At 41.2% G+C, this 72089-nt stretch overlaps 1 protein-coding gene and 1 long non-coding RNA gene across 7 annotated transcripts in view; both read right to left on the bottom strand.

Moving 5' to 3' along the window:
- The window catches only part of SLC4A7 (solute carrier family 4 member 7), an 82869-nt gene extending 66112 nt beyond the window's left edge, over positions 1-16757 (bottom strand). For 5 of the 6 annotated variants that reach the window (XM_042888134.1, XM_042888135.1, XM_042888131.1 and 2 more), the window contains exon 1: positions 16661-16757. In XM_042888134.1, coding sequence (XP_042744068.1) covers positions 16661-16708 — 48 coding nt within the window. In that variant the 5' untranslated portion in view covers positions 16709-16757. The remainder of the gene's footprint in view (positions 1-16660) is intronic. The other variant, XM_042888137.1, reaches the window with a different exon arrangement.
- Positions 16758-22275: 5518 nt separating this feature from the next.
- LOC122189815 lies at positions 22276-62890 on the bottom strand. Its single transcript, XR_006181977.1, has 4 exons — positions 62798-62890; positions 29025-29105; positions 26561-26683; positions 22276-22595 (listed from the first exon to the last, which is right to left on the bottom strand). It is a non-coding gene; the product is annotated as an uncharacterized LOC122189815 (long non-coding RNA).
- Positions 62891-72089: the final 9199 nt, after the last annotated feature.

The following is a 72089-nucleotide window of genomic DNA, read 5'->3' as shown; positions in this document are numbered from 1 at the left end:
ATATCCTCTCTTCAAGCAGTTTTTACTGGAACTTAGGAAACTACAGAAGAAAAATATCAATATTTTTCAAGAAAACAAAATCCACAGCTGATTCTCAGAATTTTCTAAAAGAGATCAAATCCAGAAGCCTCCACTTACGTGTAGTTCTGTTACTCACAAATAATATTGTGACACATAAGTATTCACATAAGAATCTCTGTATCAAGGAACGTGAAGGTGATGAAAAAGCCACTAAAGAAGGGCAGCAATCAAAGGAGTTACAATTCATATCTGCATGATACTAACAGATAATCTAAGAAGAACATAACTCTTCCATCCTATACTTGCCAATTAGAGACCACTTTACAAATGCATTGTGAGCAGGCCTTGAAGTACAGGCTCTCTCCACTACGGTAATGAACTAAAACTTTCTGAGAAAATAATCTATGGTATTAATTAAGTAATTAGCATTTAAAACCAACCCTCAGCTGGAAGGGAAGACAGATTGTGCTATGCTCCAGACTTCTCAGTTCTGCAGTAGCTATACGTTGGGTGGCCCTTTCTGAGTTGAAAAGAATACTAGCTCGTTGCTCTGCCCCTCTTGTAGGGTCCTGGATACAGGAACACATCCAATTATTCAGTTTAAAGCAAGTAAATCTGGCACTGCTTCATTGTATCTAGTCTATTAACAACTTTGAAGAAACATTATCTCCATTAATAAGATAATACTAAAGACAAAGGGAAAACAGGATTGTTTTCGTAATTTTCTGATATTTCTCCTAACAAAACTGATTTACTGGGATCTAAGGAGTTTAGAAACTTTCTTCTGTAATACAGACGGCACCAAACAGGGAAAACCAAAACTTTGAAGAAGAAAAGTTTACATCCAGGAGATCATTTTACAGTTCAGTTTTCATTTCTATCTCTTTAACATCAGGCCACTGGAAAGCTGCTGTGGGTCTCTGTGTAGTTACTAAAGAAATAAAGCAGGCACTTCACTAGTAGCTTAGCAACCCATGTGAAAGTGAACCAGAAGAGTAACATGTTAATTCTGTGCAGCTTGAAAGAACTCAGTGTTTAGATATATACAAAGCAGTATGCAACACCTAAGCAGAACTGCAAGCACCCTCCTTCCAACTTAAACACAGGGGCATTTGTCTGCAGCGACCAACGGAAACTCCACTGCTGCAACACAAGTCACTGCCGATCCTTGCAGGTACGTGGAGAAAACACCAACTTCTTCGGAGTCCCAAACCATTTTCTAGGGGAAACATTCCATAGGACTCTTTTCACATCGCTGCGTACAGACTCGCTCACACAGAACAGTACACTTAGTGACAATCTAATTCCTTTGAGGCACCTGTCAACAGATCAGGCTATGGATAAAAGCCAAAGCTTTTTCTAACAAAGAAAAGCATTAGATATTTTACGCCAAAGCTGGAAACCAAAACAAACGGGAAAGTAAGAAAATATCCCTTGCCAAGGGATATTTTCCAAAACTTACCTCCGTTTCTAGCTGTTACACATGAATTTCCCATAGAACTCTGGAGAAGGGCTATGAAGGGCCTCTCATGGAACTCTCATGAAGGGCCACAGAAGGACACACACACACAAGCTCCCCATCACCTGTTATCACTTTTCACAATTCTCTTCCTCAATCATTATCTTATTTTAATGGTTCCTATATAAGCAACAGGAGATTGAAAACAGTTCCTCAATTTGTTCCCTCCTCTTCCCTCCTGTACTTTGCTTCAGGAATACTATCAGATTCAGAAGATATTTATCACAGAATCAAAGAACTGTAGGAACTGGAAGGGACCTCTAGAGATCATTGAGTCCAACCCCACTGCCAAAGCAGGCTCCCTAGACCAGGTTGCACAGGTAGGCATCCAGGAGAGACTTGAGTATCTCCAGGGAAGGAGACTCCACAACCTCTCTGGGTAACCTGTTATAGTATTCCATCACCCTTAGTGTGAAGAACTTCTTATGCACATCTATGAAGAACTTCCTATGCTCCAGTTTGTGGCCTTCTCCCCTTGTCCTATCACTACACACCACTGAAGAGTCTGACCTTGTCCATTTGCCTCCCGCACCTGAGATACTTATAGATATTGATTAGATCCCCTCTGAGTCTTCTTTTCGCAAGGCTGAACACACCCAGGTTGTTCAGCCTTTCCTCATAAGGGAGGTACTCCAGGCCCTTTATCATCTCCATGGCTCTTCGCTGGACTCTTTTCCCTGTCCTTTTTGCACTGGGGAGCCCACAACAATCAATCATCAGTAAACGAAACAGTAAACTTGCACAATAAAAAAAAATTTGATATTTTTGTAGTGACACTTGAGACAAGAAAGGCAGTTTATCCTGTCTTTGCCCCAAGCCCATTTCATACTGCCAAACAACTGAAGCAAGAAACAGGTTCTCCATACCATAATGTTGTCTTAATGTTCACATTCTTGTGCCATATCACCACGTATCATCTTGATCCTCAAGGCTTCAAAACAAATAGTAGCAATGCAAAAGTCACAAGACCCAATATCTCACCTTGGAAGTATGTGTTATTTATTCTTAAGTGAAAACTCATGTATGTTGTACGCATACATCACACTTCTTGAAACAAGCACAAATACAAATACAGACATCCCTTCTATCACTTCCCTGTGCACTCAGTTCCACTGCCTTCCCAAGCCAGAACCCAGCTTGGGCTTCCAGCAGCATCCATAGCACCTTGCTCTGACACCTGTACTGCTATTGTTTAGATCTCTTGCCACCTCGACAGCATCTAAAACAAACTTACGTCTAGAGACAGCGACATCTTTCTCTAGCAGCCATTTCTGAAAACAGGTACACGTTTGCCTGGTTCCCTGGTGCCTCTGCTGCCACCAAATTCACCCTGGTTCTGGTCCCCCAGCACCTGGAAGTAGCACTTGTGACTTTCCCCTAATTGCAGTAGCCTCTTATGGCAACAGATCAGACTGCAGCTCCAATCGCTTGGCCTGAACCACCTAACCAGTGCTTATCAAGCTCTTACAGACCTTTTCCAAGAGTAACTGGCAAAAAAAAAAAAAAAAAAAAAAAAAAAATTAAGCTTCTTGTCAGGAATTTAATTACCTGTGAATGCATTAATCGTCACTATATAATTTTGAAGTCTTGACCTATTCTCCTCCCTCTCCCCCACAAGAAACTCAACCACAGAGCTGCTTGGTATGGACAAGCAGATAAATCTTCAAGCTTTGTACACACTTCAGAATAATATAATCTGGAGGAAGGCCACCCGGTTTGACAGCTACTGTTAGTGTACAAATTCTCACCTTACGTAGTCTCCAGGACTGGTGCATCATACTCAGACACCTGGGCCACTGCTACCACAGTGCAAACAAAGTAAACATCTTGTCATATAACGAACCAGTCACTGTAACAGAGACAAATTAGTCACCCTACTTAGCAAAACAGCGCATTCTAAATTATTTGCTGTATTCAGATCAGCTAACATTCCATAATCAAATTAAATTATAATGAGTTGCACCAACAGCAACAAGAAAAGCACACTGAAACTTCCTGATTTCCTTTATTTTAAGATGTACAGGCCCAGCTCAACTCAATACGTAACAAAGAGCCTGGTACATACAGACCAGCTAACACAGAGAGAATAGTCCACACAGCCAAGAGACCTCAGAGCACCTAGACTAGCAATTGTATCTTTCCAGCAAGGCTGCCAACACTGGACTGAGGGTTCAGCACTGAGTTGTACCTCAATGCAAAGAAAGAAGAGGCTCAACCATTTTGCTACTACTCGCTAACAGAACCATAAACAACCGCATTACAGCACAGATATCACTAACTACACATTAATACATTCAGAAATAGCACAAGCTGACTATTATTTACAGATAATATTTTTCTGTTACAGATTGAAGTTCTTCATCTTCACTATGCCTTTATAACTGGGAAACAGGATTCACTTCATTAAGATACCCTGAAAATCGGCACAGTATTCTCATTGAGTAGATGGGAAAACTTTGTTTTGGTTTGCTTTAAGTCAGAGAACTACAGGGAAAAGTAGAATTAGCAGTACTCAATTTGAGACATCTAACAATTTTTTAGTCTATTGTATGCACTCAAAACTCAGCATACAAGTAGTATATATTTTCTTTGGTTTGAGGCACATGAAGTTTCTTCAGCTTTTTTTTTTGTATTTTGGCTTTCACTTGTATCTCCTTCACAGCAGAAGTAACTTACTCATGCTCAAGAATTGAAAATCTCAGACTAGCACCATTTGTTAACACCAAACATAATACTACCATCTTATTTCTCAATTTCTGCAAACCAACTGGCTACCTACCAAGCAAGAATGCATTGTACAGAAGTTGAGTTACAAAACTGTGAAATTTAATTGCATATAAATGGATTCCTGATTTAAGTATATTTAAGCATGTCAAACAAATGACTGAGAATCATTTGGGCATGGTATTATCCCATACAAAAAAAAAAAATAGTTTAAGCTAGCACTCCACCAATATTTAATTTGCTCTTTCTTGGAGATCAGATGTTTATCTAAATTTTTTTTGGGTCCACTGTTCTGAAGCTTGAATCTGTAATTTCACATAGTTTAAATTAATGGTCATCCTAGTAACTTTAATGAAAAGCACTCTCAATTTTTGAATAAACTGATCTTCAGCTGAAGCACTAGCTGGACATATCTGAGTATAAAGCAAGACTCAAGAGCATCTGTCCTTCCCATATGCACATACACAGTTGTATGTTACAGTAAAAGCAAAGTTAATATAGCAGAGTACATTACAAAGTAAGTACATCAAATTGAAACTGGCTATATTTTTAAAGAATTTAAATTGCAATCTCTTTATATAGCATCAGCAGTTAGATGGCAAGACTGATGCCAAGCAAAAAAAGCTGGCTGATATTCTTCCTTTTTTTTGACATGTGTACAATGGCAGTTTTGAAAGCTCAAAGATTTGCACGCACACAAAAAAAAAAACATTCAGAGAAGTTTTAATAATTTTCCTTGTGTTTACAATGTAGCTTTCCAGTAACTCTTATGAACACTTAATTTAAGCTGAAAAATGTCTCTCCACCCTATAGTTATGTAACTATTTGCAAATCAACCAAATATTAATGACAAAAATATATGTCTGCTTAAATTCCTTTCTGGTATCTGACAATGGCAGGCAAGCCCAGCAATGTTAATAAAATCAGGTTGAAAAAGGAAAGGACTGCTGCTGCTCTTGCGTTTTATCACTTCCTTAAGTGAGTCATAACAATCATCTGATGCTATCTGTTTGTTTTTATATAAACAGTCTTAAAATGCATGGCTGGTGGAGTGCAGTTACTTGACAAACAGAAAATGAAGAAATTTACCATCAACAGCAACACCAACTGCAGCTATTCACTACAAAGTTTCTCACTTCCTTTTTCGTACACTAGGTCTGCCTCAAAATATGTTTGACGTGTGAAAGAAACGTGTGTGCTTACACTCAAAATATACACACACTTACACAGTAGTATATCCTCACAATAGTGAGGTACAAGCCAAAGAGGAAAAAGCATACAAAACACACTATCCCTAAAACAGTTTAAGTATAATCTTTTAATCTTTTTTTTTTTTTTTAAGAGAAACAAAGAAGTAATAAATCTAGCAATAGTCTAAATAATAATCCCACCTTATTGTTTAGCAAGCTAATTAAAGAACATGCAATCAGTTCTTTGACTTCACGAATTATTCAAAGAATGCACAAATGTGTAACATACTCTTGGTTTGTTCCAGAGCAGCACTGCAAAGGTAATTTGTAACCCTGTGGTCCAAGAGCTTTCTTCCATCAGGAACATATTCATCATCTTCATATTAACAAAATACATTCCTGCTCTTCTTAAGCTTATTTTAATAGCCTTTGGAAATTAAATAAAGACATCCCATCTAAGTCTCAAAGCAAACGCATACCACCTCTCTGAAAAGACAAAAGAAACCTTTGAGAGAATACGACTGAAAACCAGAGCAGGACAGGTTATTAGCCAAAGGACAACATCTCTCAGAAGCTACAGTTGTGTCCAAGTGAAGCAAATACAAAGAATCATAGAGATGGTAGTTTCAATGTAGCCACACAATAAGTAGCACATACACATCAAAATTTAAAGTAGCAGTATCTTTTCAACTGTAATGGAAGCAAGAATGACTGCTATGAAATCTATATGCAAGAGATAATCAAGACAGAAAATTAATGTTCAAAGTAGATCAGGCTACTGCACGAAACCAGGAAGTTTTTTTTTCCATTCAGGCTCACAATGAAGAAACTCAAGCTCCTGAAATGCCTCAACCTGTCAAACTGCCCTTAACTTCAAGGGCTAATGTCACAGTTGCTTAACGAGTCAGGTATAAGAACAGCTTTCACTTGATTTCATAACACCACTTTCTATTTCACAAATTCACAGTACTTCCTACTGCATTCTTAATTATGCTTCCATTACTTTGTTTTCAAGGTTTGTAAACTTTGTAGACTTTAAGCTTCCTAGCTTTTCAACCAGGAAGGCTGTAGCATGGAAATGACTTGCCCCAACAACACCTGCAACAGACACCAGCAACCACAGCAGCTCCCAGATCTTCTGGAAAACAGAACATTAACTTCATTTTACCTACAAATAAATACAAAGCTTGTTAACAGAATTAAATGAGCTCTCAGATAACAACCAAAGAACACCCAGTTCTCAATCCATACATGTACTCAACACATACATACAGGGCCAGAAAGATGATGAGAGGCCTGAAGAAGCTCCCTTATGAGGAACCACTGTGAGACCTGGCACTGCTCAGCCAGAAGAGGAGACGGGGGATCTCAGCAGTGCTTATAAATACCCAATTGGATGGGAGTCAAGCAGATGGGGCCAGGCTTTTTGCATCAGTGCCCAATGACAGAACAATGGGCACAAATTGGAACTGAGGAAGTTCTGTGAAAAGTGAGAAAAACTTCTTTAATGTGAAGGTGACAAAGTGGAACAGCCTGCCCAAAAAGGCTGTGGAGTCTCCTCCTCTGGAGATGCTCAAAACCTGCTTGGGAGCTTTCCTATGCAGTACGCTATAGGGAACCAGCTTTAGCAAGGGGGTTGGGCTAGATGAACTCCAGGGGTCCCTTCCAACCCTTATGATTCTGTGATTCTATGTACAGTGGAGTCAATGCACTTATCAGAGCACTTTATGCAGTATAACTTGATAGTAGTGATAAGTCAGAATACAAAAGTTTATAGGTACAGCACAGCTCTTCTGGATGAACATTTACAAGTAGGCAATTCTGAGCAAGTATTATTACACCTATAAGATGTGCAAAAATAAAACTTCCAAACGTATGAGCATAAACAGATGTTTATTGCTACACTCCTATACAAACAAGTATGCCCCAGAATGTTGAAGAAGAATGCCCCAGGTCCGAAATTTCCTTGTCTGACACAACATAAAAACCAAAATATTTCTTATTTGAGGACTGAAATGATTGCAATCCAATTTTATTCCACTGCATTCTGTAGAATCTACAAACAGGAACAACACAGTAATCTAAGATTGTACAAACAGTTGTCCAATGAGCTCAAGTTGTTAAGTGAAACAAGTTATACTTGCAACCAACACAGCAAGAAGGTAATATATCTGAAAAAGACTTCCTTATTTTCTTCTTATTTCTTTCTAGAGAAGGAAGGAGTACCAAAGTTTCAACCTATGACAAATTAGAGCTACAGACACTACAGAGTAAAGAGCAAAATTCTCTTTCCCCTGCATGACAGCATTTAACAAGTACCACATTAAATATTACAAGGTAAGGCAAAGAAATGTGTATCAATATAAATACGTGACCTGGAAAAAAAATGAAGTTTTATTGGGCTGTCCCTCAATGAGCCAATACAAATATATATATATATATAAATAATAATAAAAAATATAATATATAATATATATATATATTCATGAACAGAAATAGATGGTGAAGTTTATTAGTTTAAAAACATTAGCACAGGCACAGATCATCTCCCAGGGTTGAGTTAACAGAGGTAGCTATCAGATGTCAAAGCAGTCCATGAGGCATAGATACCAAGCAGCCTAAAACTCGCTGCATGGCAAAATCCCTACCATAAGCTGGCGCAATCATTCCTCACAGAAAACATTTCTCTTAGAAATCCTAAGAACTCCATCAGGAGAATGTCACTGTCCAGATGCTGCACCACAAGGAACAGCAGGTGCTCCTTCCCAGGGGCTGGTATAGCAGCAGCCTCATCTGTGGGAGATGAAGTAACTGCAGGATGGGATGACACACTGCATATAGTTAAAGATCAACAGCAAGTCCTTGCAGGTCTGCTGCTTGCTGGATGTTGGGATCTAGGATGTTTTGGAAAGATTGTCAAGGCTTATCCAGCTCTCAAAATACCACCCTTTGCTACTTACCCATGTAGTCATCAGCAATACTTCCAAAAAACTAATCATTATTGTTGAGTGAATCTAGTGTAAATAGTGCAGTCCACAGGCAAGGGTGAAAAGGCCCATGTGGCATTCTCAGTCCTTCCAAAGATAAGCAGAAGGCTCAGGTTGGACTGCAAGCATCCACATGGTCAACATCTGATTTCCAGCATGACTTTTATTTCTATGGCCAGCTTCATTTCAGGATCAAGGATCCACCTGCTCAAGTGGGGCAAGAGCATCTTTGCCATCAATCGTGTGAATAGAGCTTGATAGAGAAAGGCTGTCAGATTTCAGTGAAGACATGGAGAATCCTTAACAGAAAAGGCACTCATTCACTTTGTGATGGATGTGGGCCCATTTCAAGTGCTTGCACACCAATGCACACAGTATGGGAAGTAATAGGCTGACTTACAAGTCAGAGCTTCATTGAAATTACAGAGTAACACTGAAACAGCTAGCAAAGCTGGAGTGCAACAACAGATGGATGAAGGCTCCTGAGGAAAGCCAGACTGGGAAGGCAATGAACAGGAGAGCAGAATTCAACTCGCAAGAAGTCGTGAAGGCCTGAAAATGGGACAGCATGCAAGAAAAGGCAACTTATGACTGATTTCAAATGTGAAAACAGAGTATGAAAGGTGGAAACTGGTAGAAGGAATACACAGACATACAGCTGTGCAGGGGTAGAATTAAACAAGCCAAAGCAGAGCTGAAACTAGTAGTTGGTATCTAGAAGTTGAAACTAGTGACAGATGTGGAGGGCAGTAAGGGAGGAAACTTTTTTTTTTTTTTTTTTTTTAAACTGAAGTTATAGAACAGAAGCAGAAAATAAGTTTGTACAGGAAGGTTTTATGGCCATCAGCATCTGCAATACATTCTTTTCTTACAAATGTAAAAGAGTATCTGAAGACTTGGGGCTTTCAAATGTCAACTGAGTCTGATCAGTTAGCAACAGACATGATTTATTAGCTGCACTCACTCACTCATAACCTTGTGTGGAAGAAAAAAAAAATTTCAAGAAAAAAAATCACATGTGTTCTGGATCTCAAAAGTTATACTAAGCTGAAGCACAACAGCCTGAAGGCCTTCACAAGGCAACAGAAATTTTGGTTTGGGAAGTTGTCCCACTCCAGAAACGGAGACCAAATGAGATCCAACTGAAATTTCTCTCAAATACAAGTTTACTTTAACTTCTTCCTGTTCTTTGGTAACAGACATATACCACAAAACAGCCTGTTTACAGATTCTCACATCACATGATAACTCTACTCTGCTAATGAAACAGTTGTAGCATTGAGAAGTAGTACTTCTGTTGAAACAAAATCTCAGCTTTTTGTAGAAGGGCAAAATTAATAACATTACCTTTACCATAACCCAAGTATTTACGACCACTTAACAGTCCTGCTCCTTACCCAAAAACAGATCCAAATCAAGACACAGCAAGCATATGTTTAATAGACATTAGTCATGGAAAATACAAAAGAATCAGCCCAGGATGTAAATGACTAGGAAAAAAATAATCTGTACCTTTCACTTTAGGGAAGCATAGCCTTCCCAAAACACACTGCCCATACACGTGTTCATAGTGCACATATGTTCTCATACTGAAAAATGATGATGGAGAAAAACAATTAAATCATTCAGTCAGATTGTCAGGCAAGCCTCCAGTTCTTCCTGCCTTAAAGCAGATCTTTACAGACACAGATCCCCAGTATTATAGCTATACTAGAGGAAAGTAGCAACAGCAAGTAGAATACATGGTTAAGCAGTAGAATTTCAATATACATCAGATGGTGGAATCATAAAAGACACACTTCCATAGGTAAATCCCACATCCTCTCTTTAATATCTGCCTGCATGCCTTACCCACAATAAGCTCCACTTCATTTGGAGGAAGTACCAGGAATTCTGTTAAAGCAGGGCAATGGCTTGATGCGTGGAAACCTCTACTTTAGACTCTCTTTCACTAATAAAAACCTTCAAGCCTGTTTTGAAGTTTAGAAACATTTTAGTATTGGTCTTAGCCATACTGCCAATAAGAGAAGTCTAGATGCCTTTCAGCATAACTACAGCTTATGAAAAACACTAGTACTTGGTACATCATTTGCTGAAAATTCAAATTATCAATGAGATGGAACAAAAAGCAAGCATAAAATCACCAACACTGAGTTAGAAGAACTTTCAAAATCCCTCACAGTAGGAATTCTAGGAAAAAGAAGACATACCTATAGCTCGCAAAATACCAGTTAATGAGAGAATTTGAAATGAAGATGTTAATAAGGCCCTAGTCTTCAAAATTGCATTCATTAAGAACAGCATTCAGAACAGAAGAGTTGAAAGAGCTGGGGAAACTGAAGGACTAAGTATAAATGCAGGTTAGACACTGGTTACTTCACCAACAGGATCAAAGAATCAAACCCTAAGAAAACCATACGCTTCAGAAAAGTGGTTGCTGAAAGACCATAGGAGGCTTGGCACCAAATACATTTGAAATGTTCCTGCTAAAATGAGACTTGCTAGAACTAATAAGCAAAGGGTTTGTTGTTCTTGTTGTGGGTTTTTGTTTGTTGGCTTTTTTTTTTAAAGGTTATAGAGCACTCTGTCACTGCCGAAATGATTAAGACAACTTGTGCCAATATATCCAAATAGGACAACTATTCCACTGGATAGTATTGAGTCAGTTTAGTTAAAGCACTGGAGTAGGAAAAACAAAATCTCAAGTAACAAAAGCATCCAGGCTGAGAGATACAATAATATGCATCAATATTCTGAAATGTTACTTCAGGTATCACAAGGTATACAAAAGCTATAAGAGCTCTGCTCTTGTTAAAGTGGGTAACTTACAAAGATAAATGTAATGCTCTCAGAGCACAAGCATTCACTCTCTTCTACACACCCATAAAAGAGGAATAGTCTTGCTGTATAATCCTAACACTGTGACTGGAAGAACAAAATATTTGGTCTTACCTGCAATCAAATAATAAAATAACCACAGGCCATACTCCAAATACAAAATGACTGAGGAGAGTTAAAAAAAAAAAAAAAAAAGTTTTTTAATCCTATGTAAATAAGCATGTTGGTATGCAAATAAAATGACTCCATCTAGTGGTTAAAAATACACATTTCCTTTGCCACAGAAACTGCAGCAAATTTTAATTCCCAATGAAACACAAACTTAGACGGTGCCAAGCACTAACACAAACTCTTGAACAGATAATCCCTTCTAATAACCACTGAGATATGCTGACAAGGTAGATTTGGGATGCTTGCATAATTGACATTTATTGCCAGTAAAAAAAAAAAAAAAAAAAATTCTAAGATGTCAGGATTGAATTCTTTTGTTTTAAATGCAAATGCTGCACTCTTTAAAACTAGTATTTTAATGATTTCACCTCCTGCTAACTGTGAATTGAGAAATATGTATTTCAAAACACCTGTCAAAGAATCAATATTCATCTTTGCATCCAGTCATCTACTGATATAAACGGTGGTGCACAATTTGTGGTGTATTTCTCAACCTGCTGATTTATAGAACCTTTACTTGAACCTCTTCATTCATTCATATCATTATTTTAGAGTATTAACTGGTCAACCACCTTAACTTTAGTAAATAGCGTGAAATGTAAACGTTCCTAAACTTCATCATTTCAGAATATGCTATACCAAACCCAAGACAATGTCTCAATCGCATGGATTTTACACTTACTCTACTCTGCATCTCATCTTGGACAACAAATTAAATCCACAGCAATTAAGCCTAATGAAAGCTCTCAAGTCTGGGGCAGCCATAGGTAACTTTCTAAGAACTCAAAAAGGCTGACAGCACATATAGGTAATAGCAGCTTACAGCATTCCTAATCCAGAAGCAATCACAAGCATTGCCTACAGGCCCACACGGTGCAAGCTGTACACACCTTAACCAAACCTAGAATATCCAATCAGCACAATACAGAAAAGCAGTCTGTCTATCAAAGTCATAGACACAAGTCAGAAAGGTCATCAGGCCAACGATACTCTTTCTGGCCAGGGTTATTTAGCAGGGACATCACCACATCAGTGTAACCGTACTGGTTTAAATTGTTGAGAGCATGTGTTCAACCAGATGCCACAGACCCATGGGGGAGGAGAGTTCCCCGCACTGTGCTCAGTTATGCAGCACAGACATGCCCTCAGTTACCCTCATCTAGCCATAAAGAGAAAGCACCATATCCAGCTGTGTTAATATGAAAAAAAATATATGTAAATCTACCAGCATAATATTCTCCAGAGACCTGTCATTTGACTTACCATCACAAAAGCCACATGTCAAATGGGAAGAGTAGTAATTGCACCAAGAGGAAACTTCTGCACCAGCTCATTTGTAAAACAGTCATACAAGACACGTGTAAAGATGTGAAGCAGTCAATCCCATCAAAGTTGGTTTTACTGTACTGATGGTACTCACATTATTATGCATAAGGAACCACCTAGGTAAATTAAAACTTTAAACACTTTTTAAAAGGAACTGTTTCCATTACTACAAAGTTACCGGGCTATCTGAAATGCAGTAACTGCACCAAAGCATGGTTCCAAAGCCACATGCTCCAGTCCAGCTGCCACCAAACACCTGTTTCTCCCCAAAATACATTAATATAAATGTATCTAAGATTTTTCTTGGAAAGAAAACGCAATTTGTATCTTTATTATTAAGCTGCAGAATTGTAGTTCGCAGCCGATTCTGACAGGACTAATTTTCGTCACTTTGTGTATTTTTTTTTATTTTAAGAGGCTCTGATTTTTGTTACCCTATATTGCTGTAAGCCTTCAAGGGTTTTATCACAGATGAGAAAAGTTGGAGTACCAAACACTATCTAGTTGCATTTAAAAAAAGCACTGGGATGAAAGAATGGACAGACTCCACTGCAGTGATTATGCATGTTGGTGAAGTGAGGCTGTATCTCGTAAGTGCTCAAGCAAAGCCTAAAGTAAAAGCCTGAAGCTGCCACTGCAACATGATCACTGTTGATCAGTAACGTCTAAAACCCACTTAATAATACACATATAGGGCTGTTGAGAAGTAAAGGTACAATCATGCAGTCACTTCAGGAACAGCAGAGAAATGTGAAAGCTATCTTCAGTGCTATCTGGCAGACTACATTCTGTCATGTCATCATGTCATGGAAAGCCAGCAAGAAAAGCTTTTTCTCCAACAGGAGCCACTTTCAGTTGTTATGATAATACACAGCAGACTAGTGATCAAAACAGATTTGCTACACCAGGGGAAAAGGAAAAAAAAAAAAAAAAAAAAGGAAAAAGAACACAACCACAGCACCCATTACTATTACTCAGCCATAATGCACGGTCTACCACTCTTTGCACCACGTATATCATAAAGGGGTCAAAATCAAACACTTGAGCAAAAAAGTTCCCTGTCAAAAAAGTTCACTGTCTAACCTGCCCTTCAGTCCACAAAATCTTCTTGTATACAAATCCTGTAGCAGGTTTACCTGTAAAATTCCTACACTGAGTGAAGAACCACCTCCTTTTGTTTGCTCTGAACCTAGCTCCCATTGGCTTCATTTAACACCACACGCCTCTCTTCCCCCTCCATCTGCTTTCTCCACAGTAACTTTATAGAGCCTTAACATACCATCATCCCGTCTCCAAGTTATCTCTACAAGGCTGACAAGCCCTAGCCTGTTCAGTCAGTTCTCATCTAAGACCTATTTCATATCTTATTGCCCTTCAGTGAATCTTTTCCAGTAACAATAAGGAGAGGGGAGCAGAGCAGCTTACAGTATGTAAGGTATGAAAGAACCATGGATTTATTAATTCGTTATCTTTTTTCTATTGTATTCCCTATTCCTATCAGATATTCTGACCAGAAGTTTCTCTCTTGTCATAGTAACTACAGCAGAAATTTGTTTTGCCTCCACCTCTTGTATACACATTGCCACCATACCATCTCCTCAAAATATCCTATGAATATGGTGATTCTCATCTTTAGGACTGGACCTGTAATATAAAATAAGCAAGTTAAAAGGTGTTTTACGCTGCTGATGGAAAAAGTCCCATGGGAAGGGTGGGGATTGATTGACAGAGATGCTCCTCCACCCAAGAAACAGCAAAGTTGCTTTTTTATCTAAGAATCTGACTTATCAAAAAGTGGAAAAAGAAAGAAAGGAAAGAAGCTACTCCCTTGACTGCGCTTCTGCATTTCTAAGACCCAGCACTTGATTCACACTTCCTACAGAGTTTCTGTCACCTTTCAGAGATGTTTATTCCTTACAACCTTGCACGTGTAAGCAGTTTCAGCAAGCTCTGCTAGCAGCAGTAAGAGAGGCACAGGATTAGAAAAACTAAGCTGTACTGTCAAAAGCACTCATACTTGGGATTTGGTAGTGTTGTACTAAAGCTTCCAGGTACATACTAGGGACATGGTTTAGTGTGTGTGGTGATGACAGGTTGACAGCTGGACTAGATGATCTTATAGGCTTTTTCCAACTTTAGTGATTCTGTATAAACTTCTCATAACAAATCCTCTGTTGCTACACTATGTAATTGCTAAAAGATCAGTGTATGTCCTGTTCTTTTGCTTAAGCCACGTGCTTCATCAGTCCTCCCTAGAAATTCTTTTTTTTCCTACCTCTTACCAATCTTTCTGTCCTCCTCTCACCACCTTTCTGACCATTTCACTCAGTCTCAGCTGCAGTCGCCTCCCAAATACCCACCCCTCTGCACTCAGACCAGCCCCTGCCTAGCCTCTACTGATACACAGAAACCATCCTGGACCACTCCTCTGAACACCTCAGTTCCCAAGGTCTACATGAAAAGCAACTGCAGTAGTACAGCAGCTCATGTGGCTGACCCGAAAGCCCCTCCTTAATTTCTGGTACAACGGAGTCTAAGTGACTCCTGCTGGGCCTGACAAAGATGTGCTGGGGCACATTGACTTTCATGAGGTCGGTAATCCTCTTTTCATTAGGATTCACCTGAGGGTAACTATTAGCATCTATCACAATAGTCTCACGCACTGGAAGCCCTAAGGCTTTGCAATTGGCTCCACACAGCCTCATATCTCCCTGCTGGACAGGAATGAGTGTTCTACTGCCAGCTGAGAAGTACCTCCTACAGAGAGGCAAGGTAGCTTTAACACGGTTAATGGCATCAGCTGTTTGCTCTCACTGTGGATTTACCCTAAACAACTGGCCACGAATTTGGAATATGTTATTCTGACAGCAACAACGAGACGATGGAGCAACGGTCTGGAATAGATTTATAGAAGTGTTAAGAGCTGTGCAATTATTTTGATTTCTGAAGCCATCACACAAAGCTGATAAGAACGCAGATAAGATGCACACCCTGGACCTCAGCGAGATGGAGTTCTCAGAGCTCCGTTACAACAAAGGAAAGGCACTGAGCACACTGATGTCACAGGAAGGCAGCACTTCATTTGAGTGCCGGTTTTGTCAAACATGACTCAAGTCTCTCCTTGAAGAGCAGTGGGCAGATGAAAACCGGACAGTTCTGTGCACTATTTCTCTGTCCATCACCGCCTTCTTTGTGTCACCAAACACACATCTATCCTCTTCAGGATAAAAGACGCTGCTGTGCAACACCTTTTTGGAAAGGGCCTCCAAGGAGGATATCAAAGCAAGGGCATAGAGACTCATTAACAAAATCCAGACCTTGAGTCATCTGAAGGGAGGGGAAATTACAACTGGGGAACCACATGTATTTTTCAGTAGCACAGGAAGTAAGGCAACAAATGTCTGCTTCGCCTCGCCACCGGTCCTGGAAGGAAGGAGCCCAAGTCCCGGCGCTCCATCCGCCCCCGCGAGCCCCCCAGGCCCGGGCCCCGCCGGGATGGCGCCCGGCCCGGCCCCGGAGCACGCGGAGGGGCACCCCGCCGCCAGGAACACCGGCGGCAGGAGCGAGACACGAGCCCGGCGGGCGCCTCACAAAGGCCGGGGCCGGGCCGCTCGCGGCGGAACAAAGGCTCCCGCCGCCCCGGGAGGGGATGCGGTGCGGAGGGCGCCGCGCACGAGGCCGGCGGGCGGCACACCTGCGGCCCCCGCCCCGCTGCCAGGGGCGTCCCAAACGCCCGGCACCGGCGGCGCCGCTTCCGCCTTCGTCCGTCGAGGGGCGGGAGGCACACGAGGGGTCCCCGCCGCCCCCTCCCATTCCCCGCAGCCCCCGACCCCGCGCGGCCCCGCGGCGGCCCTTTGTGCGCGCCCCCGCTTCCCCCACGTTACCGTGGTGAGCAACGGTCTCATCTGCTCGCCGGCCCGCTCCTCTTCCATCGCGGCCCCGCCGAGCTGGCCGGCAGCGGGTCGAGAAGCGGAAGACGGGCGGGAGCCGGGCGCCGCTGCCTGTCGGCGGAGGTTCGTAGCGTTGCTGCCCTCGGGATGGGGCGGCCGCGACTGCTCCGCCGCGCCGGGGGCCGAGCCCAGGCCGCCTCGCCGCGCCCCCTCCCCCCGCGCGGCCGGCGGCGCCGTCAGCCAATGGCAGGGAGAGCAGCGCCTCGCGCGAAGGCGCCCCCGCCCGCCGCGGCCCCCCGGGGGCTGGCTGCGCTCTGCGGCCCGGGCGAGGCCGGGCGGAGCGGGGCGCGGCGGGGCGAGGGGGCGGCGCGGAGCGGAGCGGCGGAGTGCCAGCAGCCGCGTGGCCGCAGCAGTGCCGCCTCGGGGTTGTCCGGCGCGCCTCGGGGCGTTTTGCCGGTAGAGCTGACGTTTTCCATCCCACGTGTTTGCCTCCGGCTGAATCTTTTATTTCTTCTCTTTCTTTTTTTCTTTTAAATGTAGCCAAGATCATTTAGTCATTTCCAAAAACACTACTGCTTGCCCTTGTCTAAATATTCCAGCAGTCTTTCATTCTGAAGGCTTGATACTGGTGTTAGTGCCACCATGTGCTTGTGGCTGTCTCTGTAGAGACTGACTCTGGTGTAAGTCCATAAAGAAGGGCTGGTTACACTTGCCTCAGAGAGACAACCTCCACGTTGCTGCCAAAGTAAGATTACGCCCTCCTCGAATGCTCTCAGTTCTAAACAGCTGGTGCTGGTGGGACTGAACATACATGGGGGAAGAACCATCCTTTCATGCTTGCTGTGTTTGTTAACGTGTTCACATCATCATGGGCTTCTCCCTGTAACTACAGCTACCACAGCCTTTACAGCAGATGTAAGATAGAGCTCCTTTTCCCACCCTGAAGCCCTGCCCAGCAGGAGGCATCCTCTGTTGGTACAGGACTTTTGGAACTGAGGTGTGAATGGATCTCTACTGCCATAAACACAAGAAGCTGGCACAAGAGGGCTTGTGCACCAAGAGGGCAGAGGTGTTACATAGCCGTGGAACAGCGCAGCCCATATACTGCAGCACCTGAGGGATGCTGTAGGCCTAGCACTAATTTGTTACAGCACATGAACTCTGTATGGTGTGGAAATCTCAGGAACAAAACAGGGACTTTCACTGCAGGCCTGGTCCCAGCTTGTCTTCTGAAAGCACTGAAGTCTGAGTGGATTGCTGAGAGGCACGGAGATCACACTGTCATCGGGGGGATGCAGTGTGAAAGACAGCAGGCTGACACTGATGTCTTACGGTCAAGGCAGATCACAGCAAGGGGAAGATCAGCCTGTGTCTCAGACAGTCCCTCTCAGATTGAGCTGAGAGAGCTGCTGGTCTTAGCAGGAGCTTCAGAAACAGCAAATGGACAGAATGCCCACATCAGCAAACACTATGCCAGCAAACATATGCAGGGCCTGCAGATAGAAATGTACTCCTGGCTGTGGAGGCACACCAGGCCCCTGCTGGCCACTAGCACAAGGCACCACAGAACCTCAAGGGCCGCAGGCTTTGGAGGGCAGCCACAGTTGAGCACATGGCCCTGAGCATGAACACCAGCAGCACTCCTCAGAGGTTCTCAGAAAGGTGCCAGTAGGGATCAGCTTGAGCTGTAACAGCTGACGGCTCCTCTGGATGGCCTGGAAGGAGCAGCAGGCCCATGCTACTGGATGGCACAGGGGAACTCCTGGCATGAGGATGGAACTCCCAGCGCAGACAACTTGGAGGAAGCTTTCAGATGAATGATATGGCGTAGGTCTATACCAGGTCACCATAACCTGTAGTTTGAGAAACATATAATTACCAGCAGCTATACCTGCCCAGTTGTGCAGACGAGATAAATGAAGGCAAACTGTGTAGAGCTGATTAAACAGGCAGCAACCTTAGCACACTCTTCAGTCTTCTCAAGATTGTAGCCTGGTTCATGCCTCAGCTGAGTTTGAACTCAGAGAGTTCAGATAGCAGAAGAGAGAAAAGTAAAGCACTTTGCTCAACCACCACAAAAATACTGACCATGCTGTGAAGTGCCATGACACACCTTCAGTATGTGACCTACTCTGTGACCCATTCTGTCCTTTCCTCTTCCAGTTACAGGTGAGCTGTCAGAGTTCCAGCTCAGACTGTTGAATTGATCCTGCACTAGAAACCCTGGGTATAATGAGGATAAACTGTAACCCCATAAGTCAGCCCTATCACCAATGTCTTGAGAGATAGATCACACATGTCTTTCTTCGGTACAAGCCATCTTCACAAGCACAGAACTACTTGGCTCTTTGAGGGATGAGCCCAGAAGACAGTAATAAAGTAAGGACTTCCATAGTGTGCAGCAAACTTCAGTTTTTGATGTGTCTCCTCAGGGCATAGAAAACAGAGTTTCTGAAAAACTCAGCCAGAGTCAGAAGAATGTTTAGTCCATCAAAAAGGAGTCTACTAGCATGAATGTCAGTTAGGTTTAGGCATTAGAGGATGTTCCTTTTCTCTTGATCTGTTAAGAGGGTTTTTTCCTCTGGCAGAGAACAGGTGCTCTAACACTCTTCTCCATGGCATCACAGTACCCAATTGACAGATCAATTTGCAGAACAAAATAAACCCAGCGTTCATTCACCATACTTCCTTTGGCACTCAGTACTGAGAACAGCATCTCCAGGTGAACACCCTCTTCAATCATTTCCTGAGCTGAAAAACTTGTTTGCTCACTGCATTCCATCAGGTCACAGTATGTATAACTATAGCAGAAAAGGCCAACCTGTTATCCCCACACCATGCTGCCCCGAGTGAGAAGAAAGTGATGCCTCTGTTCACATGAAGTTGTCCAGAACTTGGTAATGCCCCAAACCTCCATTTTCCAAAAACAAACAAACAAACAAGAAACAAAACAAGCAAACAAACAAACAAAACAAAACAAAACAAAAAACACCACTATTGAAATAGAAACCAGCTTTGTGCACATAAGTGCAACTGTTACTGATACATGGATGATGTCCAAAAGGAGCTGCACAGGGCTATTATGCCACTGGAAGAGAATCCTCAGTATTTTAGTATGACATACCCTGTCCACCAAAGTGTCATAGTGATGCTTTTCCTCCACTCCTCTTCCTCCTTTCCCTCCCACCACCCCCACAAACATTCTTGGACATGCATGGAAGAGGTAGAAGTTGTTGGATAAGCCGGATCTCTGATTAGAAAACCACCTGTCTCCTTAGGGCAGAGCCATCAGCATCAGCTTCACACCTTACACTCCTGATTTTGCATTTCTTGCCAGCCATCGTGCACCTGCAGGGCTCAAAGGAAGTTAGGTGCTGATATAAGCACCTTCCTCCCATTCTGACATTAGCATCCCATTCACTGCCATCACCAGCTGCTCTGGCAAGTATGACCTCTGGAATTTACCACAGACTTCATGAACCGGATGACGAGACCATGTCTGATGGGCCATTACAACAGCTGTGGCCACTGCCAACGCAGGCTCCTTCTCAGGGCTTTTGTCTGTTAGTCAGGGCTGTTTCCACAGGCTAACAAAATATCATTAATGCAACATTGACAATGGTGGGAAGTACCTGTTGCAGGTAATTGCAAGACATTGTTTTGGAAGGAGTAGTGCCCCTTTCTTCTTGATGAAGAAAGAAAATGCTGTAGCAGTCACTGTTCCCTAGTTCCTGCCCCCTCTTTCCATCAAGAAAGGAGAAATCGTTTCCATGGCTAGAACAATGTCTTAGACTGAGGATAATGGGAAATAAGAAGAGAGGTGCTGGAGGGGAAACAAGGGAAGACATCAGCCCTTCTTGTTGGAACATCTGATAGTGGCAGAAAATACAAATTCAAGAAATGAAACCACTGTGTGAGGAGGAGAGGGATGCAGTATGCAAGCAGCTGATTCCTATAGCTGTACTAAAACAAAAAGCATTGAAAAAGGAGTAACAGAATTCAGACAAAAGGGATAAAGGCAAAGACAGACACAAATACTAGTACAAAGAGTCACAGATGCAGGAGAAATAGCTGGGCAGGATGAGAAGCCTGGCTCCAAGCAAATCACTGCTTTTAAAGATGCTGATCTCTGGGGAACTAGAAGTCTAAAAGCCAAATGTTAAGGAGGAGGCAAGAAAGACACAAAAGTAGGAAGTAACATTTTGGCCAAATGCTGTGAATGAAAAAGAAAAGGGTCTTGGGAGAGAGGAATGCAGCAGAAAAACTGAAGAGTCTCAGGACTGAAAGTTACAAGGAAGATCATTTAAACCAAGATTGACACCTGCCAACGTACTTCCTACATCACAATTTCAAAAATGAAACTTTCTCTTACATAGTGAACTAAGTTGTGCATTCTTTACATTCCCGGTGCCTGTTTATCTGGTCCAAACTGTGGAAAGGCAAATACACTTGCAAATAAAGGTAGCGGATGTTGCATTTTGAATATCTGTGTCCTAAAGAACTAAACACTCAAAAAAATTATGAGTTCAAGGTGTCTAAAACTGTATATGATATGGATAATTAATTGAAGCTGTCAACGCTCTCATTAAAACTATCCTATGTGTGTCTTGAATGCAGTAAGAGTGGTGTTGTAACTAAACAAAACAAACAAAAACTTAGGCAACTGTGTGAATACCATACCATCTTAGAAGACATATGAACAACAGGATCAAATAAGAACCAATAGCAACCTGCAAAAATGGTGACTAAATATTAATTGCATATTAGTATGGTCAAGGAGCAGAGTTATTCTTGTATCTTTGCTGGAGATTTATTGTTCTACGTGGTTTTTAAATGCTTATGAAGAAATAATCACAGGCCTGAGGAGATTATAATCTAAAGCTCAGGAAAAAAACAGACTAGAGGACAAGTGCAGCGTGTTTGAGGTGCACCATCATAATTACCAAATTCCAAAGATGAGACATAATCAATACCTGTCCTTGAACCATCTCTGTTGTGATGCCCTCAAAAGACATTTCAGTGTAAACAAAACAGTGATGTCACCATTATTATAGTCACTAACTGCAATCAGTACAGGTTTAGATGAGTAGAGTAGATTTGAAAGGCTTACAGCAAGTCAAGACAGGTTTCTTAGGATATAAAATCACTTCCTCTTCATTTTCTCTCCTCCTTTCTCTTTAAAAGATCAATTATCCTTATGTTTCTTTGTTCTCCCACATAAAGATTTACACATTTTATAACTGTTATGTTTGAGGAGTTGTACCTTTCAATAACTACTTTAAGTGTAGGGAAATTTGTTTCAGTTTCAGTATATCTTTTTTTTTAAAAAAAAAAGAACAGAAGAGAAAAGGAAAAAAAAAATCTGCTGCTTAATCATTTTCAGGTATGTCACAATACTGAAATCATTACAGAGTTCTGACAATGGGAGTTTTACTTGCTTTGGTGAACAGAAACATTTTAGAATACATGGCCACATAGTATATGAAAGGTCTCCAACAAACTACCAAACATCCTCGCTGTGTGTCCATATTTTCTTTTTATTCCTCTTATTATTAGCTTTTCTCATAAATTATCTGTTGGTAACACAAATAAGGATTTTGTCCATCAACAATAGTACCAAAAAGCTTTACAGAAAGTTTTCAGTTATATTTCTATACATGTGGAAAAAGTATGCAACTGATTTTTAACCTAAAAATTATATTTCTTCTCTTATCCTTCTTGTGTACAATATCTAAATATAAGACATTTCAAGCTCTTATACAGAACAGCAGTGAAATACATCACCAGACTTAATAATATGTTTAGTTGCTCCTGGTTTTAGGTGACCAGCTCAGAATCACCATGTCCAGCTTACCAAGAAGGAAGAGGCCTTCATGACATTCCACCTTCACGTTGTTTTGCCCTGCAGCAGCCATCATCTTTGATCTGTCTGTAGGACACAGAGAAGAATGGATGTTTAACTTAAAAGATAGCATTTGCACAGCTTAGGCTAGATGAAGTTTCTAGACGCCGGTAGTATGAAAGTCTAGGGAACCCTTTTGAGACAGGTCTGGGGCAATCTTGAGAAAGAAAGAAATTACTCCTTTTAGGCCAGATCTGGAAGTAGTCCTTAACAATGTTAGCATGTAAATGCCTGCAGTAGGAGAGAACTCTTCCAAGAAGCTCTTTCAAATCCTGTGGTATAACACAATTCATATCTGCATTTTTTGTCTATATAGGTTCACTATGTAATATTTTAACCTCATGTATGCAGGCCTTCAAATCATAAAAAAAATTAGCACCCTTTATTACAGCAGTAGCTACCCTAAGGTTCCAAGTTGAACTTCTAACCTTTTTCATCAGCCCAAAGAAGAATATTAAAGGTTAGTCAGCTTTTATATATATGTATATTTGTATATCTTTTTTTTCCCACATGCACAGAAGAATGATAAAAAATAAATAAAGAAGATATTTATATATCCTAGGTTCCAGGCTGTTGAGGTAAATTGTGCAATATGGGACACTAAATCTTGTTTCCCATAAGGTTCTCTAGATGATCCTGCTCTTCCCACACAATTTCTCTTCCATCACCCCAGGGAGTTTAATCATAGCTGTTGTGATGAAAAGCCAAATTCTAAATGAGTTTGGACACCCTCTGGACTCAGTTTCAAAACGCCCAATTAACTACATGCCAATTATTTAAACACTAAATGTCTTCAGAGTTGTCACTTCTGCCTTACAACATCATATTATGAGGACTTCATCCAAGATTTGGTAAATATACCTTTAAAAACCCATTAGCATCATTATCCTTTCTTTCAATAATCAATGTAAATATGGAAGATTTTTTTTTACATTTTATCAGTAGATCTATTCTTTACTCAGCATACTATCACTATGTTAATTTTTGTTTCCAGAATACTGTATAACTGGGCTAGAAAAAAATATTAATAGACACTATATTTCTGTAATCACAACCACCCTGAAATATCTTTGCTGTGTACAGAGTTTTCAAACCGTGTTACGGTGTTTGCTTTCTGACCAGCAACTAAGCCAGAATATATATCTAACTTCAGATATTTCTAGATTTGAGGTATTTCAGCTTTTGAGAAGTTGGATACATAAGGATAAGATAATAGCTACACATTGAAGTCACAATCCTTTAATATTTAAATAAACTATCATAGTAAATCAAATTATAAAATATTATCTAATTATAGCTTGAAAATTAAGCATTATACTAAATATTACTGCATCTGTTATAGTTTGCCATTTCCAAGTCATACAGGGGTATACACAGGGATAACACTATCTGTTTCTATCTAAGAGTTGGGAAACATTTATTATAGATGAGGAATTAAGCAAGAGGATCAAAGAGTTAGCAAGATTTCAGTAAGACAGGGAGGCAACTCTTTCACTTCCGTCCTCCCAAGAGAGAACAGATTTGAATGTTGTTTGTTGCAGAGCATAGGAAGGATCGTGAAAAAGGTGTTTGTTGCTGAAGGACGTGACTGATGTAAATGTGTTACATGTCCCACTAGACACAGCTCTGCGATATTTTGGAGGAGGAAGTGGGTGGCCTACTTAGCTTCCTCCTTCACTTAAAGAGATAGACTAGCTGCATTTATTATCATCCCCACTATCTCTGGTTTTCCGGCTCTGATAGAGGAGTGTGGATATAAGGGAACACTTATTTACAAGGCAAACTCACGTCTCATATTTCGTTTTGTTGTAATTAACCTTAAGATGACACCGTTGCTAATGAGCTGCATGTATTCCCTAGTGCAAATCAGATTAGGATTTACAGACGCTATAACCTCCTCATGAGGGGACGGCTGTCAAAATTCCTCATGTAAATGCTGCTTCTATAAAGTTCAAGACTCTTATCTGAGGTTTCTAAAGAACATAGCAAATACAACAACTTCTTACACAAGATTTTCAAGTGAAAAGAAAAAGAATTGATGGCAAATTTGACTGTGTTATTCAGGAAATGAAGGGATTACAACACAAATCCAGAGATTACTGTCTGAGCAAAGACAACTCTTCACAGATCGCCAACAGGTAACACAAACAAATTACTACTTTCCAGATTCTTGTGATCTGTTCTTCTATCTTTTTCTTAATGAGAAAAACATTCATCAGATTGTTCAAAAAGGTGGGATGTCTGCAAGAAAGTCTATAGATGTTAGATCACAAGTGTACAATTCCCTGAACCATCATCCAACTCACTGTTCTTCTTGTCACTAAGGCCTCTTCCACATTTCTTCTGTTTTCACTAAGAAAATCACTATGGCACAAATCCCACCATAAGACAACTTTGGACAAACAAGTTATGCGGGCTAGAGTGAGAAGAAATGAGAGTGGATAGCTGAGGAAAGCGAGGTACAGCACGATCTGTCCAAGTCCTAAATTGCCTGTGCTCTGCAATTAGTAAATATCTAGTAAATCTAGAAGATTTACTGAGTGAGCTGGCAGTGTGCTCAGAAGCACACTGAAAATGGAAAGTGCTACCTGCACTTTCTGTGCTATGTGACTTAAGTTCTTGTAATATTCATGAAAGTACTGAACTGTAAGTAAATGCTATCCAGGACAATTGTTCTGTCAACAAACGGAACACATGTTCCTGCAGCACTCTGGTAACTGAGCAGGAGTCAGATTACATCACATCAGCCAGCTGGGAAGCTAAGTTTTCCCTTGTGATTGCGAACCAAGTTGTTTTTGGCAAGATACAAATAGCTGTGTCCCTGACAGACATCTAGGCACTGAATTTCCAATTATGGAGAAGTTGCGTTTAAGACTTTCAAATCTGAATTATGGACTTCACCTTAATTCAACAGCTATTGCAAAACAATTTGCCTGTCAAGTTACAGAACGGATCTGGAAAAAAATATTGCGTAGCAGTCCTGCAATAGTTTGCTATTTTCAATGCCCTCGTCTAGCAAAGAATTAAAACTGTTGAGTGTGACCACCTGGATTTTCAGCATTGGTAAAATGTGGCTATTTTACCTCAGATGTGCTTTTTTTTTTTTTTCATTGATCAATTGACATTAGTGGGGGAAGAAGTGAGAAGGCAAGTTGGAGTCTAACCATATGAAAACTCAGACAGAAAAGATAAAACATCTTTTGAATTTTCTTCCTTTGAATTGGCAAAGCTAAAATTTTATCTGGTGTCCCCTTCTTCTGGAATCAAATCTGGCTGCACTGACACAGTAGGCTTCCAGGCAGATGCTGTCAAAATTCCTTTATTTGTACTATTTGTGTTTCATTTTTTGTTTGTTTCTAATTGCAAAAAGTTGTTCTGCACAGCTCAACAAGTACATGGGAGATACCAAACTATCTTTGTGCTGTTGGAATGCTCTTTTATACTTTTCAAGATACTGCTTCTTTACTATGGTCTGTTTTGAAGGTACGGTATAGCTAGACAATCTCAAATTCCTGTCTGATAGGAAAAAGACTTGTTGAAGACAAAAAACGTTTGTGATGGTGCTGTTCACCTTCCATAGCAGAAGGCTTCATAAAAAATGTTAACTCAGGAATTCATCTGATGTGACTTTTTAAAATCAGATATTAGATAACTTATGAAATAAATAAGGAAAGAAATAATACTTGGAAGCAAGCAGAATAGAGAAGTGGATTATTAGGAAGAGATTTACAAGGCACCAATAATTACTTACATCTTTTAAACTGGACTACCTGTCCTGAAACACTTTATAACTCTATGTTACATTAGTGAACAGATTGACAGGTATGCTGAATGAGTTACTACACATACTAAAAAATTTAAGAAAATCTAGGTTCTTTGCTCAGCACATATAGTCAATTCAAATAGTCAAACTTGGACAAAAATAGGAACTTGTCTTGAAACTAACTCAAGACCTCATTTCAAGACAGCTTTCTTACCAAACTCAAGCTTACTTTGTTGACAGCTGTGTTCCCTGAAGTATTCCCAACATGAAGTACTAAACCTGTGCTCCTCCATCAGGTACCCATGACATCATGTACAACACATGCCTGGTTTGGGCTCATTGTTGAGGATACCTGCAAGAAGAAAAGTACCATGGTAACAACAGTTGGATCAAATCATGGTTCTTTATGTTCCATATTTCGCTTCGGACACCAGCCCAAAGGCAGAGGCTTAACAAAAGAAGACACATGTACATAGGAAATAAAACAGTTCTGGTATAATCCTTCTCCAACACATCCTTCCACTTCTCAGTAGCCAGTGCAGAGATCTCTTACTCTGAAGGCTGTCTCCAGACCAACCTGCTCAAGAGCTACCAATATACAAATCGACCATGACTTGTATTTGAATTGATTGATATTTTTGCTGAGCCACCTGCCTTTTGTTTTTAAATTCACTGCCTTGTAGCTGAAGAAGTATGAGCTCCCAGTTAAGAAACAGCCAGTATCCATTTCTTGTTAGCTTTCCACATATCACACCCCGCCTTGTAAACCTCTGTCATTTCATTCCTCCAATGAAGTGACTAGCTTTTCCTGAGGACAGGAGTGACTGATGGAACTTGGCCACTACAAACCCCCCTCTGCACAGAATTCATTTTGTAGCACTGAACCAATAACTACACCTCCAACTGTGTTGTACTCTGAGGCACAGTGTTGAAACTGTGGGTTTCTAATACACAGCCATATCTTCTTTTTGCTTGCTATTCTTTTCCCAGTAATATCTAATGTTCCACCAGTCGTTCTGCCCACCACTAAACACTGAGTCATTTTTTTCATAGGATTACCCAAAGTGACATAGTCACTATTTCCCTATCAGTGATACTAACTGCAAGCAGTGTCTAGAGTTACATCAGCAGACTCACTGGTAGAGGTGAATTTCCAGTCCCTCTGATTTTGACACAAATTTTCAGATTCTGTCTTCTCTAACAGAGAAGACTACTATCCTTGTTTAAGCATTTCATGAATGGATGTAAGAGAGTTTTTGAAACAAGTGGTATTGTCATCTTTAGGACAATGGAAGTTTCTATGGTACTTAAAGATGTTGCCACAAATATAAAATGTCAGCAGTGTTACCTGAAACATCCTAAGCTAAGGTGACTTTTACAGTGTTGATTTTGATTATTTCTACCCATTATTCAAATGCATATTTACACTTGTATTTAATGTATATCCATTTTCAAGATCCTATTTACAGCACTTAACTATCGTACAGCCTGTTCATCTGCTTTATTTGAACTTGGAAAGTATTTCTTTTTAATTTTCATATTCATAATTCTAATACTCAAAGATACTTGAAAATAAAGATATACTTAATATGTCTAAGAGAAGAACACCTTGGTCTGGAAGTAGAAAGCATAGAAAAAGGCAAATACTGTGTCTTCCATTCTCTTATTTTTCCCTGGACAAGAAATACTCTGAGCAAAAGTCTTCCTTACTAAAGATTTGCAGCTTTACAAGTCATTTTGGCTACCCTGGCTTCACCACACCTGTATCAATGTGTCTGTTATACTCTAAGCAATAGTAGTATATCCTTTCAAAGGCATACACGAACAGAGTAGGAAAAACAACCAAACAAACAAAAAAATAGATATCTTCACATAGACAAATTCACACAGATTAGAATGTATTCTGCCTTCACTCTGAGCTGATCTGTGAGGCCTTTCTGAACTGAGAACCACACTGGTGTGCCAGCATGGTGCTCTGATAGCTCTGATCGCTTCTCAGAGAAACAGTCCATATAGACATACCCTAAGACAGTTACCAGTGTTTTTTCTCTCTTCTTTGTATTTTAAGGAAATGGCCATTTACAACAAACAGTTCTGACTTCATTCCTTCCCAATTTCTGGATTTAAAATAGAATTATTTAGCAAACTTTAGGAGACTCTTTCCAGTTCAGTACTGCCACTACCTTGTCGAACATAGAAGGCAGCAGGCACCATCACTGGTTTGGCATTCCACTTTACCCCCCACTAGCTCTTGTCTTAACCTTTCATTTATATTATTCTGGCAAAGCAAAAGCACACAGAGACAACTGTTTTTATCTTCAGCTCTGTGATGTGAATTTGAGTGCTTTTCACTAATTTCACTCATAATCAGTGCTGCTTAAGTTGTGAGTAAAATATCCATTTACATCAGCAGATGCAGAAATCAGGTTTGCACATTTAGTTTTGACTCAGTACAACTAGTAGTTGTAACATACTTTATGTTCCCTCATTGCAGAGCACAATAAGAATATTAAATCTTGCTATCATTATGCAAGCTTACTGTTTTTTGTAATATAAAATTATTATGATAGCTACAGAGAAACACATCCCAGAATTCTAACATACTAAAACTCTGTACAAACAAAGTTTCTAGGATTTAATTTCTCAGAGTAAATATATACAATAATGACAATGTTAGGGCCCCTGGTACTTACACTCTCCAAGATATATCAGTGTTACTGGTGTGTTGCATTTCAATAATAAATTTGCTCTCCACCTTCTTCTCCATTACAGTTCTATTTGAAAGAAAACCAAAACAATATTAAAAATCATTATTTATTCAATACTAACATTAGTTCAGCAGAGCTCTGCTCAAATCTTCCAGCTTTCTTTGTTTAAGCTTTGAAGTAGGTCATATAGAAACTTATTAGAATCTATATCACACACCCAAAACCCTGTATAAACTTTAAGCTCTGCAAAGTGTAACACAAACCAAAGATAGAAGGTTGTAGCTAGAAATAAAATGCCAAACATAATCTTCATGATTTGCCAAGAAAACTGTAGATAAAAATAAAGCCTGGAGGCTAACTCTAATACTTGGCTGTAGGAAAGCTTACTTTGCTGAGGACTAGAGTTTAGAATAACTCCCCGAAGAACTCTGGCACTGCTCAGAGCTGACTGCAAGGACTTATGTTATTTAGAAAACAATTCCTTCCAGAGCCAGAATGATTAGCTTTGGAGAACATATCTGGCTTTCTTCTCTTTTCAGTTTTTAGCTGAAATAAAATTATTTTGCCAATAGCATTTCTGGAGAGGTCCCATAGTGTGAATGAAGAGTACTCTGTGAAAAGACAGCTTTGTGACAGTGATGATTAATTCCATCAGAGCAGGAACAACAGCGATCAAACACTTCTGGCTGCTACATAACCAGAGGGAAAAGATTTTTCCTTCTAAAAAGCTACGTCCGAGATATCTCAAGTAGCTTATTATATCACTGCCCTCTCCAAATGTTGAGGCCAGGGACAAGTTGCTATCCTGCTGCTTATTTCTACAACCAGGTTTTGAGTTCTGCTGTATATGGAAGTATGCACAACAATTTATTTCCACCACTGAAGTACTCTGTCCAAAACTAGTCTCAGAAAACAAGATCATATCAACTGTTTGCAGCGCTCATAGCAGTATGCTCATAAGTAGTGAGACTCCTTGCCTTGCACATATTACTTCTCACCTAGCCTCTGAAGGCTGTTGTGTGGTCCCCCGGTTGGGTAGTTTTCTCTCAATCTGGGCTGCTGCGATCCTGCTCTCCTCTGCATGCTATCATTTTTCTCTCTTGTGCTAGCGCTACTGCTTCTGTGGTTGGACAGTAAGCTAGCTCAGGGAGTTAAGGCAGCTGAAAATCAGTCCAAGTCAAGTTTTCACAGGCTTGGTCCCTCATAGAGAGGACCTCACACCCCCAGTATATCAGCTGTTGCAGAAATAAACCTTTAGTTTCATCTCCAGTTTAACCATCACATCAGACTCTTCTGTCCCATTATTAAATCTTCAAACAAGAATCCTGTGCTCTCCCCTTGCAACTTCTCACATTTAACAGAAGCGTTCCATCAGCATTCCCTTAGCTATCTTATTCTTCTTCCAGTCTCCCTGCAATTAACATGGGTGAAACTGTTGACCTGCTATGACGATTTTCTATAAACATGGATCAAAAGCATCCCTTGGGTTTACTTATCCTGCCCATTTGCAAGACTTGTTTATGTGACTGTTCTCTCTGAAGCACAGGCTGTGTCTGTGCTAGATATTGTACAAGTACAGAACAAAGCTGGAGACGTGATGTAATAAAAATGACATATCCTAGATCAAGTAAAGGGCAAAAGCAGTCATTCTCAGACAGTGAGCTGTGCATATCAATAACAATAACCTCAGTGACCATACCTGTTGCTATTGCCAATACTTGTAGTGATTCATAGCGGAGGAAAAAAAAAGGAAAAAAAAAATTGTGAAGTACAGAATAGTTGTGCTACTGCTGGCTGGACACTGCTACATAAACTAGGCATTATATATGCTCACTGTGTTTGGATTTTCATTGTCTAGCCTGAAGGAGGGAAACATATGGATTGTTGTGATGCTCAGCAAAGAGAAAAAGGGCTGCATGATGAAAAGGCACTCTAGCCACTGCAGCTGCCAGTGCTTTCAGTAGCAGCATCGTGCTCCAAGCCAGCAGGCCTTGCTATACAAGAGATGTGTTGTGCTTTGCCTGTCATGTTGCCTGAGCACCACAGAAAGCCTCTCTTCCACTTTCGTTAACCCAGACACAGCTTCTGAACTCACTTTAACCCTGGTCCTAACAAAATCAGTCCGTGCTTTCCATCCTTGATGGCAGCACTGCATACGCTGCTGACATGAGCCCTGGTGCCTTCCATGCCATTTCTGCTCCTACATGAATTTAGAACTAACCCAAGAGATTCCTCACGGACTCCAAGCTCTCAGAATGAAAAGGAGGTGACTCAGCACTAGCAGCATGGTTTTTTCAAGGAGTGAGGCTGGGGCAAGTCAAAGGCCGTTCCTTCTATCCTTGCTCCAGTCCTCAAGCAAAGATGCATACTATAATCTTTGCCAACCCAAATTACCTTTATTAGCAGGCCCCAGCATGATTCCTGGTAACAAAGTCTAGACTGTGCTACTAAAATAAGACAGTAAAATAAGACAGCAGAAATCAAGTACTCTCTGGAGGTATTCTGACAGCAGATTGCACATATACTAGAGGACCCAATCTGGTAAAAGCAAATCCCAGCCACCAGAGCCTTGACTCTGTCCTACAGCACCCATTTTCTGCCTGCCTTGCCATGCAAAAGCTCCAGTTCAACATTGTACTGCTGCCTGGGAAAGGACTCTTGGATTTCTTAGGCCTGTTGGCCAGTTCTGCCTCTTACAGCCCACCACAGGAAATATCTAATGTAGTCTCTGCAGCATGGAGAGCAAAGCCAGGCTTTGCTGGGAAACATGCTAAGCAAGAACATAGCAAGTTCCTGACTAATATGCTGTCTATGCTGTCACCTGGAGCAGAGAGGGGCTCAACAAGGTGATGATGCTCCTCCAGTATTGACACTCATGCTTTGTAGGGCCAAGGAGGAGGTATGTCAGCAGTGCCACTGAGGTGGATTAAGGGGTTGCAAACACACACTACAGAGGGGATATAGACTTCATGTACAGCAGAAGAAACAGTGTTCTTACCTTAAACCCAGACTTTGAAAGGGATGCAGGAAAAGCTTTCAAGTGACTATATGGCACATGCATTTCTCACTATGTATGAAATCTACGTTTCCATTCTTTTAAAGGCATCTGGTAATATACAGGTGGCTAGGGAATTAATGGTGGTGAGGCCCTGGCATAGGTTGTCCAGAGAAGCTGTGGATACCCCATTCCTGGAAGAGTTCAAGGCCAGGTTGGATGGAGCCCTGGGTAGCACGTGCTGGTGGGGGGTAACCTTGCCCATCGCAGGGGGTTGGAGTCCGATGATCATCAAGATCCTTTCTACCCTAAGCCATGCTATGATTCTATGAAATAATACGAAGTTTAAAAACCAATCTCATCCAAAGGTAGTCCCAACAGAGCAGACTGTAGCAATGGGCCAAGCAGTTGCAATGAGAAGCACATCAGGAGGCTAGAAGATCACTGAAAGTGACCTGACACTGTGCCATAGCACCTGACAGCCTGTCAGCCCATCTGCAGGGTGCACCGCAGCAAGCAGCTTCAGCTAACACCTTCCATTCCCAGCTGGAGTAAGCAGAGACCACACACACACCACCAGTTGCCAATCCAGCCAACAGGCTCTGGTAACACAGCTTAGCATGTGCTCACACCCAAGCACATTTCTCAATCAATGAGTTTTGACAAGGCACTCACTAGACAGCATTCAGACATCTTGCAAAAACAGTGGCTGCTTAGCCCATGGATAACTCAGCACTCATGGAACCATGTAACTGCCCTCCTTATCTGTCTGTACTGTGCATAAACCGAACTTACTAATACAGATATAATCAATATCTGAAAATATTCTTTAATTTTTATGCATATATTTTTAAGATAAATTAATATGTAAGAATTTATAGCTTTTGAAATTTATTATTATTAATATAGTCTCTTTTTAATTTGTTACTATCAAACTTTTTTGTTATTAAATCAATACATGTTCAAGTAAATCAAAATGTCACAGGCCAAATTAGCATCTTTTCACCATATCTACATGGACTTCTACAAATATTTGAGCTGGTTCACAGACATCAGCATATTATAATACCATTCCACATAGTTTAAATTATCTTTCCCAGCCTCACCCAGTTTTACAGTGCTGAATGCATTCTTGCAACTACAAAGGCTGTTTAAGCATTACCAATTAATATCCTGACCTTCTGTCCCTTCCACCCATTGCTACATTTCCCTGTATATGTGCAAAGTATAGTAAGATCACGTACAACAGGAATAAAAAATCCCGTTCTATCGGAGGCCTGTCAAGCTGCCAAATTAACATCCTGTGCCTGTTCAGATAGCAGTTAAATCTGTCCTTGCTCCTATTCAACGCATGCCTCTAGGAGCCAAGGAAGGCTGAAAGGACAAAGCTCTTGCAGTTATTACTGACACTGTAATGGTAGCAGTACAAGCATATCAGTTCTTAGGACATGTTGTTTTTTTAAATGTGAATTCTAAAAATGTGAATATACTTTGCTTTCTCCTTCAGTGCTCAGAAAAAAAGCTCCAGAAAGCCATCCAACACCAGTGAAGTTCTCTCTCTCTTTGTGCTCTGGGGCAAAGTCACATGCCTCACAAAGGAAGGCATAATTGAGTTCTGCCAGCCCCCTGGGAAAAGTATTTGTTCTGAAAGCCCTAAAATCCTTCTTATTTCTGGAACAAAATCTAGAATCACCTCTTTCAATGGATGGGCATGCCTTCCACCTGGGTGAAGCCCCTTCTTCCTCAGATATTCACAGAATGTCAGTGAATAACCAAGAGCTTTCCAAAATTTCAGGCTTCCAGGGCTTGATTGCAATGTAGTTTTTATTTTATCAGAGAACTATCTCTTCTAAGTCTTGTGTTCTGATGCTACACTAGATGGGACCTGGTCTTCTTCCCAGCAGTATGTTGCTCTCACACAGATCCAAAAGCATCTGTCCTTAACTGTTCCTCCAATAAAACAAAAATGCAACAGCACCTAAAATGGAAAGGCAACAAGGTGACAAAATTAAGAAGCAATGATGGGTTATTTTTATATACTAATCACAGAATCGCAGAATTGTAAGGGTTAGAAGGGACCTCCAGAGATCATCGAGTCCAACCCCCCTGCCAAAGCAGGTTCCCTACACCAGGTCGCACAAGTAGGTGTCCAGGTGGGTCTTGAAATCTCCAGAGAAGGAGACTCCACAACCTCCCTGGGCAGCCTGTTCCAGTGCTCCATCACCCTCACCATAAAGAAGTTCTTGCACACATTTGTGCTGAACTCCCTCTGCTCCAGTTTCTGGCCGTTTCCCCTTGTCCTGACTCCACACCTTGCTGAAAACAGTCTGGCCTCGCCATTCTGCCCCCCACACCTTAGATATTTATAGACCTGGATCAGGTCCCCTCTCAGTCTTCTTTTCTCAAGGCTGAACAGACCCAGTTCAATTAGCTGATACATTTCTGGAATATAAAAATATTCTTGCAATGAAAAAAAACCCAGAAACTTGACTTTGAGGATAGTGTCTGTTGGACAAGGAGCACAGTAAAAGGGTCCTACAAACCAATAAAAGATGCTGCTAGGATTCTCTTTACAGTGCCTTGTGTATGTATGTAGTTTCTCATATCTATGACGTCATTAAAATTCCAAGCACAAACAGAATAGTCAAGCAGCCAAATGTCATTAGTGTTTCTAGCTTTTATGTCAGACCTGGCTTCAGCCTAGCTTTGGCCAAGACTAGTGACAAGCATAAAGAAATTGAACAGTTGGCCTGAGTTTCTCTATTCAGGATTATTCTAAGTGCTATAGCATCTCTCTGTAGTTATATTAGCTGAGGTCGACTTGCGTTCACTGTTCTGTGTTACACCAAAGTTCTTGGCTTGGAGTTTCCAGCGTGAGCCTGTGTCATAAAAACTCCTTGTGCCACACTGAAGCCAACTTGCTGTTTATTGACTACTGTGCGTATGTTTACTTCTTACGTTATCTTATTGGAACAGCTTTGTAGAAATAGAAGTCATTTAACCACCCCTTGTCAAAGCTTCAGGTCAGGTTTTATCTTTCTGCTGTTCTTGCAAAGGATATTATTTTCGAAATGTGAATCTGACTAACCACAGATTTCTTTCTGTTTATTTCTACACCCATGAAAGCATTTACAGAGAATTTCTTTTCCTGCAAGTAGTCAATCAAGTTTAACTATTTGCCAACTTAATCAGTAAATATGTTTGTAACTGGGAAAATATACCTCCTCCTACTTCATGATTAAATGTAATCATAATTAAGTGTCAATTTTAAAAAGTATAATTGTTTTTGTACAATAGATTATTTATCTGGCATCTGCACAGGCTGTTGGATATGCTAAGCATCACACATTTTGAATCTCGTAAGTGCAAGGAACTACCACACATGAACTTAGCACTCTTGAAGAATCAGTATTGGATACAAACACTGTTAGTTTAACAGAAAGTTACATCAAATCCCTAGCTGATTCAAAGGGTGGAAGCACAAGTTATTATTTCCCTAGAGAAAGAACAATCCAAATAAAATATTGTTTCAGTTCCTTGGACCAGAAAGAGAAAGGCTAATTTTATAGTAGCAGCATTTAGCATTTGGCCTTTTTGAGCAGATAGAAATGGCTTAAAGAATTGTCAGCTTTATGCCTTAACTGAGAACTGTAAAAAGGTCACAGGAATATCACCTAAATACATAAGAACAAAAAGGTTTGTTTTTTACATTGTAAGTAAATTTCTGACATCTCTAAGTTTCTTCAGTACCAGTAAAGAGAAATTAGCAAACTCCAATATTGCTGTAGAAAATTCCATTCATGAGAATTAGATTGACAGTCTCTGTATCTCACACTATCCACAAAAGAATGCTCCATGCACATATTAGCTCATGTACCATTATGAATTGTATTTGCTTGCAGCAGCACAAAGAGTTAGGGAGGCCATTTGATGTAAATGCTGCAGTTGTTAAAATCAGTGAAGCTTCAATGACTTCAGTGCACATATTTCAGATTTACATAAGACAAATAAATGAAATCAAAACTGGAAAATGCATTCAGCAAAGTTTCCTCACAGTTAGTCCTATTTGCAGAAAGAATGGTTTGGTCCTTCCCTTTACACACGTTTGATTAAAAAACTCTTCCTCCCTCCATCATGCACACACAGGTACTGCCAGAATACTTTTCTGTCCCACTTCTCCTCTTTAGGAAAGAAAAAAGATGCAATTCTTTGTCAAAAACCTGGTACAGGGTATCACTGTTGGCATAAACAGAGCTATCTTGTGTTGGCGTAACTTCAGCAGAATCCCTCTGTGGCCAGCTGCACTCGGAGTGGATGCTTTCACCATGTCACGTACTTATGATCCCACAGAAAAACAAAGCCAAATAATAATAAAGAAGTAGGCTAGTCCAGCAATGCTTTTAAAATAAGTGAGAGCAGGTGAAAACATGATCCACTTAAAGCAGTGTCAGAAATATCTCACACAAGTATATGTGGTATCCACTCCTATTCCAGTCTCCTGGTGAGCTTCCACCTGCGTGCCTGCCAGCCAGGCAGAACTGCTCAGAAATGTATTGTTATCTTTACGTGCGTAATTCCTAAACTGAGGATTTGAACCTAAGCTTCACTGAATGTGAAATATGATTCAGCCTGATTCATTAAACATATATACATAAAGGATGTGAAGAAATGTACCCGGAAATACATCTTTACCAAGTCACAATACCTGATCTGTTACCCACATCCCAAAATTTCTCGTAGCCAAAAACTTCATTAGTTAGCCTTCCAAACAATGGGCATTTCCAAACAGCTTGCAGGTGGCAATTTATAATCAAGTTGCTCCTCTCTGGGAGCTGGTAAACTCATGGAAGATGTCTGGGGCTTCTCTAATTGGATACAATTTGCTGCATTCAAGTGGTGAGCCCAGACCTCAGGACACAAGTTCAGACAGCAAGCAGTTCAGCTGGCAATCATCCCTGCCTGGAAGAGACTCAGTAGTGGAGAACAAAGCAGAAACCAGGTAACAAAATGATGAGTATTGAAAACTATAGGCATCTCCTGTCACACCACCCATGTATACCCCATGTGATAACCATGTGTATAGGTTAGCTGATTGCGGCTTCAAAATACATTGAGGTTTCAGTAGGAATTCTAAATATACATTGATCTGAGAAATGGCAATCAGGAATTTTAATTTGTTTTTCCTTTCCTAGGATCACAAAGATCATCATAGGACATATGTTTCCTCATTCACTGAGACAAGATCCTGGCTTGTAATCTGTGTTTCTGAGACTCAAGACAAGCAGACTGCTGGCTTAACTACCTAATTGGAGCTCCCTGGACATGATGAGACCTTGCTCAGAGACATGGTGTCTAGCTGCACCAAGCCCTTGCTGTTTTAATTGGCAGAAGGGGCTCTGGTTTGTTGGGCACAGTCATAGAACACAACTCCAGAAGGAGCCTCATCTTGAATCACAGAATACGCTGAGTTGAAAGAGACAAAGATCATGGAATCCAACTACAGGCTCTACACAGGACCATCCAAAATTCAAACCTATGTCTGAGAGCCTCTGAGCCTTGAGTCAAGACCATTTCTACCCAACTGATGACTGACACAATGATTAAGTATTTTTTTCCTTGTTTTGTCTGTCTGAAGAACTGTACCAATCTTTTGAAAAATGTATTCAATTATCAGCAGGTGGATGGCAAGCTGAACATGAGCCAGCAATGTGCCCTCACAACCCAGAAAGCCAGCTGCTTCTGGGTTGCAGGGCAAGGAAAGTGATCCTACCACTCTACCAGAGTGAGGCCTAACCTGGAGTACTGCATCCAGATGTGAAGTCCTCAGTACAGGAGAGACACAGACCTGTTGGAGTGCATCCAGAGGAGGGCCACAGAAATGATCCAGAAGGCTTTGGGAAGACCCGAGAGCGGCCTTTCAGTACCTGAAGGGGGCTGTGAGGAAGAAGGGACAGACTCTTCAGCAGAGTTTGATGTGATAGGACAAGGAGAAATGGTTTCAAATTCAAAGAAGAGAGATTTAGGCTGGATATAAGGAAAAAGTATTTTACAGTGAGAGTGGTGAGGCACGGGAATGGATTGTCCAAAGAGGTGGATGCTCCATCCCTGGAGATATTCAAGATCATGCTGGACAGGGCTCTGAACAACCTGATCTAGCAGTGGCTGTCCCTGTTCATTGCAGGGGAGCTGGACTAGATGACCTGTAAGGGTCCCTTCTATGATTCTGTGATTTCAGAAGCAATTATGTTTACACCATTTACAAACAGACATTTTCTCAGTGGCAAATGTATTCAGGAGCAGCGTGCTATGAAAACAAATCATTTATAAATGCACAGAATTTTTATTAAACCCAAATTCTGCAGCTCAGCTGACTACAGAAACCACATAGCACTGAGTGGTGCTTGGGTTTGTTGTTTGTTTTTTTTTTTTAACATATGAGAAGAATATGCCATTCCTCTAATCGAGTACTCTTTCACCCACTGACAGCAGCTATAGTCAAGATAGCTATTCTAGTAGCAAAGTGAAGAAAAAAGAAATGATTGCCCCTCCCTTTTCACAAATACATTTTTCATTTTTTCCATTATCTGGCATTTAACAATGTTTTGATTAAACAGCTCTCCATACCAACAACTGATAAAGCACCACAGTTAGAATGGAAAACTGCAACAGTGCAGGAAGTGACCACAGACAAGAAAATTACTGCAGTCATTACTTCTTCACATTAGTGATTTCTGATTTTTCAAGAATAAAAATAACAGCATATCTGCTTTGCAAATTACTTAGAATCTGTGATGTTTAGGGTTACTCAGAGGTGCAGTGGAGAATCTTTCAGATGCCACTGGTTAGAAATAACCACTGCAGCGCAGCCTGCACAGCAAGCAATAATGGAATAAATCAAAACAAGCCACACACTAACCATGAAAAGCAATGCTGCAAAAGTAGCAAGAAGAAACCACAAAACTCTTCATTTAGCAGATAGACAAATCAGTTTAATTGTCCTCAGTAACAAGATCATGCACTGTAATTAACTCTTAGAAAGCTGATGACATAAATAATCCAATACAACTGAAACCAGTGTGTTGTATCTGACAATTTTTGTTGAAGGGTGTTGGCTTTCTGAGCCATCTTCACAAGAACTGACTACAGAACATAGACCAACTATTCTTTTTAATTGGTCAGATACAGATATTTTAATCAAGGTGTAGCTAGATCTCTTTAGAAAGACAAAGAATGAGAGAAAGATAAAGATGTTACTTTTTACAGTTCATCTTGACAAGGAGAAAAACAGAACAAATGAGGCTTCACATAGCTAAGCAGATTCTGTAACTAAGCAAAAATGTTCAAAAATAAGCACCTTTGAATCAGAGACCTGATCCATCCATGTCTTGTCTCTCAGTAGTTCCCATACAGGTGTGAATATTCACAAAAAAAAGTTATAGGACTGAACTTCACACCTCCCCCAAGGAAAGTAGCGGATAGAAGATGGAAGCAGAATAATTCTGTATACAAAGATAGTTGTACACATTGTCATTCTCACTCAGGCTGGGACAGACAGTACAATTATTTTCACAAAAAATAAACTGAAATATCAGCATAGCCAGAGCTTAACAGCTCTCAAAACACATGAGTGGGTCAGAACTATCTTACACCATACAGAACACAGGTAGGAGCCAGTTCTGTTTCTTGTGAACTGGCCCTAGAACTCAGGTCCACAACACGCATTGCCTTTTCATAGGTCCTTACAACCAGGCTACACTGAAGACATTACCTCTGTTAACTTTGTAAGACACCGCTGTGTTCAGAGACATCAACATTTTAATATGCACAGATACAGACACTGTCGTCTTCCATTCTGTGGTCTTTGCCCTACTATCAGAATAACTTCCTCAACAAAATGCTTCCTCTGTGACACCCCCCACTTTTTAACTCTTCCACTGTCTCTTCTTTCTTACTCATGACACTGTTTCTTCTTGTTCTGGGCTCAGGGCTCTCCCACAGTTCCTCAGCGTTACTAGCAATGCAGCAGATAGCTGTTTTTCTACCTGTACTCAGCAACAACATAAGCCCTTTGCAGTGACATAGCAGGCCACTAACCTGTTTAGCAGACACTCTTAAATCACCTGTGCTCAGAAGGAATATAACCTGCAGAGCAGATGGACAGGAGGCAAGGAAAGAAAGTGAAGAGCCTGGCGAAGTTTGCCCTTGAACATTCTAGGACCATGCTGAAGCTATTTCAGAGTCATTAGTAATTATCTGTGAGAACTTGTGAAGGAAAGATGAGGCTTTTCATAAACAGCAAAGGGTGAATGCAGCTATCTGTAAAACTGGAGAGAAAGGAGGATCCTAGAAATGACACAGCACTGAACCTAACACTTCAGTTCTTGGAAAGACACCAGAACAATCAGTCAGCTCTTATGTAAGCACCTCGAAGATAAGGACACGTCAGTGGGGATTTGCCATTAACAAGTCCCTTCAGACTGAGATTGTTTCCTTTAAGGCAAGAAACAAGCCTAAAGCCCAGCGGAGGTGTTCTCCACTGCTGCTTTGCTAAGGCTTTCACGCGGCAACATGGAACATTTCCACAGGCAAGCTGGGGCAGCATCAGGAAGCAGATGCAAAGCAACATGCAAAAATCAAACCCAGAATGACGAGTTATCAATGAGAAATTGTCAAATTGGAAAGTACATCAACCTGTGAGGCATAGGGCTTTAGGGGCCCAACTATTCAATACATGTCTTTGTGAGTGGGATACAGGAAGAGACTGCAGCTGCAAGCATGGACAAACTCAAGGGAGCTCTGAGCGCTCTGGAAAATTACAGTTGAAAGCAATTGGGGCAGCAGTGAGTAACTGCTCTGGGTTCCTTCCAGCTATATTCCTTATGACTGTATTTTTCTTCATGTTTAACCCTTATGCAAATTGTAAGCTGTAATCCCCTAATGTGACATTTTTTAGAGCCTTTCCTTATCTGTATTGTGCTTTTATTCAATTCATTTCACCCAATTCCAGATAACTACGTGCCTCCTCTCAGGCTCTCACAACTTGTTGCTTGATTGCGAGCTCTTTGGTAGCAGAGGGCTGCCTTTTACTCTACTGGCATGTTATCCTGTACAATAATTCCCAACCTTTTGCTGTGGATTCTAGAAGTTTACACATTACAAGTGGATTAAAAGAAAGGAAAAAATCAGCATAAAACAGCAGATTGCTCTTGCCAATTTTAAAGCATTCTGAATATTTTAAAACAGGGCAGCATACTGGACAGGAATCTAGTTCAAATTTGCATTCGCTTTTAAGTTGCTCCCTTTTCATGAGATACCTAAGGCAAGAGTATTCAGCGCTGGTATGCAGTAATAGCACACGTACTGAAGGCTGACACGTGGAAAATGAAGCAAAGTCTGTGCAAAATGAAATCATTCCATACAAGGAGAGCAGGGCCTACAGGATGGAATTACCAGCCCTAAATGGCACAGCAGCCAGCTTCTGCTGCGTCTGATCCTGCAAACACTGAACACACATGCTCAGCTTGACTATGAATAGCCCTATTGAGTTGAACAGAATTATTTACAGTAGTAAAGTTAAGTACGTGCATAAGCACTCAGAGATTTGGGGGCTTAGCACTGAGTGAAAGCAAAAAGAGGAAGACAGCCATTTCCTGTGCTGCAGAGCAGTTTCAGTCCAGCAGATCTGCTCAGACCTGTTGCCCAAGCCTGCAGCTCTCCTCTCTACAGACATCACTCGCAGGTCCTCCTGGCAAGCAGATGAGGGGAGCTCCCCCAAGTCATAGGCACTGCTGCTTCTACCCCACCACCTACACCGTCTCTCTGTAGTGCTTCTGTGTCTAAGATGGCCATTGAGCGCAATCAGATTTGGCACCTGTGGCCTTTTCACTTAGTTCAGAGGAACTGAATCCCACACAGCATTTTCATTGACAGTGAAAGCATGCAAGCCAAGAATAAAATCACACAGCTTTTACAGACTGTCCTCACCCTCACCACACTGGTATTTTCCAAGCTGCCAGCCAAGTGAATACATACGTCTACAGCCCTGAAAGGACCAGCCCCTGTACTGCAAAGCCTCTCCTCTTTGCTGTCTCTACTAAAAGTCATTCAGATCCTCTTTTGGTTTGCTTAATGGTTTTTAATGATTTTTTTAGGAATAATGCCATTCACTGGATCCTATAAGGTAACTAAAGACAGCAACGACAACAACAGAAGAATTATCAACAGTGGATTTAAAGTAGGCCTTAATTCTGTGTGTTGCAACATTTTATTACTTAACCACTGAGACAGAGAAGGGATGATCCTATGGTCAAAATGCAGGATTGACACTTAAGAGATGTGGCCTTTTTCAGGCTGCTATGAATCTGTTCTACGATTCTCAGCGTGTTATTCAAATTCATTGGCTGAATTTTCATCAGTGATTCACGATACCAATATCCAACCAAAAAAAGACTTCACTTCCAGATGCTCGCTATGCATTCTGGAAATCTAGGAGATTTCCTTTTGAATACATCATGAGCTGCCTACTCAGCAACCAACATTTTCAAAAGGAAGAAAATAAACCCTTAGAAATCGTAGTCTTCAAGTTGAAAACTGGGCCTGAAATTCAAGTCCTAAGGCTGACTTCTTTAATGAAAATTGAGGAAGGTGTTCTGGACGTGGTGCATAATTCCTTAAACCTTTCTCTCTAGAGCTTCCTTGCTCCAAAAGCCAAGTCTCCATACCACCCCCTTCAGTATTAACCTAAAGGCTTTGTACTATGTAACTACTGCAACTGAAATAGCCCTACCAGCAAACTGCTTCATAGCAGAACACCACTGACTTTGTCATGGGAAAATAATATCAACCACAACTTTCAGATTGATACTTCTGCACTGCATAGAAGGAAGCGGTACACACTGTTCTCATTATGCTGTCTACCACATCGGTTCCTCCAAATAAGAGGCACAGCAGAGCAGGAGGCAGGGGCCAAGAGGCTGTTACCCAGGTTTGCCCTCCACTATGCACAGCAAGGCGGCAGGTGAGGCTGCGATGACGGCAGCGGCACTTTCTGCCACTGCCATTCCCTTCTCTGAGAGCAGCAGCACACCAGTGTAGAGCTGACGGCAAAGGCAGTGGCACAACAAAGGGGAACAACCTGAAATGATGTATGATGTATTTACATTAATCCCTCCTGGCATAGCCGTATACTGTTCACACGTCACTGGCAGAAGTTCAGGTTTGCATCTAGTGCTCACAGTGCTGACAAGGGCTGGAGTAAGCTGCATGAGCTACAGCACAGCTTTGCTGCCATGAACAGTGGCCATAGTGGACACTGTGCTGAAGAAACCCAATGACACAGTGACATAGGTACCACCTCCAGAGACAGAGCCTGACAAAGAGACGAGCTATTATTGTGCTACCTGGTCCTTCCTGCTGCTCTTTTCACCTAAGGAAATTCAGAGGTGTTAGTCATTATAGAACCAGTGAATTGGTTTTTTCACCGCTGGTTTTGCCTGTAGTAAAAGCCTTCAAAATGTTCCATGATTTTTACTTTGATGAAAAAAATGCTGGGAAATACTCACAGTTTGTATTTTACCTCAGACTTGTCTGATTACTTACTATTTTTTATTTTTGCAGAGGGATGACAAGGTCTGGTCACAGGACCAATGGTAAATAATCTTTCATCAGAATTATTCTGAACAAAAAAGAGGATTAATTTTACCTCCTTCTTCCTTAGTAAACAAATAGTAAGAAATCTTACATGAACAGGCATGTACATATCCCTGTTACATCCTGTCAGTTTAAGTTTAGTTTGTCATGTGACAACAGACCCACTGGCATCACAAGTCTCATTTGAGCGGAACACATTTCAGTGATTTGAATTTCTAAATATTTGATGGGTGGGAGCATTTCAGAGAGACTATACCGGTGGGGCTATGTAAACAGGTGGATGGATAGAAGCTGTGGAATAGTACTGAGGTAAGAACAGATATAAGGATATGTAAACAGATTCTTTGTTTTCATTCCACAGATCATTTCCAGTTGGTTTAAGGCAAATGGAAGTCACTACATCCATATGCTATTGAAAAAGAAAGTTGGTTCTATCTTCTGATTCTTAGTACTGCTACACCGAGCTAAATCAATCTGAAAAATGTAATCGGAGAGCTTGCCTGAACTTTCTGGCCGCAAGTAGCAGTGTTCTTAGACCACAAGCTCACCAAAATGAACTGTGTCTGGCATGGCACGTATTTCTGGCTGTGGATTTTCTTCCAGTCAGTGCTAAGACACTTGCACTACTCAGAAAGCAGCCTTGTTTCAGCTGCTGAGATCAACAGATCCCAGTACAGGAAGCAGTAGAAAGCAGAGGCTGCCCAAAGGAACAGAGTTTATAATGGCAGTGGCTTGTTACCCTCAGAAAGGGACTGGCTGCTTCACTGGGCAGAGGCATCTCCAGGGATTGGTTGGTGAAACAACCTCTGAACTGGACTCCCAGTTCAAAATGACAGGGACTGCATTACCAAGAAAGCTGAGGATAAGAAACTGAAACTCCAAAATGACCACACACAGCAGTCTGGAGCTGTAGAGAAAGTCTGTAGTCCACCAGTGCAGAACAGAGGTGCCACATAAGCAGGAACACAAGCTAATCTTGCAGTAAAGATAACTCACATACACTTCCTAGTGCCTAGTATTTGTGCAGAATATTCATTTGGTTTCTTCACTGCCATGTCACCTGTTAGTTCTAAGGTTTCAGCCACAACAGTTTCATACAGCAGAAATGTTTTTCCTGGCCTCAAAAGTTTTGTCTTGCCCAGGTAGCAATCCCCTCACATGTTTATCTGGTGGTCCTGGAGTGTCAGGCACAGGGAAACAAATAAAAACTGAAATGGGAAAGAAAGAAAAAGAAAGAAAGGGAAAGAAAGGAAAAAGTGAAGAAAAAAAATAAATACAGAATATAGAAAAGGAAACTGGAAAAGATATCTAAGGAATGGAAAAGTGCATTAGCATTAAAGATAGCCAAAGAACAGCTCTAGCTTGCAACAATAGGAAGGGGTGGCATATGATTCTTGCTTACTTTGTGTACAACAGAGGGGTAGCAGCACAATTCAGTGGAAGGCATTATTATCACCTGTGTGCAACAGCACCCCTAAAACTACCAATAGAGAGCTTTAATCACCAGTCCCAGCTCTTCCCTGAGGAATCATCTTCATCCATAATGTTCAGCTCCTTTTGTTAGTAGCCAGTAGTGTAGTTATCTGGCAGTTCCCACATCCTTTACCAGTCCACGTCCTTTTCCAATGCGCTCACAACTCTACAAGGTGTGTGAAGGGTCAGATTCATTGTTTTTAAATGAACTAAATCAAATACCAAGAAATGTTAACCCTGGAGAATTCCATGCTTATTTAAGAAAGCCAGGACTAGACATTGTGCTGCTAAAATCTGTTTTCATGGGTTTAATCCAACAGGTTTTCTTTGAAATTTGGACAAGCACGTGACATGATCAGTTGCTGCAGCTCAGCAGACAGCTGGCAACAGCTTACACTGCTGGAGAGCAATGAGGATCTGCATCAAGAAGGCCCAGGTGACAATGTAGGCCAGGCTGAAGGAGGTGAATTACAATAGCCGCATTTTTTCAGATGGGAAGGATAGCTAACTACATATTCCAGGACACAGTATGTAGACAGACAAGGAGGAGACTCCATTGAGGAGGACATTACCTCACATATACTAAGTGTGCCTCCCCCTGAAGCATCCTGTACTCACCGCTGCCGTGGAAGAAGAAACTGCCTTGCTGAAACAAACCTAAAAACACATCAAGTCCTGTGACTTGTGTCAAGGTGACACAAGACAGAGTCTACTCCTGCTTCTGGTCCTGCTAATAACATTCATGGAGTAGGTCACTTACCCCAGTTTTATCGACTTTCAGTGGGGGACAATGAAAGGGACCGTGGCTATAAGCAAGAGGTATCACACATGGCCAGAAGAAGTTATTCTGTGCCAGGCAGTTTGAGATCTAAAGAACTGGGGTTCTGAGGGCTGTTTTGTTTGGTTTTAATATATACTATGTTTTGCAACTAAATCATAACCAGACTCAGTTAGTTACCAAATGTCCAAACTACTATTCCCCCAATGCATTCCTACTCCTTTCAGATTATATACAATAGCTTATCTAGATACTATTGTTAAGGCCAATGTCAAGTATATCGGAAACTGAATCTGTGCAAGCAGCACACTGAACCAGAGCAAGATTAAAAGGAAAAATGCAGGCGAGGTGGTCAAAGTACACAATAGATTGTTTTGCTGGTTTTTTTAAATCAGGCAACTCAGCAATTTAGCACAGCGATATCCTCCCACATACTGAGTGCTGTTATCTTTGGACTTAAGAGGTAAACAAAGAAAATATCAGCTCTGCTGATTTTTGATGCATTAATTATAGATTATCATAAGTTCTACACGGGTCATAAGAACAAACTGGTCACTGCTTCAATAATGTAGTAATCAAACACACTTAAACATTAAGCACAATGAAAAGGGGAAAAAAAAGTTGAAGCATTGCTGGCATCAGTGGCTGATGAGATACTTACAGACAGTTCTTCTGAATAAATCCTTAATTTTATTCACTGGAGATTCAAAAAAAAAAAAAAAAAAAGAGAAAGGGGAAGTGAAATCTGAAGAAACACAAAAGTGCCTCACTTCAGCCTGAGAATTATCAGAGTGTTGCTCACAGACATATAGTGTGAAAGGGAAAAAAATAAAAGGAAAAGAAATGAGTAGGAAAATAGAAAGGGTCTAATCTGGTTTCTGGTTTCACTGATGTTAGTAAGAGTCTTTCCATTGAATCCCCAGGGCAAATAGGACCAAACACAACCGTTAACAAAAAGGCCCTGAAAGAGTAAGCGGTGGATGAAGCATATGAAGAGTGAGAAGATATTAGCCTGGAAATATGATATCAGGATAAATTTGAACTTCACTAGTACAGTAGTGAATGGATGGCAGAAGGGTCGAATATGTCACAGCCAGAAAGGTGATAATACCCTTTCCAGAATCATCAAATTGTTGGAGTTGGAAGAGAGCTTTATAATCTAATCCAACTTCCATACAATTAACAGGAACATGTACAGCTAGTTGCTCAGAGCCCAGACTCCTTGAATGTCTCCAGGGACGGGGCATCCACCACCTCTCTAAGCAACTTGTTCCAGGGCTTCTCTACCCTTATCATTAAAAATTTTCCTTATATTCAGATCCTCTCTTTCAGTTTGAAATGATTTCCCCTTGTCCTATCACATCAGACTCTGTTAAAGAGTTTGTCCCCTTCTTCCTTACAGCTCCCCTTTAAATACTGAAAGGTCACTCTCAGGTCTTCCTAGAGCTTTCTTTTCTCCAGACTGAACATCCCCAGCTCTCTCAGCCTGACCTCTTGGGCAGGTGTCCAATCCCTTGGATTACATCTGTGGCCCTCCTCTGGATGCACTCCAACAGATCTGTGTCTCTCCTGTACTGAGGACTCCACATCTGGACGCAGTACTCCAGGTGAGGTCTCAACAGCGCAGAGTAGAGGGGCAGGATCACCTCCCTTGACCTACTGACCACACTTCTTTTGATGGATATGGCTGGCTTTCTGGGCTGTGAGAGCACATTGCTGGCTCATGTTCAACTTGCCATCCACCAGTACCCCCAGGTCCTTTTCAGCAGAGCTTGTATTGATAGCAGGGGTTGCCGTGATCCAGGTGCAAGACCTTGCACTAGGCTTTGTTGAAACTCATAAGGTTCTCCTAGGCCAACTGCCTGAGCCTGTCTAGGTCTCTCTGAATGGCATCCTGCCCCTTGGGCATGTTGACCACACTGCATATCTTGGTATCATCCACAAACTTACTGAGGGCACACTCAATTCCGTTGTTGATGTCATTGAAGAAGATATTAAAGGGCACCAGTCCCCAGTACTGAACCCTCGGGGACACCACTTGTCACTGATCTCCATGAGGATGTTGAGTCAAGAACCACCATTCTTTAGGTACGATCTTACAACCAGTTCCCCATCTATTAGACAATCCACCGATCAAATCCATATCTTTCCAGTTTGCAGAGAAGGATGTGAGGAACCATGTTAAAGGTCTTACTGTTGTCCAGATATATGATATCAGTGGCTCTTCCCTTGTGCACTGCAGTTGTACCACCACAGAAGGCCACTAGATTGGTCCAACAGGACCTGCTCTTGGTGAAGCCTTGCTGCTTATCCCAGATAATCTCCTTCTCTTCCCTGTGCCTTAGCATAGCTTCCAGGACAATCTGCTCAATTACCTTCCTTGGCACAAAGGTGAGGCTGACAGATTAGTAGTTCCCTAGGTCATCCTTTCTACTCTTCTTAAAAATGGGTGCAACATTGCCTTTTTTCCAGTCATCAGGGATTTCACTTGGCTGCCATGACTTTTTAAATATCATTAAGAGTGTCTTGGCAACTACGTCAGCTAGTACCCTCAGAACTCTTGGGTGCATCTCATCAGGACCCATAGTCTTACTGACATTCAGGTTCCTCAGCTGTGAAACTGATCTTCACTTACAGCAGAAGCCACATTGCTGCTCCAGTTCCCACCTTCCAGCCCGTCCACTCAAGGAGTGTCTGAAGAGTAATTACTAGTTAAGACTGAGGCAAAATGTTGCTAGGTACCTAAAGTGAGTATGCCTTCTTGGACTTCCATTTTCTGGTTGAAGTACCTGTAGAAGCTTTTCTTGTTCTTCTTTGTGCCCCTGGCCAAGTTCAGGTCCAGTAGGCCCCTGGGCTTCCTGATCCCAACATTACACAGCCTAGCAGCATCTCCACACTCATTCCAGCTTTCACTGCTTGTGCATTTTCTTCTTACTCTCCATTTTGACCAGTAGGTTCCAGTTCAGCCATAGCTTCCTTTCCTGACTTCCTACACTTGGGAATGAAAATGTCTTATGCACTAAGGAAAGTTTTCCTAAAGATCTGACAGCTCTGCTCCACTCCTTTGTCCTTGAGGCCAGTTTCTCAGCAGGTTTGTATGGCTAACTCCCCAAAGAGCTTGGAGTTGGCTTTTCTAAAATTCAGCTTCCTGATCTCAATCTTTGTCTGTCCCATGTCCCCCAGGAGTGTGAATTCTGCCATTGCATTATTACTACAGCCCAGGCAGCCTCTGATCCCGATGTCAGCAATCAGTCTACTTGCATTACTGAACAACAAGGCCAGTATTTCATCCCCCTAGTGGGGCAGTCTATCATTTGGCTCAAGATGTTATCCTTGATGAATTCCAGGAGTCTACAGCTCACCATACTACTTTTCCAGCAAATGTCACAGTGGTTGGATTCCCCCAGCAGCACATGAACCCATGACTGTCACACCTCCTGTAGCTGTAGAAAAAACGCTTCATCAAAAGGCTCTGCTTCATCAGGTGGTCTGTAGCAGACACCAACCACAAGGATCCTTTTTTTGTCTCATTCTCTAACTCTCACTCATAGACTTTCAATTGGCTCCTGGCCATTTTTCAAGGATAGCTCTCCATACTTTATTCTTTTCTTAATGTAGAGGGCAGCGCTTCCCCACCTCCTTCCTTGCCTGTCTCTCTGAACAGCTTGTAGCCATCAACAGCCAAATTCTAGTCCTGGAATCATCAGACAAGGTTTCAGTGATGGCAACTATGCAATGTTTTTTTAGCAGCACAGCAGCTTCCAACTCCTCCTGTTTGTTTTCCATGCTGCCTGTGTAGGTCTACAGGCACTTCAGTTGGGTAGCTGGATTTGTTGCCTTTTTGATGGATAACTCCTTAATTCCTCTGAAGCACATCCCTAAAACTGTTGCCTTCTCCTATTGCCTGAGTGGTCCCTAGCTCATTGTCATAAGATTTCAAGTGTGCTGCAGTGCTGGGCAGCAGGTTCAGGCCCCTCACTAGCACCTTCTCCCTCTAATATAGCTATGCCACCCCATACCTTATCATGGGCAAGCTTGTTATTGCCCTCTCCCCTGTACCTTCAAACCTTATTTAAAGCCTGGCCAATGAGCTCTGCTAAATTTTTCCCCAATGACCCTCTTCACCCTCTGAGAGAGTCAAAACCCATCTGGATTGCAGGCCTGCTGCCATATAGGCCACCGAAAGTTTTGGCAGTGGCACCAACCGTGAAGCCAAGTATTAATAGATAAGCGTCCATTTCTTAAGTGCCTTTAACCAGTACAGGAAGCAGAGAAGAAAAAGATGACATGTGCTTTCAATTCCTTCAGCAGGTGTCCTAAGGCTCTGAAGTCCCTTTTGATGGCCCTTGAACTACGTGCAGCTGCTTCGTCACCCCTCATGTGGAAAATCAGTAGTGGGTAATGATGTGTTGGCCGTATCAGGCTATGCAGTTTTCTGGTTATCTTTATAACTTTCCTTTAAATCAAATCATGAGTAATGTGAAACAGCAATGACTGTTCCACTCCTGGAAGTCTAAACTTCATTTGGCTCCAGTACTGACTTGAAACTTCATAAATTGCTAGAAGTAACACTTCTTATTGGAAGTGTGCTAACAGGATATTAAGGGATTGGCTTGCATGGATATTTGGTCATTGTCTGCCAGGGAGGGGCAGGGAGACTGTCAGAGAGCGATTTAATCAGTCTGGCTGTACTGGCATTGTATGCGGTGTCCACCAATGCCCTTAATTTCTGTAAGCGTACATTAGAGTTGGAGCTGATAAAAGGAAAAGGAGGGGAAGAGATCATGCCCTAGAGCCTTTCATATCAAGTTGGAATTTTTGTTTAGAATCAAGTTTGGTCGTTCCAAGTCCTGTGTAGAAAGCCATGCCACTCTCTGCTCAAATGGCCAGAAGCCATTTTTTCCACAAGAAACAAAAGCAGCTAAAAGCTTTAAATCCTATCCCATTGTAGGAACACAATTGAATTCTCTTGCCAACATGAGGCCAGAATATACATAGCCACTGCATAGAACTGACAGTCTGTGGGAATTACCAAAGTCGGGCTGCAAATTTTCCATATACAGACATTTCCTGCCATGAGAATGTTACAGTACTAAGTTAGCAACCAATGTAATCTAAAGAACAAAAAGAAAGCCTTTAAAATAGCAAGGAAAAAAAATTATACACAAAGAACACTTCATACTTTCAATACAGGCATTTAAAGTAGAAGATATCAAGGTCATATCCTGCGGCTTTTTTTCAGGCACATCAATAGGAGGGGGTTGTGAAAGTGAAGCCTGAGGCAGTATCTGACCTTTTTTTCCCTTTTTTTTATTTTTCTTCCTCCTTTAGATAAGATGCTGCCCAAGAACAGGGCAATAGCACATGCCAAACTCAAACACATCTGCAACTGAATAGTATCTATGTTTCAAAATACAGCCCCAAAGAAGCTCTATGAATTTCACTAACAGAGACAAAAGATCCTTGGATCTATAGTATATAATCTAATCTTGCTCTAAATGGGCAAAGGAAGTTTAATCAATCAGACATTACGTCAGCCATATTTAAAATGAACACAGCCATTCCCATTCAGATCTGATGGCTTCCCAACCTGTCAAATTCATTTTGTGGCTAAAAGTGGACTAACACATAATACACATTGAAGCAATCCCTGCCCACCCACTTCTCAAGAAATCTTACTCAGCATAAAGGAAGAAGAAGGGTGTATTCTTTGTATCAGATGAAATACCCAACTCATCCCTCTGAGCTGGAATCCTGTTGCCCAACACAAGGTCAGATAGAAGAAAATTCCTCAAAGGCATGATGGAGAGCAGCTCCTTCTTCCACAAATTGTGTATGTTCATTATCACCCTGTCCCTACTTACAGATGTCTGAGGAAAGCAGCTGTCATCCTTGCCAGCTCTCTTTCCACACTGTCTCAGCTTGATAAAGATAAGAACTATTATGCCTACAGTATTCTTCCACTGTCCTCTCGCTAGCCTTTTTCTCTTCTACAATGGCTAACCATCACATAATAAACCCTTTGATTTTCTATTTGCCCAGCTGGTACACCTGTGCAGGGAACCAGACTGCTGGAGTGCTACAGACCCAAATCTGACATCATCCTAAGGCACTGATACTATAACACTCAGGGGCTGTACTGTACACTCCCTGCTGTTCACTGCTACCGCTATTGATCATTAGCTCATAAAACTAATTCCAGTGCTATCAGAACAGTTCTTAATAGTCGTACAACATGTCCCTGAACACATTCAAATGCCTATTTTGCCTGACCATTTATTTGGTTGAATAAATGGATTACTGCTTTCTCTTTCAGCATATGTTTAGAATGCAGTAATTTTTACAGAATTTTCCTCATTGAATTTTCAGACTCTAGAAGAAAGCAGCTTCGGAAGGCATTCTGAAACAACTGGGGGACATGGCATGTAGGAGAGAAGGGAAAACCCTCCGTTTATGCGCACTGGACGGGTCTTAGCATCCCCTTTCAGAGAAGCGCTGCTCCCTCATGCCGAGGGTTTACACATGTGTAACATCTCCCTCTACTGGCCAAAAACCGTTGGAATACTGCAATTCCCGTGCATAAAAGCTTCCTATATGAAGTAAGAATCCAGAATTTAGGTCCATCCTCTTGTTCTTCCACACATTTGTAAATCTCTCTCCATGATCTTAAAGCAGAGATTTGTTTCATGGAGCAGCTAGAAGAGCTGGCATTAATTCACCTGGAACTGTTCTCTGGAACTCTTACATTCCCAAGAGGGAATTAGCTGAAACTACCTCTCTTTGTGAAATTGGCATAGAAAAATGCAGGAGTTAATGATATAGTCGTCAAAGAAGCCATTAGCACTCTGGTAGATCAAGAGCTATTTCAAACATTTTCTTCTAAATACCCCAGCAAATTATAGGGTCTTTGAAGGAGATGGGAGGTGCACAAAGCCTGAAACCATTATTGCTTTTCAAAGGCTTAGTAACTGCTGGATGCTGAGGGAGAAATCACTGCATAATAGATGCTTGCTACATTTTTAGAACAGACATATGGTCCTCTGAGCAGTACAGCAGTACTTGGCTAATTCCCCCTTTGCAGAAGTCCTTAGCGAGATTTCCACTGTGTAGTCCATTCTATGGAACTCCTAAAGACAAAAGATAAATGTCATTTTCAAAGGAAATTATTCATTTTTTATAGAACACCTTTTAAAATTATTTGTGCCCAGCCCTGCTACGTTTCCATTGCCACTCAAGGGACAGCAATTATCACAGCCTGCACTAGACTGACTTCTACAACCAAACTTCACTGCTTTGAGTTCTGCACGAGTACATGAAAGAACAGCACCTTGTCAATTCCAAACATGCAGGCACCCTCTAAGCTGCTATAATTATTAAATAAGCCACCCACCTAACATGCAGTATGAGGCGATGACTACCAGTGCAATACCCCTCTCCTATACTCTGTGCTAGGATCTCTTCTGATGTACCTGGCAACCAAGAAAGATGTCAGATTGTAAAATGAGCTGAACCTAGGACAAGTATACAAACTGTGACCCAGAAAGTGAGAGAAAACAACCTAGGGTCTAACACTGAATCAGGTCTGCAGTGGGTATGCACTAAGTAAATCCTTCAGTCTGCTTCTATGTATTATGTAAGGAGATGCCTCAGTTATCTAGTGGCCAAAGATATCTCTGCATTGCTCTCACAAAATATGCCCAGCCTCACACTCCACTAGCATAAGCTGCCAGTAGCAGAGTTCACATTATTGCTGCATCCAAGTGGATGAGATTCCCAACAGGCGATCCCTGGTAACAATACACAAGTCAGTGCAGGTTAGTCTAACCTAAATCCTTCCAGGAGACCCAGAGAAGGTTTGAGTTTTCAATGGAAAAAAACAGCAGGGTAAAGAGAAAGAAAAGGGGAGAAAAGAAGGAAAAAAACCCCAAAACTTGCTGATAATTATAGCAGGTTAACATCGGAGTCAAAATTAAGAGTTTCTTGACAAGTTTTTTCTTCCCATTTCCCCCAGAAATAAGGCCAAAGCTTATGTAAATACTGTTATTTTGTTACAGATTTAGAAACCTGACAAAGACAAAGTTTAGTGTGCTGATTTTAACTTCTGCAGGTTACAGGAAGATTCCTCATACTTCTATAGCTCACTCGTTGAGTATTAAAGTATTGCTCCTCCTACATTTTCTCTATTTGCCTGCTTAAGAACTAGAGACCTACCAGTCCTGGAGATCCACTTGACTTGTATCTACTCATCCTCTCCAAAAGTGCTTGCCATCTTTGGCTCCCTTCACCCCAGAGCGTGAGGATATGCACGCACATATAGAAGGTGTGTTAAGAGGTTAAAAGGGTGAATTTGTGCTGGAAGCATCATGCAGATGATTGGAGTCTCAGTTTGGCACAAGAAGAAAGGCCTAGACATGCCAGAATTTGCAGAGACACATTCTTCATGTTGCTTAAACTGTACTTGGCTCTCAGATTCCTAGCAAAGACCACAGGACTCAAGGTCACCACATTCATACAGATAGCTGTCAAGCATATAAGCACATATACAGGTAATTCAGGCCACATCTTAGGGCTTGATATCAAGAGCATTTTGCCACATACATCCCACATTTCACTGGCTATGAATCTCTGGAGTGGCGCAGCCTCACTGCAGGCTTGCCTTCCTCTGACGTGAAGGGGAAAAAAAGCACATGCTAGTTCTCCACATTACCAAAGCACACATTAGAAATCTATTGGATTTCTAAAAGGAATTCTTTTTTCACAGGAAGAAAAGGCTAAAACCCAATCCTGTAGCCTCAAGGGCATGAAAAGATTGCACAGTACTGTCTGGACAGGCTGCCCACAAAGTTTGACTTTTCCCAATGCTTACAGTCACTTTTCTTCTAAATGAAGCTGGCTAAGCCATCCATACCAACTGCTGAGGCTTGAAGAATGAGCATGACGAACACCTGCAGCAAAATCCCTATTGCTTCTATGAAAACCACCCTGTTGAAAACAACAGCCTGCAAGGATACTTTGGCAGATGTGGGACTCAGATTCAGTCAAATTCATAGCTCACCAACAGATTTTCCTCGGTAATCTGAAGAAGGTGGATTCTATGCCTCAACTACCAATGTATGACACAGAAATAGTACTATCTTTCTACCAAAAGCATCCCTTCTGCTATGCAGAGCTAGGCGCACACACAACAGAATTTGGAAGAGCTTCAAAATAACTGTACCAGCTTTGAGATAAACTACATTAGAGGGTGGAAGATAGCCACATTAACTGTTGTCCTGTGCCAGTGATGGCTGATGAGAAACAGGATCTAACAAACAGGATCCCAGGTGGAGATCATAGAATGGCTTGGGTTGAAAGGAACCTTAAAGACTGTATAGTTTCTGCTTCCCTCCCATAAGGCAGGGTTACCAACTATTAGATCAGGCTGCCCAGGGCCCCATACAACCTGTTTCAGTGCCTCATCACCCTCTGAATAAAGAATTTCTTCCTAACATGTAGACTAAATTTCCCCTCTTTCAGTTCAAAGCTATTTTCCTTGTCCCATAACTACCTGTCTCTGTAAAAGGCCAAGTACAGGGTGCTATGCTTGGGTTGGAGCAATCCCAGGTATTTAAATAAACTGAAGAAAGATCACCTTGAGAGCAGCCCTATGGAGAAGGACTTGGGGTGCCTGGTGGATGAGAAGCTGGACATGAGCCAGCAGTGTGTGCCTGCAGCCCAGGAAGCCAACTGTGTTCTGGGCTGCATTAAAAAAGGGGTGGCCAGCAGGAAGAGGGAGGTGATTGTCCCCCTCTACTGAGCTCTTGTGAGGCCCCATCTGCAGCACTGCATCCAGGTCTGGGGCCCCCAGCACAAGAAGGACATGGAGCTCTTGGAGTGGGAGAGGTTGTGCAAGTAGCTCAAACTGAAGAAAGAAACATGTCAGATGGGATAAAGAAACAAGGAGAATAGTAACACAGGAGGAGTACAACATCAAAGGCAAACACACTATCTGTAATAACCTTTAACATAGTACACGTTTAGAACTGAAAAAACACAGCAGCACAGATCTTGAAGCAGGGTAGAACCAGGCCATGCAGACCTTCTGAACACCCAGTACATTCAGGTACCCCATTCCCATCAGCTTTAATAGCATTTACACATCTAAGATTTGGTAACTTTCTACCTCTTTGCATGAGCCTCTACTGAGGATCAGATGAGACCATTGGTTGCATAGTTTTTCTGTCCAGAAGAGCATGTGAAGTATTGGGGAAAAAAAGACAGCATCGCTCTATATGTATGAGATGCTAGCTCCAAAATTATGCTGTCTTAAACATACACTAGCTTCCAAAGATGTTATTTTTCAATCTGCAGGCCCACTCCCTATTGCAAACTATCACCTATTGCATGCTCCAGCCTGCATTCATCACCACCCTGCTTACAATATGTAATTTTACAAGAAATTGAGGTGGTTTCAGCATATTTCAAGGTATTAAAATCAGTTTAGTAAATATCAAACTCTGAAGTAAAGTAGATAATGGGCATTAATCACTCCAGTGAAGCCATTAGTCAGTTGCACAGTGTTCATAGTTGTTCCTGTACTTACAGCATCAGCAAAGCCAGAATGAAGTAAGCATTATCTGACTTGCTATAGCAAATCCAGCTGTTGCTTTGATGGAAACAAAAATTTCACCTTCTGTGATTATCCACTTTACTTTCACTAATCGCATTGGTACAGAGATTTTAAAAACATTTTTATGGAATACTAAAACGGTAATGGTTCATCTGACCTACAGAGGCATAATTACTGCAAGTGTACTTGTAATGTAGATGATTCTGAACAGCAAGTTTCCACAAGCAAAAGGCAAAATGAGCAAATAGGCAGATGACTGTCACTGAATGCCTATCTCCTAAAATAGTGATCCTTCTAGAAAGATCAACACTGTTGCCTAAAAGACAAAAAACTCGGGCATAGCCTGCTATTTTGTCTTTCCTCACATTATCAGTTGAGATTGTGTACTGTCAGAGGCTTTTTCTTTCTTCATTTTTTGTCCTTTATATCAGTTTTACAGTAAGCAAAATGAATTGTATAGACAATCATTAAATACACATTGCCTTCCCCTTCAGAATGTCAGATTCCAGTTTGTTGTTCATCACTATGGAAACAGTTTGCTATTTATTCATACTCAGTGCATAGGTTATCTAATTTGGTAGGAACAAAAAAAAGCTAAACAAATTCAGATGTAATATATATGTACTATATTATTATTGTATGTAACTATGCATCTATAAATGGGATTCCATAACTATATATAGTTAAGTAATCCCATGTATATCTAATGGTACTCATCACTCCAGTCCCATGCTATTACAGACAATCTCCTTAAATATTTTTTCTGACATCTCAGAGAAAGTTTCCATGCCTGGAAAAAAAATAAAAAATTCAGGTTCTTAAAACTCCCCTTTCAAACCATCCTCGTTCTTGAAAGAACAGAAATGAATAAAAAGTTTGGGAAGCAGGGAAGTAGAAAAATACATTTGTTGTTTTTCCTTTTTAGAGTTCTGAAAATTAAAGAACAGTGAAAGGTGGAAAACATTCTACTTTTAGCAAAGGAAATGTTTTGCAAGTTTCAAGTTCTACTGAAAACTGGATTGAGGGATTGTGAGGAACCCAGAAAAGTATTTCTCTCAAGCCACAGGTAATGACTGTTTTCACTTCTCTTAGTCACAATGTCCAGAAAAATTTTACCTTAAAAAGACTACAGCAACTATCTTAAGAATGAACTGCCTCTGCTACGGAGAGCTGCTGCTCCATTAATGCCCTTGTATCTACACCAGCACATCCCAGTTTGGGAGTGAAATGGAATCATTCCTGATCCAGATGGTCAAAGATAAAAACAGGACAACAGCAGCATTTTTTGTCCCTGCCAAGTGGCTACAAGTTGGAGGTGCTTCCCTCCTCCTGTCAGGTGAATTCAGAACTGATGAGACAGAGACTGCCATTGTGCAGGTAGGTGCTGAAAAGACACATGCAATCTCTGCATCTTTACAAGGCTGCTGTACTTCACATGGGCTGACTGCTGCAAAGCCCTAAGCAATACACTTCTGCCAGCCACCTACCTTGGGGTCATGGCTTTCTGGACACAGTAGCACAGAAGTTTGGTGCCAGCTGCACAGCTATTTTCAGTCTCATCGTTTTTCAGACAGACTCATGAGGAGAGACTGGAAACAGGAGCTACTTCAGTTGATCCCACTGACAAAAAAAAGTCATTAAAAACAAAATTCTCAAAAACAAGATCTAACATATCTGACTGCCACAGTTCACTCTGTGTTTCACACTCTCTCCTCCAACCACAACTGCTTCCAGAGAACCCACAGTCCTGAGCTTTTCCTTAAGCCATATTTTGAAAACTTTAGTCTCATGCACAGCAATGGTTAAGAAGATCCCACCCTCTTATTGTCTTTCTCAGGCACAAACAGCCGTCCTAGTATAACCACACCAGGCAGACTAGAATTCTCCTCACTGGATGGGGTGATTGATTCACATCTGAAGTACTATATCTTGCCAGATTATTTTGGTACTTCTACTCCTGTGTTGAACAAGACTCAAAAACTGACAACAGGAATAGACAAGTGGACAAAAATGAAAAAGAAAATGGACAAATAATAAACATGTTTGAAGTCTAAATTGAAAAAAGCTTTATTTCCAGTTCTTAGCCACAGTCCTAGAAGATGTACTTGCCTGAACCAATCTGTCCATTGTCAATGAACAACTGGAGTCAGCAAACACATTAACAGTCTTCTTTTGAGTCATGCTGTACATTCCAGATTTTTTGCAGCCAGCAGTTCAAGTTATTTAGAATGATTTGTTTTTCTCTGTTGTATGAAGAGCACGATGACAGGCAGAGCAAGAAAGCTGTACGATAGTTAATGTTGTGCAAGCACTGGAATGATTAGAAAACCGTTCTGAGTAAACACATCAATTTCTCCAAAATGTATTTATTCAGTTGGTAGACTCTAAACAGCTGTCCAGACTACCAGAACTACAGAACATTAGATCTGCAAAATGTTCATTTAACTCCATTAGAAAGTCAAAAATTAAGCTGAATACCACAGGATCAGATGGGAAGCCTTGTATGAAGAGCAAAATTCTATGGAGATAAACTAGAAGATCTTTGTTATCGCACAAAGAATTATGGAGACAGAACACTGCCTGTTCACAATTAACTCAACAGCAAAACTTAATTGGCATAGGAATCAACACCAAATGAGAGCAGATCTGAAACACATGTCCAGGCCCTAACAAGATACCTTGGTCAAATGACTCATTCATAACCACTTCACTAGCTGCATTTTCCTCATAAAAAATAAAGCCTTTTTTTTCTTTATAATGTACTTGCAAAGAGAAAAGAATTTATCTCCTAAGATGTCTCTTTTCTTCTCACCCACACTGAGGAGATATTTTCCTCTTCTTGTCTCTTTCTCAATTCTAAATCAAATTCCTAGCAGCTTCTTATTCAAGACTTCAATGGTGATTCAAGCAGGCTGAAAGCAGCTTGTTCCTTCCAAAAGATGAAGAAGGATACACCGTGAGAAAGATTTCTTCACTGTTCCCAGTGCAGTGGATGTATAATTCCAAAGGTATCAGTAGTCTTTCTTACTTGCAGTATTGCTCTCTTCTGCTTCATTTAGAGGCTAGCAAGTATCAACAAATCTGTATCACACAGAGGGATCCCCATCACAAGGGGGAAGGATGCAGTTAACAGTTAACATATATGAAAGTTAATTGCACATTTTTCTTTTGCAATAGAGATTACTGATTCCATTTCAATTGTTTAGCAAGATAAAAGAAGGTAAACACTGTAAGATTAAAAAATGAACATCTTCCCTCCCTTCAACATATTGATGTTTCAAATTTGTTTAGAAGATAATTCAATTTGCCACTGACTGACAAGTAGATGGTATATAAATAACCACACACACAGGCTTTGCTCTAAAGCTCAGAGAAGATTCCAGAAGAAACACCCAACTGTAACCTGCTGTAAGTAAACTATACTGTTCTTGAACATCACAGCATATTTAGTATTCATTCACTGTACCAATGGTAATATCAGTGAGTGTTCATAGTGAATCTCTGCCATACAAGACACTGCCTATGCAGAGTTTGGATTCCAGAGATCTGGATGCAGTTTTGATGCACTACTGAGCTTGCTCACACATGCAGACGCCCAATAGAACTGCTGACTTTTTGAGATGTTACATATTTATATCATGCATTATTAATACCACAGACACAATGCAATTTTCAGTTAAGTCAACAAGAACATTCTTGTTGTCCTAGCAAGCCTGCTGTTAGCTAGCTCTTAGAAAAAAAAAAAAGAAGAAAAAAAAAAAGGTTTCCATTCATGCATGCCTAGGAATAAATGTTCCATCAATCCAGATTATTCATCAGTTTTGTAACATCTCTCTGCCTGACACTGGCTGCCATAACAGGCAACTTGCTCCATTTTCTTCTGAGAAGAATGTATCTTGCTTGGTAGCCTATTCATCTACTCTGTCAAACAGAAAAGGAGTAGCCACACATGTTAAATTCATGCAAGAAGCATGTTGAGGTAACTAACTCAATACTGCAATCCACACCACCTTAACAGTTACCTTCTAGCTACCCTCCAGACAACAGACAATATTGTGGTCACCAGACAGACAGGTCTCTGACAACCGAATTTAACCTGATCCACTTTAGGCCAATGCCACAGTAAGAAGAGAACAAGCAAGAATTCTTTTAAAATTACATCCCTGAGAAGCTACTTATGATCCAGTTTCTAGCTTCCATCTCCTTTTGGATGAACAGCACAAGTATTATTTTATATTAGCCTACATCATCTGAAAACTTGAATTCACATAATATAAAAGCAGAATAAGAATGGATTGAGTGATTGCAAGAAAGACTCTGGTAAGTGTTTGTTCACATTGCAAAACTGCTGATAAAATGTTGACCTTAGCTTTTGATGTGGCCATAACAGAGAATCTACTCTGATGTGAGCTTTAATTACACAGTAATAGAATCCAACAGAGATTCTCTGATGGAGTTAGTCCTTTTCATACCTTGACCCATATATTTTTTTCTTACCCAGCAGGGACATTTAATAGATTAGACTATTAAACATTGCTCTGTCTCATCATAAATCATTGAGACAACACTTGCAATTTAGATAGCCTGAAATGACCTGTTTTTCCATATCCACAATCTAACACACCTGTTTGGTTTGACTTGTTACTGCTGTCAATATTAGGTGGCATATTAGAATCCAAATGGCACGTCAGGACAAATCCTTGAAATATACAGCCTTGCCTCTTTCCCAGACCTCCTGACCTCATTTTCCTAAGGTCCATCCACCAAAGGACCTCTATAGAGTATTAAATTCTTAGTGTTTCCCATATTCCTGTATTAGCAGCATAATACTCTACTGAAAAACCCATCAGGAGAAAACTAAAGGCTGCCATAGATGGAGAGGTAGTGACAAGAACTAGAAATAAGGTCTAGAAAGGAACTGAATTGAATTTGGGGACGCATCTCTTTAGAATTCATTTTAAAAGAGTTAAGGTTTCTTTGTACTGTATAAGGAATATTGATTCCCTCATTCCTCATCCCAACAGAATTTACACTTCAGGTCTCTCCGAAACAAAACAAACAAACAAAAAAACTGCACTTACAGAAACACAGAAGGTCAGCAGATTTCATTTTACTGTCAATCACTCAATAGTAGCACTCCCTACTCCATTACCAGTTTGTTTCAGTGACTTAAACTTAGTAATATCCATGGAGAGCTGGCTGTCCAACAGCTCATATCAGGGCGAATAAATCCATGTCTTATTCTTCTTCTAAAACTTCTGCTCTTCTTGGATGTTACTAATTGTACATCAGTTTTTTAAGTCCTCCACGCACACAATATGTTACAATATGGCTTAGACTCAGATTAACTGTACAGCACTGTACAAGGAACCGTTAGCAGTTTTGAAACATGATCTCATCCAGCTTTCTTCTTATTGCTTAATCAGTTCCTCATCTCATGCTTTCTTCTACACTGAATGAAAAAAGCCTCTTGTGAGGGGCTTTGCCACAGGCTTTTTGAAAGATTATGACTAAATAAAACGTTGCGGTAAAGATGCAGACCACGCTAAACTAAACAGAAAAGGGATCAGGAGACCAACTGCCTGTACATGACTCATTTTCTGCCACACATGTAAATGACGCCTTGTGAAAGGCACAAAGGCAGAGATCAAGAAGTCTTTGATAAGATGGGTGCTGCTACTTAATGATTAATAACAAGTGAACACCACCACTCTGAAAAGTCATCGTTCGTGCAAATCAGATTCTGGCTCCCAGCAGACCCTCCTGTCTAAGCCATTAAGACTCTCCCTCCTACCACCATTAGTCATGCTAAGTATTAACATTATTCATTATTACTCATAGTTTACTCTCTGAATAACCCATTAATTTCAGTGAGACTTCTGCAGTAGGAGGTAGCAGATAATCTACGTGTTTGTATATGTATACGTATATAATTAAAGGCTATCAAATTAGAAGACTGACTTTCCCTTGCTGACTAAGCTGATCCTTAAAACTCTGGCCCCAGAGCTGAAGGTATTCATGGCTGTAACTGAAGACATGCTAAGTCAAGCTTTCAAAAGTACCCATGACAGAATCAGTTTTAACAACATTTTTCACGAGGGTGCTACGAAGTTACACAGCCTTTCACCTCCAGGCTCTACTGTCTGGAATAAATTTTGAAGCCAGTGTACTCAGAACTCCCTAACAGCATGCTACTAACAAAGTTAGTTAGGAGGTTCTGAAGAAAACACACCAAAACGAAGACAGCATAGTACCTCAGGGGCCATTTCTCCAGATGTACTTGCTCTTCTAAGGATCCCACTGACATTCAGATCATTTCTCCTCTGCAGGTCTTCCTTCTTTAGGAGCTGGGAAGAGAAGCAAGCCAGCTAGCCATGCACTGTGGGATCAGACTGTACTTTACCCCCCTCTATAGGCATCCTGTGATTAGAACCATTCGAGGAAGGGGGGCAAAATCTTAAAGAACCAAAGCACTCATGAAAGCACCTCAATCATCCAGGTCCCAACTAACTTCACTGATGTTTTTATTTTTCAAAAAAGAAAGATAATTCTCTGCGCGATTTTAGTATATTTTCAAACTTCACGTGTTGCAATGCTAATTCCTTAATGACACTTTTAAAGAGGTCAATTCTTGTGATAGTTTTCTGCAGAAATAGATAGGGACAGCAGGCAGTGAGGAAACTGAAAGGGTACTGGCTGTAAACATGACAATGAGTCACAAAAGCATGACTGTTGTCTGCTCCCTGGTCATTTCCTTCACTTATTTAAAGGAATTTCACTGGGGGTGAGAATTATGACTTTTTTTATGCTATCCTCATACCTTACACTCACTCCCCTCCCCCAGATGAAGACTGTGAGCACAGCTATAGTCACCCCCCAACCTGTTTTCTCACCACTGCTCCCTGTTTGAGCCAGCTGGAGCAGGCAGTGCCTCTGAGAAGCCAAGCTCATAATCCCATCAGGGGAGGGTGATAGCAATCTGAAAAAAGCAGGCAAGGCGGGACACTTTCTAAATACTACCACCCACAGGAAAAATTGTACTCAGCTGCTTACAGACTGTGCAAGCCTGTCTGTACTCCTGGCTGGGACAAGGAGAAGAAAAACAAATACAGGGTCAGGCTGTGCTGTTTAGCTCTGGCCCTTTTGAGAACTAGAGCGTGTCTTTCCTTGAGCTATTGAACTTGCTCAGTCTCATGCACTGGATGCATTGACTCATAGGAGTGGTTCCCAGCTTTTGTCTGTTCACAGATGGGGCTGAACTTCACTTTCAGAGAGCACCAGGCTGACATGACAGCTGAGGATGGCTCAGTGGGTCTCAAAGAGACTGCAGCAATTTTGACATCAGATCCCACCTGCTGAGTTCACTGAAGCTCAACTCCTAGGTGTAGCTGATCTCCAAGAGACACTCTCCTATCCACATGCCACTGCACCAGGAGACTTCTCACACCACAAACCCAGCTGTAGCAGGGGAGTGATTAGGAGGAGGCATGCAGAACGATACAATTGCTGCCTTCTTCCTCAAATTGTAAACATGAAGCATCCCCTGCAGCTGAAGATAATTTTAGCCACCAGAATCTGTTAAGAAATAACAGCCATGTACTTCCCTGAGAACTGGCATTGCATTTTGTTCTGCTGCAGACAAATACTGAGGCCATGGAAGGAAAAAAAAACATTTATCTCCCACACAGTGACGCCAGAACAGAGGCAAGCACTATGTAATCCAAAACAATTAATAAAATGATCCTACTATTAAACTGAACTTGGAAATACTTCCTTTACTTCAGATAGGCTTCTCTTTAACATAGTAGGAGGGGTGGGGTTCTTCTCAGATTGGTAAATATTGTCAGAGTTACATTACACCTAAGGTGTGTTTCTAGATGGGGGCCAATACCAACATGGATTTCAATTGCATACAAGCCCTCCACCTACCTTTCCAAGAACTCAGTGATAATCTCATGGAGATTGACCAAGGCTGACATAATTTATCTTAAAAAATATCTGCTCGAGGACATTTGCAAATAACTAGCATAAGAGCAGAGTCTGTCAGACAAAGCCAAGAACTGCCACACTTCTGAAGCTCAAATCTTTATTGTTACTACTATCATTAAAAATTCTATAGATTCTGCTGTATCACCCCATCTCAACCAGAAATTTCTGAACTAGTCTATGTTGCTGTTTGAGAAATAGAGGGAACAGTTATTCACCCATCACATAAGAACACAGTGAAGAAATATTAGGTAACATCTGTCTTCCTTTTTTTTTTCTTCAGAAAGTCTCATCATATAATCTGTCCTTAGCAAATATAACCACAGCAGCTCTCATGGGCATAATGAGTTGTGTTCTTTTAAAATATGTGTGTCATAGAGGGCCTAATAAACAGGTGCTTTTTCATAGAGTCAGTCACAGAGCCATAGGATGGCATGGGTTGGAAGGGATCTTGAAGATTGAGTTCCAACCCCACTGCCATGGGAAGGGCTGCCACTCACTAGATCAGACTCCCAGGATCCCAGCCAGGGGACACTTCCAGGGATGGGGCACCCACTGTTTCTCTAGGCAACATGTTCCAACACCTCATCACCCTCTGATTAAATAATTTCTTTCTGCTTATATGCTCTCTTCAAGTACTGGAAGGCTGAAATGAGGTCTCCCCTGAGATTTCTCTTCTTTAAGCTAAACAAACCCCACTTTCTCACTTGTGATCAATCTTTCTCCATAGCAGAGGATCTCCAGCCCTCTAATCATCTTCTGGTCCCACACCAACAGCTCCACATCTTTCCTGTACTGGAGGTCCCAGGCCTGGAGGCCATACTTCAGATGGGGCCTCATGAGGGCAGAGTAGAGGGAGGCAATCACCTCCCACTGCCTGCTGGCCCAAGATACAGTTGGCCTTTTGGGCTGCAAAGCGCATGCTGCTGGCTCATGCTCAGCCTTTCAGCTACCAGAACTCCAAATCCATCTCCCCAGGACTGCTCTCAGGGGTTCTTCTCCCAGTTTATACTCATATTTGGGATTGTCCCAACCCAAGTGCAACACTATGCACTTGACCATGTTATGCCTCATTAGTTTCTAGTGCACCCACTTTTCAAGCCTGTTCAGACCCCTTTGCACTGCATCCCTTCCTTCTATTTTGTCAACTGCACCACTCAGTTTGGTGTCATCAGCAAACTTGCTAAGGGTACTTTCAGTGCCATTGTCTGTGGTGTTCATAAAGTTGAAGGGCACTGGTCCCAAGACAGACTCCTGAGAGACACCACTCATGACTGGCTTTCATATGGATGTAAAACCATTGAAAACTACCCACTTTTTAGTGAAGTAAAAGAAAAAGAATTGTTTAAAATTATATCAATTTTGATTGTGAGATATGCAGGTCAATCCTTTTCCCGCTTACTGTTAAACTTCAATGGCAGATCAACGGGCCCCTGAGGCAATATATTTTAAGTTACTGATATTCACAGGAGTTTCCCTGTGAGCACAAATGTCATACAGCAACCACTGGGCAAGAATAAAATTGTGACATTATTACTAGTGCAGAATAATGGTTCATGATCTTTGCACTGTGCCCTATAGTGCAAATGTCACTACATTTATTAAGATATTTCCTTTTCTTTGAGTTTGAGGGTATGGATCACAGCAGGAAATATTTTTATTTTTACAGTGACCTTTGCAAAGCTTGCGAAGCTAGATTATGTTGTGGTAATGGGACAACCCAAAGGTCACGAAACATTATTCTGCCCTAGTAACTATTAGAAATGTGATGGGAGTTAGAAAAAAGTATTTGTCCCCAGGGCTGGTTTTTCTAGTCTTCCACCTCTGGAGACCTGGGTTCAATATTGGCCACGCCAGTTATATGCTGGAGGCTATTTATAGTCTTTGTTAGCATTTCATCAGCTAACTGGGGGCTATGCTTCCTGACTTGATGAAGTTCGCTCTCTCCTTAGATACTACTGAATCATCCAGACAGTAAACTTCATAATAAGACTGACTTGGAGGGAGTGAGAGCTAATGTCCAAATGCAAAGCCAAGTTCTGTCATTCCCTTAGGAAGAGATGATGTGAAACTACAGAGTCAGTTTGATAACTATCCTATCCGGGATAACGCTGCTAGGTAAAAGCTCCTTACAGAGTGCTGCACGGCTTGTTGGCAGTGGTCTATACTTGTCACATTCCATGTTGCCTGTTCAAATGTCAGATTACACTGATTTAAGCACACTACTACTGTGTTAGTCCTTACTTGTCAAAAATTATGGAACACTAAAACATATTGCATAGAAAGCAATGCAAATCTAGACCAGCAAGAGTGCTAGTGTGTGAAGTGTAAAGAACAGTAACAGCAGCCAATAGGTATAAATGCCTGCAAAAATATGTATTTTCAGCACTATGTCATTTGAGGGCACCAGATGCAAAATCACAAGTGAAACAAACATAAAATCCAAGACTGAAAACCACATGTTTTACAAATGCAGAAGAGATGGGATGCAAAAATCAGACACATAAACTACTGCATCCTTTGAGTTTGAAGTGTCCTGTTGATGCATGCATAAGCAACACAACGTGAAATAGTTGCAGCAGAAAGATCATGACTCCTGGGGATGACACATGAGTTAGAAAACCAATTGCCTTGCTTTGCTTCAGAACGTCCCGTTCTGGTAATGCCACAACATGTCACTTTGAAACCAAAATGGCATTGAGAAGAATTATACAAACATTGGCATGCGGTTAACCCTGCTGGGACTTGTTACCATGATGTAACAACTTGTTTTTTCCCTTAGTGTTTTGCATGCCAGGATTATATGTATATGATTTTTAAAACATCTTTAGCCTAAGGGTCTTTATTATATTTGCTTTTTACTGGTAAAACTTAATTTAACAGAATATGTAGAATATTAATAGATATATAACAACATTAATAGAACACCACCTTTCAGGTCACAGAAACAGTGAGTGCATTGCTTGGTTGTCTTCACAAGGATCTGATGCTGAAAACATCTTAGATATTTTAATATGATAGAAGCAAGGAAGAGATGCATTAGGATAAACGAATCTGTGATTATTTCACAATTTTAGAAAACAAGAACATATTTTGGAGCTAGATTTTTAGTAAGCTTCGAGGATTACTGCAAGGATTCAAGGATACCTGCAAGATTACATCTGGTTTTTATTATTCTGTACTAATAAGTATATATATGATAAAATTTTCAAGGGGATCAACCACCAGAAGAGACTTTTTTACTATGTTCGTACGTGACAAAATGAGCTGAGATTTCATAACACAAACCTGCCCTCTGCTGGCAAAACGAGAAAATAGTAAATACAATCAAGAATCCCGTTTTGAAGAAGTTGTCTTTGATATTTTTGTGGCTTTGCTATACACAAGCACTGCTTCTTGACTTCATACGTTCTCTTTCCTTTAATATCAGTGAGTTCCTTTTTCATATTCTGAATAACTCAATGAATGATGCCCAAATATTTACCAAAGGAACATGATTGATCCTGCATAGACCCAAGCCTGAAATGTAAAAATGCAAATGCTGGTACAGTCGAGAATCAGCAGGAAACACTGGCCTGATAAAACTACCTGTGACTTCCTTTCCCCATGTATGTCACCACTAGCTGTATGCATGTGTCCTGTATCCACATAAACAGACATCAACATGTATTAACTAAACTCCCTTAAGTCTGCCACAAAAGTCTCACTTGTCATGTGAATAGAATAACCTTGCTAAAACACAATCTTCTTCAAATAAAAGTCCAAACAAAAGAGAGTGACCAGTCTTTGCCCTGTGACATTTTGGAATTAAGCAATGTTACAAATGGTGACCATTCTGTATATATACTATTTGCAGATACTGCTTGCTTACTACAAAAAAAAAAAAAAAAAAAAAAAAACCCTTCTTCCAGAAGCCATCTGCCCTCACCTTAGAGCTAACATATAGCACCTACTTAAAATTATTAATGATAGAATAATAATAAAAATTTATAACCATAGGTAGTGCAACTTGCCCCATAAAAGATTTCAATCTGGGCATGTTGCTAGCAGAAGTTATTAATGGCATGAGCTCAAAAAGACATTTGTGCCAAGAGATGAACTCTAGGCTAACTTCCATTGTGGCTCCTGATCCTTCCGGGACTTTTTGCCAGTAAATAATTGTTTCCAGGTGTTCCTTCAAAGGGTAGAGTTGAAAGAACCTAACAGCAAAATGTAAGGTTATCACTGAGCATTTCTCAGAATCTGCAAACATGTCTTCAACAATGTATAGAGGTATTTTCTCGTAAGTTTGTTTCCCCAGCATGGTACTCCTATAGGGTAGGTGGGACTAAGGAGATCAAGCAAGCCTCCGAATTTCACAGAATATTTAGCCTCTGCAAACTCTCTCAGTACAGCTAGCTCTCTTCTCCAGGAAGCACTTGCAGCTGTGCCACTATTTAGCCATGCTTTTACACATTCTGGCACCAGCCTTCCTCATAGACAGAGGCTGGCCTCCTCTGGAGATCTACAGGCTGCACAGAGCTGCAAGACAGTTCAGTCCACAGCACCCCTGGCAGCTCAGTAAAGTACAGAGCCATCACCTTGTTGGGAGCAACAGATCTGTATTTTACTCCTTTGTGAGTCAGGGGACCTTGGATGCTGCTGATCTCCTTCCTGTGCCAACTGAAGCTGATGTCTATCACAAAGAACAAAATGAACAACCTAGCTGATCATTTCGCCTTTGTGAAAATCAAAGCCTTCCAGCTGCTGTGCTCAGCTGTGCTCTGATTTCAATAGCAGCTGAGAATCAATGTTCATGTAAGCACTGATGACCCCAGGATATTGTTAGCCTTCTTTCTTGAAAGGTGTTGCAGTTTGACTCTCATAACCAGCTGGGCACAATACAGATGCTTGCTAACTCTCCACCAGCAGGGTTAGTGAGAGGACCGGAAGGGCAAAAGTGAGAAAAATGTTGAGATTAAGACAATTTAATACATAAAAGAGGTGGGGAAAGTTAAAACAAAACAAAGAAAAGCTAGTGATAAAACAAGCACTTGCTTACCACAAGCAGGCCATGGTCCAGCTAGTCATGAAACAACAGCAGCCTTGGCAAAATTTTACACCCACACTTCCCTTGCTTTTTATATTGTTTATATTGTGAAGTAGGATGCTACTTGGTATGGAATATGCATCTGGTCAGTTTGGGTCAGCTGCTCCTCCAGGCCCTCATTCATCTTCAGCAAGCCCATCAGCACTGCAGGTGCCGTACTTCTCCTGCTCTTCTGTTTGTTGGCAGGCAGACAGCTCCAACCCATGCTCCTGGCTGTGGGGAGATGCTCTGGGGGGGCCCAGGCAGCCACCCCATCCTCTCCACCACAAGAGAGAATGTGGCAGGGCCAGGGCACCCCCACATGGAAACAGAGGACAGAAAGGCCTGAATCATAGAATCACAGAATGTCCTGAGTTAGAAGGGATCTATAAGGATCGCTGAGTCCAACCCCCGGCTCTAAACAGGACCACCCAAAAAACAGACCATACATCTGAGAGTGGTGTCCAAATGCTTCTTGAATTCTGCCAATTTGGGGCCATGGCCACTGCCGTGGGGAGCCTGTTCCATGCCCATCACCTTCTGGTGAAGAACCTTTCCCTAACACCCAGCCTGACTCTCCCCTGTCACAGCTCCCTGCCATTCCCTCAGGCCCTGTTGCTGTCACAGAGAGCAGAGCTCCGTGCTGCCCCTCCGCTCCCCTCCTGAAGAGCTGCAGCAGCCATGAGACCCCTCCTCAGCTCCTCTGCTCTGAGCTGAACAAACCAAGGGACCTCAGCTGTTTTTCATGTGTCTTTCTCTCTAGAACCTTCCCCATCTTAGTAGCCTTCTTGAAGCTCAGAGGAAAGCAGCTGCGGTGTGTTACAGCTTGGCCATTTGCAACTCATGTCCCTAATTTTATATCCTGCTCCACTTCTGACATCTGGCTGAGCAAGGTGGGGGAAGTCAGTGTGTGTTGGCTCCTGCCTCCCACTAGGCTGCCTTTGCTGGCAGAACGCTAGCACTAGGAGGGAACCGAAGGGGAGGACCACTTCTGCTGGACAGCCTCCATCTCCATCCCAGCAGGCAGAGGCTTTGCCAATATCTTGTGTATATATAATCAGTGTACTTAGGGTGGAAGAAATAGAATCCAGTAAGTGTAACAAATGCATTTTTACATTCTTGTATTCTTCAGCAATGAAACTGACATTTAGTTAATAGGATCCTCAGATAAAAAAAGTCTAATTTAATAATCTTAAATAACACAAATTTGCCTTGACTAGGTTAATGCCATGAATTTGAGTCATAAACAAAGCCAAATTGTGTTAAGCCCAAATAAAGCAGGAAGTAAATGAGTTTTATGGTACACACAGTTCCTTTCAGTTATGGGGCCCTAGCTTATGAACACAATTTGCCTCAGGAAGTTGAGAAGATACCAATCCAGCTGGATCTCAAAATGCCCTCACTTATGGGCTGGTGACGGCTCTTGCAGGTGGAAGCCTTAGGCCATGTAAGGACCAACAAGAAGCAGGAAGAACAGACTGGAGAATGCGTTAGGGCAAGCCAGCAGATGTGAAGAATGGGAGCAGGGTGACAGCATAGTGATGATCAAGCTCTACTCCCAGGTACTTTCATGCACATCTTCTGGCATAGCGCATCTATTTGCTAATCAGGATACCATCCCCTTCCTCCCTGTTCAGCTCTTCCTTTCTGCACAGCTCAGCCTAGTTTGCATTTCAACTTAGCAACTCTTACCTCATCTTTGCATCTCTCTCTCTCCAACCTCCCCTCTGCAGACTGGCAGGCAAGCAGAGTCAGGGAAGAGCAGCACAGTTTATAACATCTGAAGAAAATGTTTAGAATATAATGTTTAAAATGAAGCAAAGTAAGCTTCTAAACCTTCATGCTGATTACAGAAAAGCATGGTAGAAAAAAAAAAACTAAAACAGTTTGCCTTTTCATTGTCTGCAGAGATGCTGCAATTTTTGTCTGGATTTCAATGGAAATTGAAGTACTTAAGGCTAAAAAACCCATGCCAAGTCCTTTGAGTACCACACTTCTTCTTCTCCTAGTCTATTTTGATTTTCTCTTTAGGTTTATACAGTTAAATGGTGTGTATCAAGGAAGAACTAAGTTTGGATTTTTCTTTTTGTTGATGTTATGACATTCTCGCTTTCATACTTGCTTTGGTCATAAAGTAACAGTTTGCTCCCCTGCCACTAATGCTCCCAACAGTTTTGTCATGAATTATATCCGCAAAAGGATGGCTATAATTTTAGATAATCAACATTCATTTGATCAAAGGACTGGCACAGATCCCCCCTGAATTTTCTATGTCACGGTTGAACTTATTTGCACAAGCAGGTATTTTTCAGGGCTTATAGCAGTCTGGAAACACTGCAGTCACAGCAGATTTTCGCTTTGCCATTTTCAAATGATAATGTGTCAAAACCCTCCTGGGTCTGTCCTGCTCACTTAGTTCTGATCACTGTGCCCTTTTTTTTTTTCCCCTGGAAGTTTTCTTCTTTTTGACTGATCAAGACATATTAATTTAA

Source organism: Lagopus leucura, unplaced genomic scaffold, assembly GCF_019238085.1.
Source record: "Lagopus leucura isolate 7727_CA_CO unplaced genomic scaffold, USGS_WTPT01 Super-Scaffold_100157, whole genome shotgun sequence".
NCBI lineage: Eukaryota > Metazoa > Chordata > Aves > Galliformes > Phasianidae > Lagopus > Lagopus leucura.
The sequence above is the reverse complement of the archived record's forward strand: the minus strand, read 5'-3'. Positions and strand labels throughout refer to the sequence as shown.